This window comes from Vitis vinifera, chromosome 15 (assembly GCF_030704535.1).
Source record: "Vitis vinifera cultivar Pinot Noir 40024 chromosome 15, ASM3070453v1".
NCBI lineage: Eukaryota > Viridiplantae > Streptophyta > Magnoliopsida > Vitales > Vitaceae > Vitis > Vitis vinifera.
The window spans coordinates 20,033,611-20,094,301 of record NC_081819.1 but is presented as its reverse complement, the minus strand read 5'-3'; the positions used below and the strand labels follow the sequence as shown (position 1 = coordinate 20,094,301).

The window sequence follows — 60,691 nt, the reverse complement described above, 5'->3', positions numbered from 1 at the left end:
GACCCCTCCCCCTGATGACACGTGGCACGGATTCTCATCTGGATTACCCCCATCCGGATTTCCCCAAGAGTACATGTGGCGCGTTTCTCCTATCCGGACTCCCTCAAGGAGAGGCACATGACACTCACAAACATAACATCCGGACGACCGCCACATCGCATCCGGACGACCGACATATATTATCCGGATATGTTTGTCCGGATCATTGACTGAAATAAGCAAGTCTTGCATGTCATCACAACAGCCTGCCATGGCCTACGTTCCGCCACCTGTAGAGTGAAAGGACAGGAATGAAGTGACGGCAAGTCACTTCCCACGATCTCTGACAGCAGCGACGCCTCCCACGATCTCTGTCAGCCGCCCGTAAGGTGATGATGACCCTGCCACCACCTAGTGGCATCATGACAAGCCAAAATATCTCCCTACCATTAAAGAGGGAAACAGAGCTTCTGGTACTATATATATAAACCTTCACACAAAGAGGAAGGTAAGCTTGCGATACCCAGAAAAAGACCAACTGATTTATCTCTCTTACCATGGCTGACAAAACCATCGGAGGGTACGTCAGGACACCCTGTCCGGACGTTTTTTGCAGGAACAACTGAACCAGGAATCTATATTGGTTGAGATCGTGCGTCCATCCATTTGGCAACTACGTGGATCACCAGGGACGCGAGGCCTCAACATTGGCACCGTCTGTGGGAAAATCGCTGATTCAGTCACTGGCAAAGATGGCCACACCTTCCCGAAGCCGTTCATCTGGTAGGGGAGAGGAAGATAATTCTGAATGGCGCCAAGCTATCGAAAGAAGACAGTTGGCAAGCGAACGACAACTGCAAGCTCTCCTCCAGGAGACAGAAAAGTTAAGAGAAGAAAACGCGGTGCTACGCATCCAGGCTTCATCGACGGGGCCTCCCCGTTGTCAGCGTTCAAGAGGCCAGATAGTAAACTCAAGGCTAGAACCAGAGTCAATATACCCTGGGACAGCAGGAGCCGTCCTAGAAACAAGCAACGTTAGGCCACATAAGCCACACACTCCCATGCACCGAGCTCCCCATGAGGAAGGCTCAGACTCTACTCATTTTTCAGCAAAAAGACAACGCGATAAAATGCCCCAGTTGTCAAACTCAGTGTGCGCGAGACTAGGCCCACAAGAGCCTAAGAGGCCAAGGCCGCCAGTAGCCACAACCTAGGGAGCGTACCCTGGCCCTATGCTCACCCCTATGGTGCAGAACGTTCTCCTGCACCATGACCCTATGGTCACCCCTATGGTGCAAACCGTTCAATCGCACCTAGCGGTACGACAAGCTGGGAAAAACTTCCCAAATGAGCCACCCATTGGCTCCATCAGCAAAAGGCTGGACGACATGCTCTCCACGCCTTTCTGCTCTCATATCATTCATTGCGAGCCCCCAAGGGGATTTCTCGTACCCAAATTCTCCACATATGATGGGTCCAACGACCCTTTCGATCATATCATGCATTATCGACAACTTATGACTCTCGATATAGGCAACGAAGCGCTGCTATGCAAAGTATTTCCCGCCAGCCTACAAGGGCAGACCCTCTCATGGTTTCATCGCCTACCTCCCAACTCTCTTGGTAATTTCAGAGACCTATCAGAGGCCTTTGTGGGACAATACTTGTGCTCCGCTCGACATAAGCAAAACATTAGCACTCTGCAAAACATAAAAATGCAGGATAACGAATCCTTAAGGGAGTTCGTGAAGCGATTTGGTCAGGTCATACTACAGGTAGAGGCTTACAGCATGGATGTTGTCCTGCAGATCTTCAAGCGAAGCATTTGTCCAGGCACCCCATTTTTTGAATCGCTTGCTAAAAAGCCTCTTGCGACGATGGATGACTTGTTCCGGCGTGCGAACAAATACTCAATGCTCGAAGATGACGTGCGAGCAGCCACCCAGCAGGTCTTGGTTGCGGGGTAGACATCCAGAAGTGGCGCGGGAAGTAGTGCCAAACTTCCGGACCGGCCAAGGCCGTTCGATCGAAGGCAGGAAGGGCCAAGTCGCCCTGAAAGGCCGCCCCTCACACCACTTTCCATATCCTATGAGAAGCTTCTCCCTATGGTCCAAGACATGGCCGACTTCAGGTGGCCTAGACCCTTCGGAACAGACCCATCCAGAAGAGATCATAGTAAAAAAATGTGCCTTCCATAAGGAGCATGGTCACACAACGGAGACATGCAGATGCCTCCATTATTTGGTCGAAAGACTCATAAAGGCGGGACATTTAAAGCAATACCTCCGTTCAGATGCTGGAGGTAGAGACGCTTCCCAAAATCACAACTCTAGAGCCCCCAGGGCCCCAGCCGCCTCCAAAGTCGTTATAAACTATATTAACGGAGGCCCATCTGACGAGGAGTATGACTCCAAACGAAAGAGACAAAAGTTGTTGCGGGAAGCATCGGTACGCGAGCGTATCAACTCCATCCGGCCTGGGATAACTGGGGGGAGGGGCGCCCTCGCCCCATAGATGGGACAATCATTTTCCCACCAGTAGACCTCACCCGGATATTGCAGCCGCACCGCGATGCCCTCATCATGTCCCTAGAAATAGGAGACTTCGACGTGAGACGCATCTTGGTTGACCTGGGCAGCTCGGCTGATCTTGTGCAAGCATCGGTCATTAGCCACATGGGGCATAGTCTCACAGGCCTCGAAAACCTCGGGCGAATCCTATCCGGATTCAACGGGTCGTCAACTACTTCCTTGGGAGACATTGTACTGCCGGTCCAAGCTGGCTCAGTCACTCTCAACGTACAATTTTCGGTGGTACAAGATTTATCACCCTTCAATATCATCTTGGGGCGCACATGACTACACTACATGAAAACCATCCCCTCTACATATCATCAAATGGTAAGTTTCCTTACCAAGGATGGGCAAATTGACCTATATGGCAGCCAGTTAGCTGCTCGCCAATGCTACCAGATAGCACAAGAAGCAGGGACCAGCCAGGAGGATGCATCCCTCCCTGAGTCCAGCCATGCGCGTGACCAATAACAATTATTGGGTCCGATGGACAAAGATCCCCCGGCAACAGATCCCTTACAACCAATCCAAATTTCGGAAGAAGGTACTCACCTTACGAATATCAATTCCCTTCTGACACTAGAAGAGACCCGGAACATGCAGAACGCCCTCAAACAAAACCATGACATCTTTGCATGGACACATTCTGATATGAAGGGAATTCATCCCTCCATTACCTCTCATAGGCTTAACGTCTTGCCAACAGCCAGATCCATCTGACAGAGGGTAAGACGTTTTCACCCGGACAGGCAGAAAATTATCCGGGATGAGATAGACAAGTTGTTGGAAGCTGGATTCATCAGAGAAGTGGATTACCCGGACTGGTTGGCAAATGTAGTGGTGGTACCCAAAAAAGAAGGCAAATGGCGAGTGTGCGTCGACTATACCAACCTTAATAATGCATGCCCAAAAGACAGTTTCCCTTTGCCACAGATAGATCAAATTGTGGACTCCACTGCTGGGCAAGGGATGCTCTCTTTCTTGGACGCCTTCTCCGGATACCACCAAATCCCCATGTCCCCGGCTGACGAAGAAAAAACAGCCTTCATAACACCACATGGTCTCTATTGCTATAAAGTCATGTCATTCGGACTCAAAAACGCTGGCGCCACTTATCAGAGACCGATGACAAAGATCTTCAAACCTTTGGTTGGCCGCACAGTAGAGGTGTATATTGACGATATCGTGGTCAAAAGCAAAACCCGAGAGGAACATGTCCTCCACTTGCAAGAAGTCTTCCACCTCTTAAGGAAATATGACATGAAGTTGAATCCTTCTAAATGCGCCTTTGGCGTAAGTGCTAGCAAATTCCTGGGATTTATGGTCAGCCAAAGGGGGATAGAGGTTAGCCCGGATCAAGTCAAGGCAGTCATGGAAACACCACCCCCCAGGAGCAAGAAGGAATTACAACGTCTCACAGGCAAGCTTGTCGCGCTAGGGTGTTTTATAACCCGCTTCACTGATGAACTACGACATTTCTTCTTGGCAATACGAAAAGCCGGAGCAAACGGATGGAAGGATAGCTGTCAAAACGCTTTTGAAAAAATTAAACACTGCCTTATGCAACCGCCCATCCTGAGCAGCCCCATCCTTGAAGAAAAATTGTACATATATCTGGCTGTATCAGAGTGGGCGATCAGCGCTGTTCTATTTCGCTGCCCTCACCCAAGGAGCAGAAACCTATCTACTACGTCAGTAGAGCGTTGGCGGACGTAGAAACCAGGTATTCAAAGATGGAGCTAACGGCCTTAACCCTTCGAAGTGCTGCCTAGAAGCTCTGCCCTTACTTCCAAGCCGACCCGGTGGTCGTGCTAACTGACCAGCCCCTTCGCAACATTCTGCACAAGCCGGACCTAACCGGAAGAATGCTTCAATGGGCCATAGAGTTGAGCGAATATGGAATCGAGTTCCAACCCAGGTTGTCCATGAAAGACCAAGTGATGGCTGACTTCGTGTTAGAATACTCCCGAAAGCCTATCCAGCACAAGGAACCAAGTGAAAAAGAATGGTGGACTTTGCAAGTCGATGGAGCCTCCCGATCATCAGGATCCGGGGTAGGGCTCCTGCTGCAATCCCCAACAGGAGAACATCTGGAGCAAGCCATCCGGCTGGGGTTCCTGACCGATATTTCTCTATTGTACCAAAATACTTAGCCTTTTTACGTAGTAACTCTGGTCAAGAAAAACTAGAGAAAGAGTCACTACGGCTTTTGTAGTATTCCGGGTATCGTTCTCAAGGACTGACTTATGAAAATTGTCAATACTAGAATAAATGAATTGTTTTTTTGTTTAAATCCTTAAGTGAAAAACAATATGTGAATAATGTGAAACTAAGTAAAAGAAATTGGATTAATAAGAGAAAATGAATATTGATTTTAAATTCAATTGATTCAAGTTTGGGGTTTTCCACAATCCAACCTAGGGTATAGAAATTATAGAAAACAAGGGTATTTTAAGTAATATGATCTTAGGGTTTTGGGATCCTTGGCCACTCGCGATCAAGTTGGGTTCTATAACTCAAAATTGCATCCGAAACCTAATTTTTCCTTTTTCAAACAGATTCCTAAAACCATCAAATGAATGAGATTGATTATCAATTTAAGATTTGGCTTTTTAACCCTTCCTACTCCTTATAGCTTTGTTTAGGGGCAAATAACGGTAGGAAAAACGAGGATAACTAATGATCAAGAATTACCAAGAATCACTAGTATCAAGTAATAACCTATCGTATCATTCCCTAAACGAACTCACAAGGATAGGATAAAAAAATATAATAAATTGTCACCCAACCAATAATTAATCTCATTGTTATAGTAATTTACCCATTGTCCCTATAGGTTTCCTAGCCCTTAGGTTTTCATGCTTCAAGCCCCAAGTTGGCTCTTAGCCTCTCATGGGGGTGATGTCACATTCACAATCCATAGTAGGGTAAAAATCCATAATTTGAATCAAAAGAAACTAAAAACAATATATTCAATAAAGAAGAAGAAGAAAACAAACCAAAGTTCTCGTCTTCTTCCTCCTTCAATGTCAAAAACTCCAGAAAAAAATCCAAGATTCAAGATTCCTAAAACCTAGAATTGAGAGAGTTTATATAATATCCTCACTTACCTAACATGTGGCACACTCTCATTGGCCACTTATTACAAAAAATAATTTCCTAAAAATGATTAAAAAAATAATAAAATGGTGATTTCTAATCGTGTGGGGTCCACCTAGGGCGGATGGAGTGCTTTAGATGCAATTCCCGAGGTAGAGGAGGCGGAACATCAAAGTGGCAGTGGGTGAATTCGGAATTGGTGTCATTTCGAAGTGGATTTCGAATTCATAAGTTGAATTTCGAAATCATAAGTTGAATTTCGAAATCATTTCGAAATGACCTTCCAGCTTGGTGCAGTTGTCTTCAAATGGCCATAACTTCTTCATTTCAGCTCCGATTTGCAAACCGTTTGAAGTGTTGGACTCCTGACTTCCCGAGCTTCGAAACGATATATAGTATGTATATAATGGACTCCAGAAAGTGCTCCAAATTTGTCCTCAAAGTCAAAGTATATAATGCCATCAGATTTTTGAGTTCTAAATTTTCATGCAACTAAATCTTGCTTCATGCCTCATTTCCCATTCTTTCTTGCCTTCTTTCTTACTCCATAATGGTCATTTATCATCCTCCAACCTCATGATATCCTTGTTTTGCCTTTCCTTGCATTTGATGAATCTTGACTCACTTATTTCCTCATTTAGCCCTTTCTTGATCTTTCAAAATCTAAAGTCATTCAATTTGCACAATTTTCTTCCCTTGAACCTGAGATAAATCTCCAAAGTATAGATTAAACTCATGGCTAGGGCCTTAGCATTGATTTAGGTCAAGTTGGGTGATTTGGATGTCTTTTGGTGTACAAATCATATCGAATATGTACCATTAGAGCACATATTTTGGCTCCAATCATTCCCCCTCAACCTAAACTTTGCTAGTCCCTAGCAAATGAAAAGAATAAAGAAGAATGAAAAATATGTAATGAGATTCATGAAAGCATATTAACTCATAACATGTTTCACACACAAGATACCCAAGTAGACAAATTTCCTAGAATTGAGCAAGATGACACAAGATATGCAATTTCTTAGTTTTCTCACCTTATCTTCATATACATAAATGTGCATCCATGTTTAGCATTCCCCTTAGTGTCTCTTGATTTTCCCTTGATTGGTTCTTTCCACCTAAACCTCATGTGCTTAATTTTGGTGTCCCCTCATAGTATTTTTCTTAAGACTTTTTCTTAAACTCAAATTTCATCATTCTTTAAGTTAAAGAGGAGGAAATTTTATTTTGATTTTTCTTTCTTAGTTTAGGAAATCTCCTTCTATATGGCTTAATAGGGATCCACCGGCAACTCCCGAGTTTTCACCCAAGGTACCAGGTATTGAGGACCTTTATAGGCCACTTACCCCTCAGGTGTCACCCTAGCTCAAGGTAGAACAAGGTCGAATTTCCCAAACAAATTTTTTTTTTTTTTTCCATTTTTCATTTATCTTTTTTTTTTTTTTTTTTTTTTTTTTTTTTTTTTTTTTTTAACTGAGTTTAGCTTATGTAACGAGCAAGATACCGATGACTCCTAACCAGTTGGTTTCGGGCACCAGGGCTTGAAGACACAAGGCCATTACCCTCTCAGATAATTGCTCAAGCTTAAATCAGTCATTTTCAATTTTTTTTTTTTCATTTCCTCATTTTATTGCTTAAGAACAACTCTTTTTAAGCTAAAGAAATTATCTTAATCAAGATACCATAAGGGTACACGTGTTTTGTGTGTGCTTTGAGTCTTAAATAGAAAATAACCATCAAAGAAAAATTGAAGGTATTCCAAGGATTCAACCTAACTATTTTTGCACTTAAAGGTATATAAAGATAAGGTAAGTGAACTAATACTCTTGCTCTAACTGCATTTTTTTTTTCTCAAACTCTAAAGAAATAATACTACTTAAAGCATTCTCATGCCAAATAAACCATGAGTTACCAAGGCAAATCGAGAATCTCATTAGCTAACCAAAGATGACATGCAAACTTTTGAAAAAAATTAGGGCTAATAGGCTAATAAGCCTTCTCCCCTCAACCTAAATTACACATTGTCCCCAATGTGTAGAATAATAGGTCAAAAGAAAGGAAAAAGGAAGATATTACCTTAAGATCATCGAATGAGAAGTTTGTTATGAGGACTTCATATAAACTAGTCTTGCACAAAAGCAACAAGATGAGTAGCAAAAGTATGCATAGAGAAAAACATAAGTGGTGAGAATCTAAAAGAGAGTATAAGGGTATCAGTATGTTCCAAAAATACCATAGTGTATACAACCATATCGAATAAGGTGTATATAACAATGATCATCAGGCGCCAATGATAGGAGTGACAACTCCATCTATCTCCTCTAACATAGGTGTAGTAGCCTGATCAGTAATCTCCACGATAGGTGTAATGGCCTCGCCAAGATCCCGTACCATAGGGGGGTCATCTCGAATAATGATGTCCATACCAGTGTCAGTCGCACGAATGAAGATCTCACCATCAACCTGTCCTGCAGCACCTGATGTCTGTAAAACAGGCATGGTCTCATGGACTACTGTCGGTGCTCTAGTGTTAGAGCCAGAACCAATCACCTCTGTGCCGCCATCAACCTCTAGGCTAGTATCAGCTGGTGTAACAAAATCTCCTCTCTGTCTAGATGGAATAACCAAGGAAGTGAGCTGCTGTACAGAAAAAGTGAGGTCATCCATCCGAGTCTCCAGCTTACTTAGGCGAGCATCAATGCGGGAGTCCATAGACACAAATAACTCCTGAAGTGTGTCTAGACGAGCCATGATCGATAAGGTACTCGAGGTAGCATCAACAACCTGAGGCTGTGAAGGTCTAGGAAGATCAGAGACTGGTACTGCTGGTGTAGAAATAGGAACAGTAGGCTCGGGGGCACCCGAAAGAGGTGGTGGAAGAGAAATAGGAAGCACTGGTAAGCTCGTATCAAAAGTAGGCACAGACGGGAGTGGGCTCTCTGTAGTAGATGGGAGTGGAACAACGTGCAAATCTCTCTTTCGTCTAGTGCCATGGGTAGTCAGCTGTGACCCGGAATGAATCACCCGAACCCACTGATCAATAACATAAGTGTGAGAAGCCATACGACGATCAGACTCGGGTAACTGGTGTCCACGACGGAGCAAGTAGTATGAGAGCAACCGAGGCAAAGGAATGAGATAGCTTTGAGCTGAAGCTAACTGTTTCTCCTTCACCTTCTGAAAAAAATAAATGATGGTATCCATGATGAGTTGAGCAGGACTCCACCACTCGCCTGTGTACATGTGATATAACCCCCATAAGACTGAACCAGAGCGCTCTGTAGAGTGTCCAAATGGAAAAATATTGGTCTTAATGACCTGATCTACAAACCATAAGATCTGTGGCATCTCAAGGCGAGTGATGGCTGAACGACAACGAGTACCCTGAGGTGCTAGTATACGTGCAATCCTCGGAAAGGCTGGTCGTGACTGAGGTGCAAAGCGTGCTTCAGGAGGAGCAGATGATGGTAAACCAAAAGCTGTAGCAATGGTGTCACTGGAGATAATATCAGCTCGTCCCCTGATAGAAAAATGCAGCTCTCGATACCCCCCTCTCCAATCCTCAAGGGTAGAGAAGAACTCTCGTACACTAGCGGCATAAAAATATGGGGGAGGATCCATCAATGCGAGAAAATAGTATCGATCAAGGAGACGCATGGATTGGGCAGTGGGCTCATAAGTACTAAAAGCCTGTATGTCATAAGAGAACTCTTGACCAAACTCACGACGAGATAGGTCCACCCTAGGGGCATCAACACAAACTCCTAAAGATGGAGGACATGTTGGGCTCGTAGGAGGAGGAGATGTCTGTGGATGTGGAGGAGTGGTAGTAGGCTTAGTGGTTGAGCGATCAAAACGGGCCTTCGTCCTAGCCTCTACATGCTTGACTTTAGTCCTCTTAGTGGCTGGACGATCAAAACGAGCCTTTGTCCTGGCCTCTACATGCTTAGCTTGACTAGTGACATGCCTCTTGGTAGGCTCACTAATCACTACACCACTTCGACTTTGCATAAGAGGCCGGGCACGCTTTTGCCTTGGGGAATGCCTAGCCTCATTGTCACTTTGAATAATAACTTTCCTTTTATCTTTAGCCATCTGAAATAAATGTTGAAAAAAAAACAAACCAAACTTAATGAAGGGAAATAAAAAAAAAAAAAAAAAAAAAAAACTCATAAGGGTTAAGAAAACAATCTAAAAAAAAATTAGATGCTCATGAAATCTATGGATTCATGTGAATCGGTGGTAGACCATTCCTAAAATGCGGGAAAACATTCAAGATGTCCAACAATGATGAAAACATGAATCTTTGAAGCCGTAGATATAATCCAAACAATACATAAGTTCAAATATCTCCAGAGCATATAAAACATAGATTAGGCAACAATTATGCAAAACTCATGGAAAAATAAGAACTTGGCTCTCAAAGTATTATAGGATGTTCAACAAGCACTAAGAGTCATATAAAAAGAATCAAACATTTTCTCCAAGTATAAACCAAAAATCCTAACACCCTGAATTTCCAAGCAAACCAAACGGACTGTATGAAACCAAAATCAATCTTGTTGCGCTCCGCTTGGGGTTTCGGGGGTCGAGCTGCCCGGTCAGCTCGCGGGGGTTGGGGGGCAGCGCCCCCTGGAAATTTTTTTTTTTTTTTTCATTATATTTAATCTCTTCGATTTATCTATCCACCCGAAACAATAGAAACCCTAAACAATGTTGATGAAAGTTGGGTAACACCGCATTTTATATGGAGAACCACCGCACAATGAAACCGTAAAAATCAAGAACAATCCATGAAAAATAAACAAGAAACGAGTATGAGTGTGATGCGTACCTGGAGTGCGATAAACCCACGACGAAAACCCTAAAATTGCCGTCAATGGAAGCTAGGGCGACGAACAAGGGAAAAGGAGACAAGGGGGAGAGGAGATGAAGTGGTTTGGAAGTGGAACCGACCGTTTGGATGATTTCGAAATGAGCTCGAAATAGAAATTAGGTATTTTGAATTGGATTTCGGTTAAGAAGAGTCATTTCGAAATTTAACTTTTGAAATCGAAAATAGCCTGATTTCGAATTCATTAACTGATGGTAAAAAAATGCCTAATTTAAAATCTGACCATTGAATTCGAAAACTATCTTATTTCGAAATGACTCACTGTTGATTCTCACTTCTATTCTGAAATAGCAACTTTGTTGGATTTCGAATTTGTCTTCATTTCGAAATAACACACTGTGAGTGCTGAAATCCATAGTAAAGCATCAAAATTGCTCATTTCGAAATTCAAAATCCATCTCAAAATTCATTGTATTTCGAACTCATTGTTTGTGAGTTCAAAAACACCTATTTTGCCATTTACTAGTGATTTCGAAATCAATCTCAATTCGAATTCACTTTCTGTAGATTTAAAATTGCAATTCCAAAACAAAAAATTTGAATTCGAAAAGATCATAATATTGAAATCACCCATTACTAGTCTCCAAAAGTGTCATCTCCATTTAAGATTTCTTCTCTCCCAAGGGCTACTCAGTTTTGTATTTCATTCTTTGTATTCAAAGTTCACCAATGGTCTTAAATATAGATCAACATACCTGTAGGAGCTTTGCAACCTTGAACACATGTGAGGCTTACCTTTTCACTCCCTTGAAGTTTGCATTTACCTATATCACTCGGATGTTTGCAAGCTAAGTTGCTACAACTCATAAACTCATTAGTAAGTTAAAACAACTAAAAATAAAAAAAAAATAAAAATAAAAAAAAATAAAAAAATGCTAACCATATTGCTAATGACTAATTGAAAATGCAAAACTAAATAAAGAGAAATAAATAAATAAAATAAAATAAAACAAAATTAAAGTTTACCTACTGGATTTTCAGAAAATGCTTCAACCCTTTTGAACATCCCCATCAAGAAAATGGAGATTCTCCTCTTGTGTCTCAAATATTTCAATGAAATGCTTTAGGCGCTGACCATTAACTTTGAATTCATTACCTGTCCTCGGATTTTGAATGGTCACGGTGCCATAAGGGAAGACTTCCTTTACCACATAAGGGCCATTCCACCTTGACCTAAGCTTTCCTGGAAAAATGTGAAGCTTGGAGTCGTACAACAACACCTTTTCACCTTGCTTGAACTCCCTTCGTAAAATAAGCTTGTCATGGTAGAATTTGTGTTTTTCCCTTGCATTACGTAGGCATTCATAACTCTCATTGCGATATGCCTCAAGTTCATTCAAATCATATTTCCTTTTAGCTCCAGCTTGATCCGAATCAAAGTTCATCTTCTTTACAGCCCAATATGCACGATGTTCGAGTTCTACAAGCAAATGACATGCTTTACCATAAACAATTCGGTACGGTGACATGCCAAGGACAGTCTTATAGGCTGTCCTATATGCCCAAAGTGCATCACTCAACTTGGTAGACCAATCTTTTCTTGTAGTATTGACTACTTTGGTGAGGATTCTCTTAATTTCCCGATTTGCTAGCTCAGCTTGCCCATTCGTTTGAGGGTGATATGGGGTGGACACTTTATGCCTCACTCCATATTTCTGCAAAAGAGTGGAAAAAGGCTTATTACAAAAGTGTGAACCTCCATCACTAATGATTGCTCTCGGAATGCCAAACCTAGAGAAAATATTCTCCTTTAAAAATTTGAGCACCACTTTGTGATCATTGCTCTTGCATGCCACTGCTTCTACCCATTTAGAGACATAATCCACTCCCACCAAAATATAGAGATTACCAAAAGAAGGAGGAAATGGTCCCATAAAGTCCAGGCCCCAACAATCAAAGACCTCAACAACACAAATATGATTTTGAGGCATTTGATACCTTGTGTTGATTTTCCCCAGTTGTTGACATTGTGGACAACTTTTGCAATGAGTGTTACAATCCTTGAACATAGTTGGCCAATAGAATCCACTCTGTAGAATTTTTGCTGAAGTCTTCCTTGAAGCAAAATGACCTCCACAAGCTCCTTCATGGCACATTCGCAATATGTCTTGTTGTTCATCCTCTGGAACACATCTCCGCATAATTTGATCTGGGCAAAACTTATACAAATATGGATCATCCCAAGCATAGTGTTTTGCCCGTGAAAGAAAATACTTCTTTGTTTCCATGTTCCATTCTGATGGAAGCTCTCCGGTTGCCAAGTAATTGACTATATTTGCGAACCAAGGCAACTTCTCCACTGCACAAAGTGCATCATCAGGAAACTCATCATTAATTTGTGCTTCCTCGAAATGTGACTCTACTTTAACTCGGGAAAGATGATCAGCAACCACATTTTCTACCCCTTGCTTATCCTTGATTTGAATGTTAAATTCTTGAAGGAGAAGGATCCATCTGATAAGTCTTGCTTTGGCATCCTTTTTGTTGAGTAGATATTTCAAGGCCGAATGATCAGTAAAAATTACTATTGAAGTTCCCAAAAGGTAGTTCCTGAATTTATCAAGTGCGAACACCACTGCAAGGAGCTCCTTTTCAGTAGTTGTGTAGTTCTTCTGAGCATCATTGAGGGTTTTACTAGCATAGTACACCACATATGGTTTTCCATCCTCCCTTTGACCTAGTACAGCTCCCACTGCATAGTCACTAGCATCGCACATCAACTCAAATGGGAGAGACCAATTTGGAGATCTCACAATTGGTGCAGTAGTGAGGAGTGACTTTAGCCTCTTGAAAGCTTCTTGGCATGCTTTAGTCCATATGAATTCTGCATCCTTAAGTAGTAAAGCACAAAGAGGTTGAGCGATTTTTGAGAAGTCTTGTATGAACCTTCTATAAAAACCTGCATGTCCCAAAAATTGTCTCACCTCTTTAACAGTAGTAGGCGAAGGCAGCTTTGAGATGAGCTCAATTTTTGCTGGATCTACCTGAATGCCCTCTTTAGAGATGATATGACCAAGTACTACCCCTGAGGTTGCCATGAAGTGACACTTCTCCCAATTTAGAACCAAATCATTCTCAATGCACCTTTTCAAAACTTTTTTCAAATTTAAGAGACAATCATCAAAGGTCTTCCCATAAACAGTTAGATCATCTATGAAAACTTCCATGATTCTCTCTACCATGTCACTGAAAATACTAAGCATACACCTTTGAAATGTGGCCGGTGCATTACAAAGACCAAAAGGCATGCGCCTATAAGCATAGGTGCCAAATGGGCATGTGAATGTGGTTTTCTCCTGATCCTCCAATGCAATGGCAATTTGAAAATAGCCTGAATAGCCATCCAAGAAGCAATAATAGTCATGACCAGCTACCCTCTCCAAAACCTGATCTAAGAAAGGTAATGGAAAGTGATCTTTCTTGGTGACTGCATTCAACTTCCTAAAATCAATGCATACTCGCCAACCTGTAGTCAACCTTGTAGGAATGAGCTCTCCTTCATCATTTTTCATCACAGTTATCCCGCTTTTCTTAGGTACTACTTGAGTGGGGCTCACCCAACTACTGTCAGAGATAGGATAAATAATACCTGCATCTAAAAGCTTCAATACCTCATTTCTGACTACATCTTGCATAAGGGGATTTAGCCTTCTTTGTGGCTGCCTTACTGGTTTTGCATTCTCTTCCAAATAAATATGATGCGTGCAAATCAAGGGATTTATCCCTTTCAAATCTGAAATGGACCAACCAATCGCTCTTTTATTCTCTTTAAGCACCTTCAAAAGTTTCATTTCTTGCTCTTCAGTTAATGTAGCTGAAATTACCACAGGTTTTTCTTCATTTGCCTCTAAATAAACATACTTTAAACCATGTGGCAGGGGCTTTAACTCTGGTTTGCTGATCTCAACCTCTTCCTTTTTGCTTTCTTCATCATTCTCAACACTGTTCAAAGATTGAATCGTATATTTTTCTTTCCATTCTGTAGCAACTTGAACACATTCTTCCTTAACGATTGTAGAGAAAAATTCATCTATATTTTCTTCCATTAACTTTTCTGTGTGTTCTTGCACCAAAGCCTCTATAAGGCATGCTTCCTCATTTTCCACATCATCATGGTCCATTGGTTGCTTGCATAAATTGAAAACATTCATTTCCACTGTCATGTTCCCAAAAGATAATTGCATCAATCCATTTCGACAGTTAATGAGAGCATTGGCTGTAGCAAGGAAGGGTCTCCCAAGAATAATTGGAACAGAATTCATACCCTTTTTCAATGGTTCTGTATCTAACACCACAAAGTCCACTGGGTAGTAGAACTTTTCAACTTGCACCAAAACATCTTCGACTACTCCTCTAGGTACTTTAATCGAACGATCTGCTAAAGAGAGTGTAATGGTAGTGGCTTTAAGCTCTCCCAATCCTAATTGCTTATAGATTGAATATGGAAGCAAATTCACACTAGCTCCCAAATCTAACAAAGCCCTTTCCACGAATGAATCTCCAATCTGGACTGAGATGGTAGGACAACCTGGATCTTTGTACTTCACCATTGCTTTATTCTCAATGATGGCACTGACTTGCTCGGTGAGGAATGCTTTCTTGCTTAATTTAATCCTTCTCTTTACAGTGCATAAGTCTTTGAGGAACTTTGCATAAGCAGGAACTTGCTTGATCATATCAAGGAGTGGAATGTTGATCTTCACTTGCTTCAAAACTTCCAAAATCTCTAAAGTCTTATCCCCCACTTTGTGTCTCTGCATAGCTGAAGGGAAAGGTAAATGATTGGAAACACTCATTTTATTTTTGCTCACAATGACTTCCTCATATTTTTCAGACGCTTTCTCATTTCTAACATTTTTCTCCACAGTTGGTTCAAAGTGGTTCGAATATCTACTAGTTCTTGAGATGTTTGAGCATTTATCCTATTTTGATCTTCATTACGCTTGTCTTGCTTCTGTATAAACTCTCTCATCATGTCTTCCAGGCTTGAGTTAGATGATGAGGCTTGATGTTGCTGTTGAAAATTCTGAGATGGCATACCTTGTGGTTGAAAACCTTGCTGCCCATTAGTCTGATTATCCTGAAATCGGTTTCCTTGTTGTTGAAACTGGCCATTGTTACCTCCCCTCCATGATAGATTTGGATGATTCCTCCAACCCGGATTATAAGTGTTGGAATATGGAGAATTGCTAGAATATTGCTTGTATGTCCCTAAGGTATTGGCTTGCTCCGTAAACATATCTTGCACTGCAGGTAGAGTGGGACAAGATTGCACACCATGTTCTGTAGACTTACATATCAAGCACAATTGAGTTACCCCATCATTGACTATTTGTACCTCTTGAACTCCCTTGGTTTCCAAATCATCCAACCTTCTCATAACGGTTGCTAGCTTTGCTTGGACATCTAAACCCTCTGGTAAGGTATACACTCCACTAGCTCTTGCCCTGTTCATTGTTCTATCTCTAGATGGTTCCTTGACGATTGGTTCATCCCAACTTCTAGATACCTCAGCAACATAATCAAGGAATTGAAATGCTTCATCGGGGTTTTTATTCATGAAATCTCCTCCACACATAGTCTCGAGAAGTTGTTTCATTGGTAGTGCCATGCCTTCATAAAAATACGAAACTAGCATCCAGTTGTCAAATTCGTGATGGGGGCAAGCCGCAACAATCTCCCTGAATCTTTCCCAACATGCAAAAAATTTCTCATCCTCCATAGCCTTGAAATTCGAGATCTTCTTTTTCAATGCACTGGTTCTATGTGTTGGAAAGAATTTCTGCAAAAACACTGATTGTAGATCACCCCAATTTCTGATACTATAAGGTCTAAGACTATTTAACCAAGTCTTAGCTTTATCCTTCAATGACAAGGGGAATAGCTTCATGCGAAAGATCTCCAAAGGAGTGTTGGCTTCTCGAAAAATTGAAACGATGTCCTCAAATTCCTTGATGTGAGAGTATGGATTTTCATTTTCTGTCCCCCTAAAAATGGGTAGTTGAGACACCACTTGAGGCCGAATGGTAACATGATCATGATTTTGAGGTAGCATAAAACACGATGGTGTGCTCAACCTGGGAGGATTTAGAAGCTCTCTCATAGTTCTTTGGCCCTGCACAGGTGGTCGTGGCCTGTTGTTATTACTGTTGAATTCTTCAGTGTCCTCCATATTTGGTTGAGATTCCTCAGTTGTTCTTTGAAGTCTACCTGAAATATCTCTTTCCCAACCAAGCATAAAATAGAAGAAAAATATGTATAAAGATAAAAAAAAAAAAAAAGAACTAAAACAAAGCAATGCACTATATCCTAGTTATGACGATTGCCAATCCCCGGCAGCGGCGCCATTTTCTTGACCGATATTTCTCTATTGCACCAAAATACTTAGCCTTTTTACGTAGTAACTCTGGTCAAGAAAAACTAGAGAAAGAGTCACTACGGCTTTTGTAGTATTCCGGGTATCGTTCTCAAGGACTGGCTTATGAAAATTGTCAATACTAGAATAAATGAATTGTTTTTTTGTTTAAATCCTTAAGTGAAAAACAATATGTGAATAATGTGAAACTAAGTAAAAGAAATTGGATTAATAAGAGAAAATGAATATTGATTTTAAATTCAATTGATTCAAGTTTGGGGTTTTCCACAATCCAACCTAGGGTATAGAAATTATAGAAAACAAGGGTATTTTAAGTAATATGATCTTAGGGTTTTGGGATCCTTGGCCACTCGCGATCAAGTTGGGTTCTATAACTCAAAATTGCATCCGAAACCTAATTTTTCCTTTTTCAAACAGATTCCTAAAACCATCAAATGAATGAGATTGATTATCAATTTAAGATTTGGCTTTTTAACCCTTCCTACTCCTTATAGCTTTGTTTAGGGGCAAATAACGGTAGGGAAAACGAGGATAACTAATGATCAAGAATTACCAAGAATCACTAGTATCAAGTAATAACCTATCGTATCATTCCCTAAACGAACTTACAAGGATAGGATAAAAAAATATAATAAATTGTCACCCAACCAATAATTAATCTCATTGTTATAGTAATTTACCCATTGTCCCTATAGGTTTCCTAGCCCTTAGGTTTTCATGCTTCAAGCCCCAAGTTGGCTCTTAGCCTCTCATGGGGGTGATGTCACATTCACAATCCATAGTAGGGTAAAAATCCATAATTTGAATCAAAAGAAACTAAAAACAATATATTCAATAAAGAAGAAGAAGAAAACAAACCAAAGTTCTCGTCTTCTTCCTCCTTCAATGTCAAAAACTCCAGAAAAAAATCCAAGATTCAAGATTCCTAAAACCTAGAATTGAGAGAGTTTATATAATATCCTCACTTACCTAACATGTGGCACACTCTCATTGGCCACTTATTACAAAAAATAATTTCCTAAAAATGATTAAAAAAATAATAAAATGGTGATTTCTAGTCGTGTGGGGTCCACCTAGGGCGGATGGAGTGCTTTAGATGCAATTCCCGAGGTAGAGGAGGCGGAACATCAAAGTGGCAGTGGGTGAATTCGGAATTGGTGTCATTTCGAAGTGGATTTCGAATTCATAAGTTGAATTTCGAAATCATAAGTTGAATTTCGAAATCATTTCGAAATGACCTTCCAGCTTGGTGCAGTTGTCTTCAAATGGCCATAACTTCTTCATTTCAGCTCCGATTTGCAAACCGTTTGAAGTGTTGGACTCCTGACTTCCCGAGCTTCGAAACGATATATAGTATGTATATAATGGACTCCAGAAAGTGCTCCAAATTTGTCCTCAAAGTCAAAGTATATAATGCCATCAGATTTTTGAGTTCTAAATTTTCATGCAACTAAATCTTGCTTCATGCCTCATTTCCCATTCTTTCTTGCCTTCTTTCTTACTCCATAATGGTCATTTATCATCCTCCAACCTCATGATATCCTTGTTTTGCCTTTCCTTGCATTCGATGAATCTTGACTCACTTATTTCCTCATTTAGCCCTTTCTTGATCTTTCAAAATCTAAAGTCATTCAATTTGCACAATTTTCTTCCCTTGAACCTGAGATAAATCTCCAAAGTATAGATTAAACTCATGGCTAGGGCCTTAGCATTGATTTAGGTCAAGTTGGGTGATTTGGATGTCTTTTGGTGTACAAATCATATCGAATATGTACCATTAGAGCACATATTTTGGCTCCAATCAGTTCCCCGCTTCTAACAATGAAGCGGAATATGAGGTCATCCTATCCGGATTGGACCTCGCCCTGGCTCTATCCGTCTCTAAACTCCGGGTCTATAGTGATTCTCAACTCGTGGTAAGACACGTCCAGAAGGAATACGAAGCTAAGGATGCGCGCATGGCGCGATATCTAACTAAAGTAAGGGACACCTTACAACGATTCACCGAATGGACGATCGAAAAAATCAGAAGAACTAAAAATGGGCGCACCGACGCCTTGGCAGGCATAGCTACCTCCCTCCCCATCAAAGAAGCCATATTGTTGCCTATACATGTGCAAACCAACCCTTCCGTCGCGGAAGCTTCCACTTGCAACACCATTGAGGCAAAACAAGCAGACGGCCAAGAGTGGACGAACGACATTATAGGGTACCTCCGGACAGGCACTCTGCCCGAGGATACCAAGCAGACACACAAAATCCGGGTGCAAGCCGCCCGTTTCACCCTGATTGGAGGGCACTTGTACAAACGATCCTTCACAGGTCCCTACCTTCTGTGCCTAAACCATTCAGAGGCCCTGTATGTATTAGCTGAATTGCACGAGGGGGTATGTGGAAATCATTCTAGAGGACGATCTCTGGCGTATAGGGCCCATTCGCAAGGATATTACTGGCCCACGATGAAGAAGGATGCGGCAGCCTATGTCAAAAAATGCGACAAATGTCAAAGGCATGCTCCCGTACCACATGTGCCATCGGAGACATTAAAACCAATTTCAGGCCCTTGGCCCTTTGCGCAGTAGGGCATGGACATAGTGGGACCCCTCCCAGCCGCACCCGCCCAGAAGAAATTCCTGCTCGTCGCCACGGATTACTTCCGTAAATGGGTAGAAGCTGAAGCATAGGCTAGCATCAAAGACAAAGATGTCACCAAGTTCGTATGGAAAAACGTCATCTGCCGCTTCGGAATCCCCCAAATCATTATAGCCAATAACGGTCCGCAGTTTGATAGCATCGCATTTCAGAATTTCTGTTCGGAACTAAACATCCGGAATACATACTCCACACCACGTTACCCTCAAAGTAATGGGCAAGCAGAGGCCACAAACAAGACTCTAATCACTGCCTTAAAGAAGAGGCTTGAGCAAGCCAAAGGAAAATGGGTGGAGGAGTTACCCGACGTCCTGTGGGCTTATTGAACCACACCCGGACGTCCGACAGGAAACACTCCCTTCGCCCTCGCATACGGTATGGACGCAATCATTCCTACTGAGATAGGGCTTCCCACCATCCGGACCGAGGCAGGAAGACAGGGTGATGCAAATGCAGAATTAGGAAGAAACTTGGACTGGACAGACGAAGTAAGGGAAACTGCATCCATCCGGATGACAGACTATCAACAAAGGGCATCCGCTCATTACAATTGTAAAGTAAGGCCTAGAAGCTTCAAAAATGGTACGCTGGTCCTTAGAAAAGTTTTCGAAAATACTGCTGAGACAGGAGCGGGAAAATTTCAAGCCAACTGGGAAGGCCCCTATATAGTATCTAAGGCAAGTGAAAGTGGAGCTTATCATCTACAAAAGTTAGACGGAACCCCATTACTCAAACCATGGAATGTGTCCAATTTAAAGCAGTATTACCAATGAAAGAAAGAGACAAGTACAAGTTGAATAAATATGTTTTATTAATACTTGTGAAGTTGTATACAGAGAGTTCTCCGGACTACAAAATACAGAGAGAAGATAGCAGTAAAAATTTTTTTTTTTTAAAAAAAAGCTCTCATTGAGCAGGCTTGCTGCGCAGCTTCTCCTCCTCACCCGGGGGAATTGAAGGGACGTCCCGTTTGATACCGTGTTTCTTCATACAGCAACGGTAACCGAAGAAATACATTTCGTCTACTTGCTTCTGGTAATCCGCTTCAAGTTCCTCCCTTTCCACAGCAAACTCACCCTCCAACTCTTCTTTTTGCGCTGATAAACGCAACTGCAAATCCCCTCTCTGCTTTTTCTCAATGGACACCTCTGTCCGGAGTTGCCTCACCTCCCCCCATCAGTTAGGCCATCTCGTCCTCCGCCTCATGCAAGCGGGCGTCCACAGATTCCTCCCGGCTCTTTGCCTCAGCATGCTCTACCTGGAGAGCCTCGTTGTCCTCTCGAGTAGCGGATAAACTGGCTTCGGCCTGTTCCAGTCTCAAGCGCAGCTTCTCTTCATTGTTTTTGCGTTGAGAGACGAAGGCCTTCGTATAATCAGCGGTCTGCAGCAGGTCAAAAAAGAGATCGCGTTGTTGAGTCATGCCGCGAATACCGCTCACCAGCAGCAGAAAAACCCATAAAGTAAAAAATTTACAATCCATGTGATAAACACAACAGTATGACGAGAAAAATCAAGAAAGCAAACTATACCATTTCCACCGCTTCGAACATTTTTGCTGAAGGCATAGCAACATCTGAGCCGGATGGAATCCATTTCAGCTTCTTTTCCAACTCCGCGTAGTTGAAAGAGCTAGCGGAGATGCAAGCTGCATCATCAACGGGACTCCCCCCTGTTGAGGCATTAGAGAGTGACTCCTCCTCTAGGTCCGGGGCCCCATCATTCTCGGCCGGCTGGGTCTCTCCAAGTGAACCCTCATCTGGGACCAGCACCGGGGTGGCTGGGTTCTCTTCTGCCATCTCCGTCTCACTACCCTCCCGGTGATCCTCCTGGACGGACGAGCAGCTAACTTCGATGGTTTCCAGAAAACGATCCTGAAGCCGCCCGATGAGGCCAGACTTCAAGTCACGCGCCGGACGCGACCTCCTTGTAGCTGGCCCCTTCACTGGTACGAGGACAAGGGGGCTTGGCTTGCAAGGAGGCAAACCCTGACTTTCTGCCCCCATTTCTTCCGTTGGGGGTGCCGAAGGAGGCAATGTTGCAGCACAAGAGGCCCCGGCTGCATCCGCATCTGGATGGGGAGAGTCGGGCTGATTTATTGAAGTCGTTTCCTCAGCCAGAAGAGCTAGACGTCCAGCCATTAACATTGAAGGCCCCGAGTGGTTTAGATCCGCGAGATGTCCGGAACCGCTTGAGATAGAGGGCAAGACGGGGTGTTTTGGCTCTCTTATTGTTATTTCCTTTACAAAAGTCGAATGAGGTATTACAAACTCCTTCGGGGGAGTTGCGAGTTTTACTTCTTTCCCCTTACTTAAAACCTTCTTCTTCTTATTTTTTGTTGGAGCGCCAACAGGTGAAGAGGACACGGGCCGTTTGTCACCAGGAGCCTTCCGCAAAAGCCCTTCTTGCCTTTTCTTCTCCCGCTTGTTGAGATGGGCTTTGCGTGACCGGACGTCTGCCTTCCGCATCGCCATGTAGAATGGAAGGTCTTTAAGAACTAAATGCTCCCCAGCCACCACCTCTTTTGGCAGCCGCCTCGGGAGTATGTTCAGCACGTACGGTTGGGGCTCCTGGGTGACCGAGCGGAGGTTCTGCGCGGAGAGAAGCGTTTCACAACTCAGCTCGACCGCCGCAATCTCGAATAGCCTGTTCAAACGGTCGAACGATGCCTTCTCCACCCATTCCACCAGCTTTCCCCTTTTATCTTGGCCTGTACCCAAGAAAGCAAAGTATGTCAGCCATCTAACAATGCTGACCTAAACTCACAAACCACGGAAAGACAGGAAGTAATTTAGTTATACCTGGGACCTTCAGCGACTGGTTGGAGGCGAACGGCCTATCCGGATGCACCGCCAAACCCGCCCATAGGCCCTTGACCAACACATGTTCCTTGGCGGCCCCCTTGGTCGAATCCGGCAGGCTGGTCACCAACTGCAGGGACGGAAGGCAAGCGACAAAACTAAAAATGTCATTTTTCGCCTTCTTGATCGAATAAATAAAGAGAACCTCCAGCAGCGACAAGTCCAGATTGAACAGCATGCTCAGAATGCTGCACCCCATCAACACCCGGACCATGTTGGGATGAATATACGCCGGAGGAATCTGGGTGAAGTGAAGAAATTCCTTGACCAAAGACGGGAGGGGGAATCGGAGCCCAGCGTTGAATTGCTCCTTGGTGAAGAAGATGGCATTGTCCTCAGACTTCTCAGTCGTCACGACCTCTCCGTTCACAAGTTCCACGAACACGCCATTTGGGATGCAGAACCGTTCGCGAAACTCCTTCACACTCAACTTATCCACATATTTCTCAGCATGAGCATCTCCAGACGAGCTAGATGAAGTAGCTTCCTTGTTCGCAGACATTTTTTAGGCTGGGACTGGAGTGGAATCTGCATGGAAGAAGTACCAACAGTCAAAACACAGCAAACCGACCCCACAAGCTTAACTCTACCACAAAGAAAGATTGACAACCCACAAAAAGAACAGAGGGGCAACAAAAATCCTAAACACACCCAGAAAAACAGTCAAAAACCCCCCGAAAAAGCCCTAGAAACCAATATCAACACCCAGTCGCAACCAACTTGCCCAAGCAAGCCAGAAACAACCAATAAGACAAACACAACAAGAAAAAGACAAGAAAAGCGAACGTACCGAGTGTAAACTGGAAAAATAGGGTTGAAAACCGCAATGCAGTCACCGTCACGACGCGAATATTGCCTGCAGAAAACCCTAGAGCTTCACTCAAAAACGAAGATACGCAGAAGGTAGAAGAAAAAGCACTAACAGGAGAAAAACACAGAAGGAAAAATGCAAAGTGAGGGCTCAGTCTACTATTTATAGGGAGATAGCCCCTCGGTATCCCAAACGCTCAGCTACGCCATCATTGAAACGACACGCTGCCTGGGAATACCTAGAGACGGCGGCTCATCATAAATGTTCTTCTCTCTCTTCACCCCAGCTCGCCACGTGGCCCAATGAGCGCAAAAAAGTAACCTCAGTTTCAAAAAATAATTATTTTTTAACCCACCCATTTTGCTAAGGCAAAATCGGCAAGTTAAAAAGGGGGGCATTGTAGGGACCTCTCCCCCTGATGACACGTGGCACACATATCCTGATGACACGTGGCACGCATTCTCATCCGGATTTCCCCAAGAGTACACGTGGCGCGCTTCTCATATCCGGACTCCCTCAAGGAGAGGCACACGACACTCACAAACATAACATTCGGACGACCGCCACATCGCATCCGGACGACCGACATATACTATCCGGATATGTTTGTCCGGATCATTGACTGAAGTAAGCAAGTCTTACACGTCATCACAATAGCCTGCCATGGCCCACGTTCCGCCACCTGCAGAGTGAAAGAACAGGAATGAAGTGACGACAAGTCACTTCCCACGATCTCTGACAACCGCGACGCCTCCCACGATCTCTGTCAGCCGCCCGTAGGGTGATGATGGCCTTGCCACCACCTAGTGGCATCATGACAAACCAAAATATCTCCCTACCATTAAAGAGGGAAACAGAGCTTCTGGTACTATATATATAAACCTTCACACAAAGAGGAAGGTAAGCTTGCGATACCCAAAAAAAGACCAACTGATTTATCTCTCTTACCATGGCTGACAAAACCATCGGAGGGTGCGTCCGGACACCCTGTCCGGACGCCTTTTGCAGGAACAACTGAACCAGGAATCTATATTGATTGAGATCGTGCGTCCATCCATTTGGCAACTACATGGATCACCAGGGACGCGAGGCCTCAACAATGCTCATCGAAAAGCCCAATCCACCATTCAAGCCATCCAATGGACGACTGCAAAAGGATGTGGGCGACACTGCGAAGCCAAGCAGTGTCCTTAACTACGAGAAGCTTGAGAAGACCAAGGACATGGAGAGCAAAGACCACAAAGGTAATCACAAGAAAGCACACTCTTAAGGATAACAACATGGAGATCATAACAATTGCAGGGGACAACAAGGGAGCTATAATGAGGCTCAGCCCCGCCAGCAAGAAACACGACCCCCAAGGCAACTCCAACACAATGGCGACCCATCATCACCGGTGAAAAGGACAAATATAAACAATTAGAAAATAAGATTAAAATTGGGTAGAATTAAAACTTTATTATCTTTCACCACTTTTTTTATTTTTTCAAACATTACATGATCTCGTATTTATAGATGTTTAAAAGTATCAACCGTGCATCTTACACCGGAGAGAACGACGATCTACTAAAACAGTGTGTGGAGATATGCCATGTTTGTGTGAGTGGGCAATGGACAAAAAAAACGCATTTTATTCTTAATCCGCTTCCGATGTGGGATTGTACGAAGGGAGGGTTGAGAAAAATCCATAAGATATGGATGCAACCTGGGGGTTCGAACAAACGCACGCTATACATGTAAAATTCTTCTCAAAATTTTTATTATAGTAAAAATGTAAATATTATAAATAAAACAATGTAATATATATAGAGCAAAATTAAATAACTTTTAATAAATATATTTATATTTAAATATTATAGATACATATGTTATTTAATAAAATATTAAAATATTAATACATCTATAATTTAATTTGATAATATTAAAGATAAAAAAATAAATATTATTGATTTTTAATTTTTTTATATATCTAAAAAACTTTATATAATATTTTTAATTTTAATAATATATAAATTATATGTTTATGATATTATTTAACAGAGACCATGATCCAGGAACTGATAATATTTTCAATAACAGAAAGGATTTTGAAAACATTGCAAAAATTGAAGTATTCTCAGTTTCTAAATTACGTTTAACTTTCCAATACAGCGAAGAAAACACTTACACCAAGATCATGATCATGGTCGGTGCAAGAGGTGTGGAAGAGAATGGAGTTGATAACGGCTCGTATATTGCTGTTCATGAATGAGCGCGCATTCATGGGTGGTGAGGGGTTCCCCATTTTGTTTTGAATCGTGTCCATCTTTTTTGACTTCTCTTCGTCGCAGCTACTGGCGTGCTTCCTAATTTTCTGCACCACCAAGTTTTGGGGTTGGTCTTGATGAGTGTGTTCGAGTTGCCTTGGGGTTCGTGTTTCTTGCCGGCGGGGCTTAGCTCCATTATAGCTCCCCTGATGTCCCCTGCAATTGTTATGATCTTCATGCTGTCATCCTGATCACAGTCTGCTTTCTTGTGAATACCTTTGTGGTCCTTGGTCTGCTCACGCTTCTCGTAGTCAGGGACAACGATTGGCTTCGCAGTGTCGTCCACATCCTTTTGCAGCTCACCATTGGAGGGCTTGAATGGTGGCTTGGGCTTTTCCATGAGCAGAGTCTTGCTCAATGGGCTCAGGAGTGAATTTTACCTGGGCAGGAGGCAGAGATAGGGGAGATAAAGGAGGAGTAGGTGGTTTGATTATCCGACTCAGATGAGATGGAACTGATAAAACACTGCCAACCGGGAAAGATGGCGCTGCAGTAGCAGCAGGCGGTGACAGCTGAGGCCGGGCCGTAGGTCTAAATGCCTGACCAAATGTGGTCGAAAAATAGGCAGAGGGGCAGGAGCCTTGGACCTCTCCCTCACTTTTAAGGGCACCTGAACCTTAATGTCAAGCTTGTCATGGTGCTTAATTAATTAAAACCCTAATTTTTCATATGTTAGAAATAACTTATTGAAAATCAATCACAATTTAAAAAAAAATATTTAAATAGAATTCTAAAAGAAGCGCTCCATATGTACTTCCCGCATTTATCTATGTTTTAATGAACCTGATGTAATTAGCATATTTCTAATTAATTAAAATTTTGATGGATATTAAAATTAATTATGACAAAGCTTTCTAGACCTCCAATGTTTGAATCTCGAAAGTAACATTTTTGTATTTTTGGAATGAAGTGCTCCTTTAGCCTATATTGAAAGAATGCAAAACTCTATTTTTTTTAATTAACAATAATAATAATAATAATACTTTTTTAGTTTTTATATTAATTTCTATTTTAGAATCATTAGTTTTGTTGACAATTTTAGGTGTATTTGATAATTTTGGTTCATTTCTTATTTTGATCAAATATAACTTATTTCCTTAGGCCATATTCTTGTACATTCGGCTTTCATCTCATCATGTCTCGCTCTGACTTGATTCAAAGTCGTCAATTTTGAGATAAGTATGTATTTATGGTTGGTAAAACTTATAAAATAGCTAACACAAAGCTATGGGAAAAAGATCAAAACTTGGGAATGAGGGAGAGCGTTCAAACACCCGGATGGAGTTCAAATGCTCTGAAGGAATTCAAACGCTGTTAAGGAGAGTATTAATGAAATTGAAAAAATAAAAGGGAAGAAAGAAAAACAATTTCGAATTTAGTATTAATGAGTGAAAAATCACAGCATACATAATCTAAGGCTAGCCCTCATCCCTCAGAATGGGATCAAATTGCAACTCATACATTCAACACTAATACAAATAAAGTACCTTTTATTCCTTCCCCATTCACTATCAAATCACTCTTACAAACACATAAATATTCAAATGAGGGCAAGAGTTGCCATCTTGGGTTGCATTCCATCTGAAGATCTGGAGCACAAACATGGAGAATCAGAACCCTGGCCTTTTTCTCGTCACCAGTCACTTTTATTTATTCTCTTACATATACATCCCTCGTATAATCTAAGAATTTTGAAAACGAAAAAGCTTAATTAATTTTATGCATGCTAGCTGTTTGATGTCTAGTTATTTTGCCCATCTCCACAGTCCTTGAGATGCAGTCCACGGCCACCACCACGAGAGAAGAAAACACGGACACCAGGATCGAGGTGTTGACGAGAATGGAGTTGTTAACGGCTTGAACATCTTCCAAATTGTTTTTATTATTTGGGACTTAAATTCTCAGTTTAAAATTCTTTTCAAATTAATTTTATTCCAGGAGCTCACATTCTAGAATTCTATTTAAATATTTTTTAAAAACTATATTTGATCTCAAACATTATTTTTTAACATATAAAAACTAGGGCCTTAGGTATCATCACAAGCTGGATCCCACTAAATTCCTAGACTACAAAGGAGCCAATAGGATATCTCCTTCTTCCACTGGCCTTGAAAATTAAGCTAACAATATCAAGCTTTAAAGTGTGGTCCAAACTGCTGTATTAAGTCTTCGATTTCCCTTGGATGGATATTGATGATATGCATTGTATTTGCATGGTTTAGTGAGAATAACCAGGGCAGTGAATGAATAAAGGACATGATGGGCTAACTCAACTCCTGCTAAGGAATTCACTCCATCTAGACCATATAGGAAGAAGAGGTGAGATGTTTGATCACATTCACATGCATGTGATCCATATTCTCAAGAGGACATTCCGTATGAAACCCAAAAAAGAGGCCAACTCTCCTTAAACAATCCAGAAGATCGAAACCCATACGAGGGTGCAATCTCTTGAATCGGATGCTTTTTTTTTTGTTCTTATTTCCTCTCTCCGGCTACATATAGTTTCCCATGTGTTTTGAGCACTAGTACTATTGGAGTTCTAGATATGTTTTGCATTTTTTTTGAGGGGTGCAGAACTTATAAATACCGAGTTCCTGAAACTTATTTTCTGTGCCAATTCCTTGATCTCTTGTTCAGGTTAAGTATTTGGGCTACTTGCTTCAGATTGATTCTATTGGATTATGGCAAACCAGCCTCCCCCTTCTCGCCCATGGCTCATCCTGGGTTCCATGAGGCCAGTCGCCACACCTCCAGCACCTGCGGCAGCATCACCAGCTCAGGCTCAGGCTCAACCTCAACCTCCTGCCCCTCGTCCTATTTTTCGACCCACATTTGGTCAGGCATTTAGGCCTACAACCCAGCCTCAGCAGCCTCCGCCACAACCACCCACTGCTGCTACTGCAGCTCCACCTTTCCGGGTTGGGAATGTTTCATCGGTTCCATCTAATCCGAGTCAGAAAACCACACCTCCTTCTGAGAAAATCAAACCAACTTCTCCTCCCCCATCAACTCTAACTCTGCTTCCTGCCTACGTAAAATCCACTCCTGAGCCAATTGAGCAGAAGACCATGACCATCGAAAAGCCCAATCCACCATTCAAGCCATCCAGTGGTGGACTGCAAAAGGATGTGGGCGACACTGTGAAGCCAAGCAGCGTCCTTGACTACGAGAAGATTGAGAAGACCAAGGACATGGAGAGCAAAGACCACGAAGGTAATCACAAGAAAGCGCACTCTAAGGATAACAGCATGAAGATCACAACAATTGCAGGAGACAACAAGGGAGCTATAATGGAGCTCAACCCCGCCAGCAAGAAACACGATCCCCAAGGCAACTCCAACACAATGGCGACCCCATCACCACTCTTGAATATATTTATGAATAGCAATGTTCAAGCCGTTAACAACTCCATTCTCGTGAACGCCTCTTGCACCAACCACGAGCCTGGTGTCCATGTTTTCTTCTCTCGTGGTGGTGGCCGTGGACTGCATCTCATGGACTGTGGAGATGGGAAAAATAACTAGAGATCAAACAGACTGCATGCATAAAATTAATTAAGCTTTTTCATTTTCAAAATGATTAGATTATACGAGGGATGTATATGTAAGAGAATAAATAAAAGTGACTGGTGATGAGAAAAAGGCCCGGGTTCTGATTCTCCATGTTTGTGTTCCAGATATTCAGATGGCATGTAACCTATGATGGTGACCCATGTCCTGATTCGAATATTTATGTGTTTGTAAGAGTGAGTTGATGGTGAATGGGGGAAGAAATAAAAGGTGTAGTTTGCATTTGATTTGTATTAGTATTGAGTGTATGGTTTGAATTTGATCCTTTTGTAAGGGATGAGAGGTAGCCTAAGAGTGCATGCAGTCATTTTTCACACAGTAATACCAAATTTGAAACTGTTTTCCCCCCCTTATTTTTTGAATTTCTTTGTTTCTTTACTGCAAAAGATATGCGCTATATATAATTATTGGGAGCTTGCCTTTGTTTTGAGGCAGATTTAAACTCTACATGAACCTTCGATTAGCCATGTAAACGGCTTGAGCCTTCTTGTAATATTGAATTCGGGCCAGGCTTGGGCTTCCCATACTTTCGTTCAAGCTTTGAACTAGAAATTAATTTCTTGTCCATATTTGGCTCAATCCCAACAAAGGGTTACAATTAACAAGAAGACATCCATTATATGAACAAGAAATTAAATAATTGATTTCATTATAAAAAAAATCCAAATTTCCACCATCAAAGTGTGAATATCTATAAATTAAATATTATGTAATATTTCAAAAGAAGAGAGTGATGGACGATAATAAAGCTTTAATTCTTTCTAAATTTTATTTCTAAATTCTTTTCTTTGTTTTTAAAATTCTAGAAATAGAATATTATAATCTATGTTCATTATCAAGAAAATGAATATTTTCAAGATGATTTTCTTCCTCTTCTTTTAACACACAATTCTCATTTTTTAGAGATTCATTAGTAGTAGTTATCTTAATGCATTCATTCAATAACAATTGATATTCTTCACACCATTCCTCGATGATAGAGACATTTTCATCAAGATCACTATCACTTCTATCATAATTATTAGAAACAAGAGATGCAATGAAAACTAGATAATCATTTTGATTATTTTTAATCTCACCCAAATTCGATGATTTACTTATACTTAACTTAAAATCACTCTAAGTAGCTTTCTTGATTTTCTTATTTTTCTGGGGATTAACTTTTTTCTATGAGATAATTCTTTCTTGAAATTTTTTACTTTAATTTTTCATTTTTATGAAACTCATAATTTTCTTTTTCCATAAAGACAACTTTATTCGAAAGTGATAATTTTTGTTTATTTAATTTAACAATTACTTCATGTTGTTCTTTTTTTTTTATTCAAGGGACAAAGATTCATACGGAAATTCTTGTTTCTTAAATTTTTTTATTCAATTTTTTTTAGGCAATATTTCTCAATCATGAAATCTTTTTCACAAGGGAAAAGTAAACTTTTTTTTTTCTTTTCTTTAAATTCTATGAAAACAAGATCAAAGATAAGAATAGAAGAAAATTTTAATTTATAAATTTTTCCTTGTTCTAACACCAAACGGAATGTTTGTAGATCTTCTTAATAGAATACCTAGAGAGAGAAAAAGGGGGGTTGAATAGGAACTTCTTTCTTTTTAGCTCAAATTTTTATTTTTAAAATTCCTCTTTAATAATTAGAGATGAAGTGGAAAAATTCAATTGCACTAACAAACCACGATTTATATGGAAAACCATCTACAAAGCCTCCCAAAGATTTTATAAGTGTAGAAATTAAATCACAAAGTCAAATAATGTTGAGTTATGATCCATTAAATATGAAGAAGAGGTATATAATTAAATTTACTTAACATTTGTTAGTCCCTAGGAGTTACACCTAATCTCATATTCAACAGTACTATCATATTCCTTAGTGGACTTCTTAACGTCTTGAGCGGATTCAAATCTCTCTTGTAAACCAAGAAAATGAATTACAAACTTTTTGAAAGTTTTAGGTTAAGCAGAAAGAATAATGACTTAACAAGTTTAGGTTCATGAACTCTTGAGAGAACTCTCCTAATATGTATATATTACAGAAAACCTAGTGAATTTGAAATTCATTTTTTATGAAAAACTAATTTAGAAAATTTAAGAATTTTAGTAAGATTTGAAGAGATTTCATATTTTACTAAAAAATCATTTAGAAAACTTAAAACTCTAAGAATTTTTTTTTTCTTTTTAAGTTAAAAAAGATTTAGAAACACTTCCTTCCAAATTGTTTTTATTATTTGGATTTTTTTTTTTAAATTCTCAATTTAAAATTCTTTTCAAATTAATTTTATTCCAAATTTTCATAAGTCCACTTTATATTTTTTATGTCATTACTCTCAATTAACTCAATCATACTTGTTTAATCCTAAGTTGATTATACAGTAGCATTGAATCTTAAAAAGAATGTAAATTATAGGAAAACACGTATAATCCTAAACAAGATGAATGAAATAAAATTACTAACTTAATTAAAATTGCTTAATACACTAACACACATCCCTAATGCAAACATTATCCTCTGCTCATTAGCAAATCCTTCAAACCTTTATCAAAAGTTTAAGAGATAAAGAGTCTATGATCTTTGTTGTGGATGAAAGGCTTTGTAAAGAAAGATCCTAAAAGATTTGGAAACCATGTTTTAAAAGTGTTTTACAAAAAATTAAGAGCATTTTTTTTTTTAAACTTAAATAAGTTTTCAAAATTGCTTCCTAAGAACATAGGTTTTGTGTAAGAAAAATAAAGATAATTTTGATCTTTTTTAAAATTTTATTATACTAAAATCTATCTAACTTTCTGTTTTTAATAAAAATAAGAGCTTTGCTCTTTTTTCAATATAGGCTTAAGGAGCACTTTATTCCAAAAAAAAAAAACAAAAAGTTACTTTTGAGATTCAAACATTGTACATTTAATTAGAAAGCTTTCTCATAATTTTATATCCATCAAAATTTGACTTAGTTAAGCATATGCTTATAACATCACGTTCATTGAAACTTAGATCAATGTGGGAATTACGTAAGGAGCTCACATTCTAGAATTCTATTTAAATATTTTTTTTAAAATTATATTTGATCTCAATGATTATTTTTTAACATATAAAAACTAGGGCCTTAGGTATCATCACAAGCTGGATCCCACTAAATTCCTAGACTACAAAGGAGCCAATAGAATATCTCCTTCTTCTACCGGCCTTGAAAATTAAGCTAACAGTATCAAGCTTTAAAGTGGATCCAAACTGCTGTATGAAGTCTTGCATTTCCCTTGGATGGATATTGATGATATGCATTGTACTTGCATGGTTCAAAGAGAGTAACCAGGGCAATGAATGAATGTAGGACATGATGGGCTAAGTCAACTCCTGCTAAGGAATTCACTCCATCTAGACCATATAGGAAGAAGAGGTGAGATGTTTGATCACATTCACATGCATGTGATCCATATTCTCAAGAGGACATTCCGTATGAAACCCAAAAAGGAGGCCAACTCTCCTTAAACAATCCAGAAGATCGAAACCCATACGAGGGTGCAATCTCCTGAATCGGATGCTTTTTTTTTTTGTTCTTATTTCCTCTCTCCGGCTGCATATAGTTTCCCATGTGTTTTGAGCACTAGTACTATTGGAGTTCTAGATATGTTTTGCATTTTTTTTGAGGGGTGCAGAACTTATAAATACCGAGTTCCTGAAACTTATTTTCTGTGCCAATTCCTTGATCTCTTGTTCAGGTTAAGTATTTGGGCTACTTGCTTCAGATTGATTCTATTGGATTATGGCAAACCAGCCTCCCCCTTCTCGCCCATGGCTCATCCTGGGTTCCATGAGGCCAGTCGCCACACCTCCAGCACCTGCGGCAGCATCACAAGCTCAGCCTCAGGCTCAACCTCAACCTCCTGTCCCTCGTCCTATTTTTCGACCCACATTTGGTCAGGCATTTAGGCCTACAACCCAGCCTCAGCAGCCTCCGCCACAACCACCCACTGCTGCTACTGCAGCTCCACCTTTCCGGGTTGGGAATGTTTCATCGGTTCCATCTAATCCGAGTCAGAAAACCACACCTCCTTCTGAGAAAATCAAACCAACTTCTCCTCCCCCATGAGCTCTAACTCTGCCTCCTGCTTACGTAAAATCCACTCCTGAGCCAATTGAGCAGAAGACCATGACCATCGAAAAGCCCAATCCACCATTCAAGCCATCCAATGGTGGACTGCAAAAGGATGTGGGCGACACTGTGAATCCAAGCAGAGTCCTTGACTACGAGAAGATTGAGAAGACCAAGGACATGGAGAGCAAAGACCACGAAGGTAATCACAAGAAAGCGCACTCTAAGGATAACAGCATGAAGATCACAACAATTGCAGGAGACAACAAGGGAGCTATAATGGAGCTCAACCCCGCCAGCAAGAAACACGATCCCCAAGGCAACTCCAACACAATGGCGACCCCATCACCACTCTTGAATATATTTATGAATAGCAATGTTCAAGCCGTTAACAACTCCATTCTCGTGAACGCCTCTTGCACCAACCACGAGCCTGGTGTCCATGTTTTTTTCTCTCGTGGTGGTGGCCGTGGACTGCATCTCAAAGACTATGGAGATGGGCAAAAATAAAACAGCTTGCATGCATAAAATTAATTAAGGATGTATATGTAAGAGAATAAATAAAAGTGACTGGTGATGAGAAAAAGGCCCGGGTTCTGATTCTCCACGTTTGTGTTCCAGATATTCAGATGGCATGTAACCTATGTTGGTGATCCATGTCCTGATTTGAATATTTATGTGTTTGTATGAGTGAGTTGATGGTGAATGGGGGAAGAAATAAAAGTTGTAGTTTGCACTTGTTTTGTATTAGTATTGAGTGTACGGTTTGAATTTGATCCCCTTGTACCGTATGCTGTCAGTTTTCACACATTAATACTAAATTTGAAGTTGTTTTTTACCCCTCATTTTTTTAATTTCTTTGTATCTTTACAGCAAGTGATATGCGCTATATATAATTATTGGGTGCTTGCATGCCTTTGTTTTGGGCCGTTTTGAACTCTACATGAACCTTCAATTAGACATGTAAATGGGAAGACCAAACGTTTGAACACCCATAAGGGACGTCTGAATATGGGCATTTGAACTCCTTGAAGACGTTTGAACTTCCTCATATCATTTGATTGTTGTCCCGACCATTATTAACTTTTTTATTTTGCAGTTGAAATTTCTATCTCATTTTCATGTGTTAGCCATTCTATAATCTTTATTAAACATAAATGCCTACTTATGTCAACATTGGTGATTTTGAATATGTACAAGTCAAGTTTGATAAAATCTTAAGTTAAATTGATAACGATAAGACCCACAAAAGTATATAGTATATAATTAGTAAGAAATGAAATAAAATTATCACCTAACCCTGATATATCAACAATATCCCCTTTAGCAATATTATGACAAAATAAATAGTTACAACAAGGCCTTTCATAACTCTAAAAAAAAAAAACTTGACTCAAACCAAAATAAAGCTTTCCTTATGTAATGAATTTCAACTTTTGTAATATCTGCACACTCAAAGAACAAACTCATGAGAAAGTAATATGATATCTCATATTGAATATAAGAGAAAATTTTTTGTGGTATATAAATATGAGTTCCTTTTAACTTATATGAAGACATATTTTAAAACTATGAAAACTCTTTTGGATTCAAAGTAGACAATATTTATACAATTAAGTGTAGATTATTATAAATGCTATCAAAACCAATCCTTGATTCTGAGTAGGGATTTGTTTAGCCCCATAAAGGGTGTCTATTTTCTCCTCTTAACGATATGAATGCATTTTAAAGTTGTAAAGGTTTTTTTGGATTAAAAGTAGATAATATCTACGTAGGATGTAAATAGTTACAAGTAAAATATGACAAATAATAAAATAATTCAAGAACATGATGTAATTAAAGAATTATTTTTACTTAATAATTCCTCCCGATCTTAAAATCAAAAAATTATAATTTTAATAGTAAATATATTTTAAAATTATCCATATTATCATAATATTATTATAAAATAATATATAATGTAACTTAATAATAAATATAAATTTATAAAATTTATATTTTTTATCAACATAAACGCTATTATCATTAAATATGACAAATTACATATATCAATTTTTGCCAAAAAAATGTTTATTTTTACTTCTTATATAATCTTTTAGAGTTGTTTTTAATATTTTTATAATTTTCATTAATTTTTATATTATCGATATTTTAAGTTAAAATATCTACTAATATTTTTTAATATATCCTGATATATTAATAAAGTTGAATTACTGATGTATCTATTAATATCTCATCCAACATTCTACTATGACTCTGATCACGAATTTGGACAACCCGATCAGATCCTATAACATCCATTCTATTATTCTGCATCCCGACATGTTTTCTGCAAAACACAAGGAGGAAAGAACAAAATGACTTCTAGAAAAGAAAAAAAAAAAAAAAAAACTCCCAATCTAATATTTTCCCTTACTCTACAGAGGATAGAAATGAAATACCCTGAATGCCTCTTCGCGACATTTGAAACATCATCACTTTTGGGCACGCAAATTCCAAAGAAGCTTCTCATTCCCGCGTCATGTGTTGATGGCTCAAAAAGAGTAACGAGGGCAATGTGTCATGATCGCTGAGTCAACTCCTACAGGGAATTCCCTGCTTCTAGACTGGCTTAGGAAGCAGATGTACTTTCATGGTATGGTCAATCTCAAGAGAACATTCCGTACGATACCCTTCTATCTGCATATAGTTGTTTATGCGTTTTGAGCACTAGTATTAGAATTTTATGTGTTCTGCTTTTTCTCTTTTTCTGGGTGTTGGACTTATAAATACCGAGTTCTTGAAACTTATTTTCTGTGCCCATTCCTTGGTCTCTTGTTCAGGTTGAGCATTTGGGTTCCTTAGGCGACTTGCTTCAGATTAATTCTGTTGGATCATGGCAAACCAGCCCCTCCCATCTCGCCAATGGCTCATTCTGGGTTCCCTGAGGCCAGTAGCCCCACCCCCAGCGCCCGAGGCTCAGCCTCAGGCTCAACCTCAACCTCAACCTCCTGTCCCTCGTCCTATTTTTCGACCTACATTTGGTCAAGCACTTAAGTCTTCAACCCAGCCTCAACAGCTGCCACCACAACCACAGACTGCTGCTACTGCAGCGCCACCTTTCCAGGTTGGAAATGTTTCATCGGTTCCATCTTATGCGAGTCAGAAAACCACACCTCCCTCTGAGAAAATCAAACCACCTTCTCCTCCCCCATCTGCCCTAACTCTGCCTTCTGCCCACGTAAAATCCACTCCTGAGCCGATTGAGCAGAAGACCATGCTCATCGAAAAGCCCAACCCACCATTCAAGCCATCCAATGGTGGACTGCAAAAGGATGTGGGTGACACTGCGAAGCCAAGCAGTGTCCCTGACTACGAGAAGCTTGAGAAGACCAAGGACATGGAGAGCAAAGACCACAAAGGTAATCACAAGAAAGCACACTCTAGGGATAACGGCATGAAGATCATAACAATTTCAGGGAACAACAAGGGAGCTATAATGAAGCTCAACCCCGCCAGCAAGAAACACGACCCCCAAGGCAACTCCAACACAATGGCGACCCCATCACCACTCGTGCATGTATTTATGAACAGCAATGTTCAAGCCGTTAACAACTCCATGCTTGTCAACACCTCTTGCACCAGCCACGATCCTGTTGTCCATGTTTTCTTCTCTCGTGGTGGTGGCCGTGGACTACATCCCAAGGACATTGGAGAGGAGCAGAATAACTAGAGATCAAACAGCTTGCATGCATGCATAAAATTAATTAAGCTTTTTCATTTTCAAAATTCTTACATTATACGAAGAATGTATATGTAAGGGAATAAATAAAAGCTGTGACTGGTAATGAGAATACGGCATGGGTTCTGATTCTCCATGGTTGTGTTCCAGATCTTCAGATGGAATGCAACCCAAGACGGTAACTCATGCCCTCATTTTATGTGTTTGTAAGAGTGATTTGATAGCGAATGGGGAAGGAATAAAAGGTACTTTATTTGTATTAATGTTGAATGTATGTGTTGCAATTTGATCCCCATCTGAGGGATGAGAGCTAGCCTTGGAATATGTATGCTGTTATTTTTCACTCATTAATACTATTGGTTTTTCATGCAGCAGGGCTGATATTTTTTTTTGTACTTATAAGCGTAACACTAACATACTTAATACTCTTTGTTTATTTAGATGATGTTATTCTCATCGGAAATAATCCACAGCTGATCAATAAGTTGGTCTCTCATCTAAGAAAGGACTTTGCTTTCAAAGATTTGGTTGATGTTTTTAAAAACTGTTTTCTATTCTCGGGAACAAAAAAACACTGAAAACTAGTTTGGCCAAGGAGTATTAAGTTGTTTTCTGTGTTTTCAAATACCCTGATTTTAGAGAACATTTTAAAGATGTTTTTGTTGTTTTTTACACTATTCAAATAACAAGAAAAAATGGGATGTTCTCCGTGTTTTCGCCCTAATCTCTTCTTTTTCATGGCTGGTTTTGGCCTTCACGGATTCTTTCACTCTTCAGTTCAAACGGATGTGCTGCTCTGGTGTGGAGAAACTGTTATCCATTGGAGATTGCATGAACTTTTCCCTTTTTTTTTTGCATTTTGCTCTCTCTTCTCTCCAGACATGCACCTCTTTTATTTTTCCTTTTATGGGTATGAAACAAGGAAGATTATCCCTGTTAGGATCCGAGAGAACACAACAACTCCTCATCATTTATTTTTCCACACAACCAATAACAGAAACCTCAAAATTCTCCCTCCCTCAAGTTTTTTCAACAACCAAACAAGACCATACCTAAAACAATATTAAAGAAACAAACAACTGGAACAAAAAAGAAAAAGAAAAAAGAATAACAAAAAAAAAAACACAAAGTAAATCAAACAACCAATTTTTTTTTGTGTGAATGTAAAAATTATTTATATATTTACAATATCAATTAGTTAAAGAAAATACTCAATTCTAAAAACAAAACCAATTATTATTATCTTTTGTTGAATTTATTTTATTTATATATTTTTTTATTAATCGAGAGGAGTTACGAAAAAACATTCAATTTAAAAAAAAAAACAACTTTCAAACATGTTTTTTATTTTACTTATTCTAAAAAACTTTTTTATTAACCCAACCAAACATGATTTTTTTGTTTTTGAGAACAAAAATTGTTTTCCAAAATTCAATTTTCAAACACAGATTTTTTTTCTGAAAACAAAAAAAATTATTCTCAAAAACTGTTTTTCAAAATAATTTTCAAAAATAGCAACCAAACAGACCCTTAGGAATCAGAGCTCACATTCTAGAATTCCATTTAAACATTTTTAAAACGTTGTATTTGATTCTCCATTGCTATTTTAAACATATAAAAACTAGGGTTTTAAGTATCATCACAAGATCTGGCATGTTTCTAATTTATGAAAAATGGGATATTTTAGTGTAAAATTTTCCAAAATCTATTCTAATTATCCAGTCCCAATGGATGGTTTTAAGGTTCAGGGCCTTAAAAGTGAGGGAGAGGTCCAAGGCTCCATATTCCACAGTAAACAGTCGTAGACAGTACAGTTGATCTACTTCGATCCCTGCGCTTTTAACGGGGGCATGGATCCCACTAAAATCCAAAACTACAAAGGAGCCAATAGGATATCTCCTTCATCCACTGGACTTGAAACATAAGCTAATAGTATCAAGCTTTAAAGTGGACCCAAACTGCTCTTTAAAGTCTTGCTTTTCCCTTAGATGGTTCTTGATGATATGCATTGCATTTGCATAGTTCAATAAGAGTAACCAGAGCAATGAATGAATAAGGATTCTCGCATTGGCCGACGCTCAAAATTAAGGATCATGAACATGGCTAAGTCAACTCCTAAATTGAATTCACTTCTAGAACATGGCTTAGGAAGCAGATGTTTCATCATATTTGAGGACATTCCGTGCGATACTATTTCTGTCTGCACATAGTTGCCCATGTGTTTTCAGCACTGGTATTAGGATTTTGTGTTCTGCAATTTTTTTTTTTTTTTTTGGGTGTTGAACTTATAAATACCAAGTTCCTCAAACTTATTTTCTGTGCCTGTGCTTCGGTCTCTTGTTCAAGTTAAGTATTTGGGCGACTTGCTTCAGATTGATCCAGTTCGATTATGGCAAACCAGCCTCTCCCATCTCGGCCATGGTTCATCCTGGGTTCCATGAGGCCGGTAGCCCCACCCCCAGCGCCTGATGCTCAGCCTCAGCCTCAGGCTCAACCTCCTGCCCCTCGTCCTATTTTTCGACCCACATTTGGTCAGGCATTTAAGCCTTCAACCCAGCCTCAGCAGCCGCCACCACCACCACCGCCTGCTGCTACTGCAGCTCCAGTTTTCCGGGTTGGGAATATTTCATCAGTTCCATCTTATCCGAGTGAGAAAACCACACTTCCTTCTGAGAAAATCAAAACGCCTGCTCCTCCCCCATCTCCTCTAACTATGCCTCCTGCCCACGTAAAATTCACTCCTGAGCCGATTGAGCAGAAGACCATGCTCATCGGAAAGCCCATCCCGCCACTCAAGCCCTCCAATGGTGGACTGCAAAAGGACGTGGGCGACACTGCGAAGCCAAGCTTTGTCCCTGACTACGAGAAGCGTGAGAAGACCAAGGACATGGAGACCGGAGACCACAAAGGTAATCATAAGAAAGCACACTCTAAGGACGACAGCATGAAGATTATAACAATTGTAGGAGACAACAAGGGAGCTATAATGGAGCTAAGCCTCGCCAGCAAGAAACACGACCCCGAAGGAGACTCCAACACACTCATCAAGACCAACCCCAAAACTTCGTGGGGCAGCAAATTAGGAAGCGACGACAGTAGCAGCGTCAAAGAGGAGTCAGAAAGGATGGAGAAAATTCAAAACAAAATGGGGACCCCCTCATCACCCATGAATGCATTTATGAACAGCAATGTTCAAGCCGTTAACAACTCCATTCTCTTCAACACCTCTTGCACCAGCCATGATCCTGGCGTCCGTGTTTTCTTCTCTCATGGTGATGGGCAAAATAACTAGAGATATAACAAACAGCTTGCATGCACAAAATTAATTAAGCTTTTTCATTTTCAAAATCCTTACATTATATAAGTGAGAGAATAATTAAAAGCAACTGATAAGGAGAAAACGACATGGGTTCTGATTCTCCATGGTTGTGTTCCAGATCTTCGGATGGAATGTAACCTAAGATGGTGACCCATATATGCCCTCATTTGAATATTTATGTGTTTGTAAGAGTGAGGTGATGGAGACTGGGGAAGAAATTAATAAAAGATGCAATTTGCATTTGATTTGTATTAGTATCGAGTGTATGAGTTGCAATTTGATCACCTTGTGAGGGATGAGAACTAGCCTTACAGTGTATGCTGTCATTTTTCACCTATTAATACGAAATTCGAAATTATTTTTCTTTGACCTTCTGAATCTCTTTGTTTGTTTACAGCAGTTGATATGTGCTATAATTCTTATTTACTCTAAAAGCACCTCTAATTAGGCATGTAAACAGTCGGCCTTCATGTATTGCATTGAATTCGGGCCAGGCTTGGGCTTCCCTTGGCTTCATTCAAACTAAGCAAGCATTCAAACTTGACTTAAACCAACTGGAAATTAATTTAATTTCTAGCCCAATTGGGTTCTACGTATGAGAATTTAACAAGATTTAATTATTTCTATATGCTGGTGTTTGGTTTAGTAGCCTTTAATAATTTTGAAGGGCACATAAAGGAGATCTGATAATTAAGCTATGCATCCATATGTTAATTTAGCAGTCTTGAAATTCTTAGGTGATTTTGCTTTGGATATCAGGTCCATTAGCTAAGAGTGTGTTTAACAACACAATTTTAGAAAATGTTTTTAAATTTTTTTAACATTTAAATGATAAAAATTTTCAAGTATTAAAAAAGGTAAAAGTACTTTTTAGAACAATTCTCAAACAAGTTCTAAATATACTTCCATACGCTCAACTCTATTACTCCCGTCCATTTATCACATGGCTTACAATAGTTAAATGCTAGTCAATTTACATAACATTATAAGACCAATGCTAGTCAATTTACATAACATTATAAGACCGTTTAATTTATAGTTGAATATAATGTTAAAGCTTTATTTCATAGAAATATTCATCTATTAAAACAACTTGATAAAACTATTTTTATAAATAAAATTTTTACGACAACAATATTGTCCTTTGAGAATTATAAGTTTGACTTTGGCTTCACTTCCTTCCTGGTCAAAGTTAAAAACAAGAAATTATCACTAAGAGAATATCTAATAAAAAAAAATGTTATTCCAAATGTCGTTTATCCTATTATCACCTAACAACTTCAATTTTATTTTAAAAAAAAGTTATTAGAAATTGAACTATATTCTAAGTGAATTAGCATGCAATTCACAATCTCAGTCTCTTTGGTCACCATGGCCCATTAGGGGCCAATAGGGTAGACCTCCTACATTGATTGGACTTGAAATATTATAAGCTAATAGCATCAAGCTTTAAAGTTTGGAAAGGGTCATTTATGCTGTAAGGAATGGTTATTTTATTTTGTTTTTGCAGTACAAAACCATATTCTCCTATCCACCATTGTACTATGATTCTGATAACGAATTTGGACAACCCAATTAGATCGTACAACATCTTTTCTATTATTCTGTGCGCGCCGATATTCTCGTTCCCGCATCATGTATAGGTTGATTTGGTGCCCTTTTGTGGAGTGGTGAACTGCTGTGCATTGTATTTGCATGCAAGATTCAATCAGAGAAACAAGGGCAATGCATGAATAATGATTGTGGTGGCATTAATTGATTCTCAAAAGGATCATTAATATCTCTAAAGCCAACAACTCCTATGAGGAACTCACTTCTTCTAGACCATTGCTGAGGAAGCAGATGTTTCATCGATCATATTTGACTAACATGTGGTCAATCTCAAGAGGACACTCCGTACGATACTCTTTCTGTCTCCATATGGTTGCCCATGTATTTTGACTCTTTTGAGCACTTGTATTAGGATTTTAGATGTGATCTGCATTTTTCTTTTTCTAGGGTGTTGAACTTATAAATAGTAAATACCAAGTTCATCGAACTTATTTTCTGTGCCCATTCCTTGGCCTCTTGTTCAGGTTAAGTCTTTGGGCGACCTGCTTAGGATTAATTCTGTTGGATTATGGCAAACCAGCCTCTCCCATCTCGCCCATGGCCCATCCTAGGTTCTGTGAGGCCAGTAGCTCCACCCCCAGCGCCTGAGGCTCAACCTCAACTTCCTGCCCCTCGTCGACCTATTTTTCGACCAACATTTGGTCAGGCATTTAGGCCTACAACCCGGCCTCCACCACAACCACTGACTGCTGCTACTGCAGCTCCACCTTTCTGGGTTGGGAATGTTTCATCTGTTCCATCTAATCCGAGTCGGAAAACCACACCTCCTGAGAAAATCAAACTACCTTCTCCTCCCCCATCTGCTCTGACTCTGCCTCCTGCCCGCGCAAAATCCACTCATGAGCCGATTGAACAGAAGATTCTGCAAAAGCCCAACCCACCATTCAAGCTCTCCAATGGTGTACTGGGCGACACTGCAAAGCCAAGCATTTCCCCCAACTACGAAAAGCGTGAGCTGACCAAGGACATGGAGTCCAAAGACCACAAAGGTAATCACAAGAAAGCAGACTCTGAGGATGCTAGCATGGAGGTCATAACGGTTGCAGGTGACAATAAAGGAGCCATAATGGAGCTAAGCCTCGCCAGCTCAAACAAATTAGGAAGCGATACCAGTAGCAACTACGAAGAGAAATCGAAAAAGATGGACAAAACTGAAAACAAAATGGGGACCCCCTCACCACCCATGAGTGCATTCGTGAACAGCAATGTACAAGCCATTAACAACTCCATTCTCTTCAACACCTCTCTCACCCACCACGATCCTGGTGTCCATGTTTTCTTCTCTGGTGGTGGTGGCCGTGGACTGCATCTCAAGGACTCTGGAGATGGGCAAAATAACTAGAGATCAAACAGCCTGCATGCATAAAATGAATTAAGCTTTTTCATTTTCAAAATTCTTACATTATATAAAGGATATGTATGTAAGAGAATAAATAAAAGGGAGTACTTGTAATGATAAAAGGGCGTGGGTTCTGATCTTCCATGGTTGTGTTCCAGATCTTCGGATGGAATGGTGACCCTTGCCCTCATTTGAATATTTATGTGTCTGTAAGAGTGAGTTAATGTTGAATAGGGAAGAAATAAAAGGTGCAATTAGCACTTGCAAGCCGAGAAAAATGTCTTTAAACATGCTTTCATCCTCCACCCCACAAACATAACCCGAATTAAACATTCAATCCTTTCACCAATGTTCTAGCTTGATTTCTATCAAATTGAGGACTACCAACTCTCTATTGTGGTACAACCGAATCACTCCTTTAGTTCGTAGTCGTGATGTTCTCCATCATTCATTAAATGGAGAAAAAACCCATTGAAAAAATTAAAAGATGACAAGGAGAAGGAAGATGTCCTAAACTTGATGGGTGTTGAGACAGCTTATGAAGTGTGGGCTTCCCTTGAGGAGCAGTTGCTGCCGGAGAAAAAAAAAAAAGTTTAATTCATAAAAATAGTTAATATTGACAACTTCATACTATTTTATCTATCAAATTAAAAATCAAGAACTTTCTTTAAATAGACTCTATTTGACTAATTTTTATAAAAGAAATCATAAATTGAAAAAGATCTTAATATAAAAGCTAAAAAAATATTATTTATCGTAAAAACTTTATTCGGATTTATAAAAAAACCTATTTCATATTTAATAAAACTTTTATAATAATAATATTATCTTTTGGAAATTATATTTTTGACTTTGGTTTCACTTTCCCACTCAAAATTAGAAATTGTCCCTGACAGATCCTAAATGTATTAAGTAGGAAATTGACTTCAGCTTCAATTAGTCAAAAAAAAAAAAAAATGAAAAGTTATTTCAGCCAATGTGTTATCCTATAAGCTAACAACATTATTATTATTATTATTATTATTATTATTATTATTATTTAATTTATTAGAAGTTTAACCATATCATGCAATTCACAATCTGATTGTCTTTGGTCACCTTGGCCCATTGGTTGTTCTGTTTGGGTAACTAAGATCAAGTTTCTGGTCCAAGTTTTGATCATTGTGCCAGGGTTTGGCCCAAGTTAAAGAAAGGTTCCTTCAAGCTGGGCCTCACTCGCTAGAAGACAGACTGACTCACCACAAAACTTCCACTTTCAAGTTGGGGACCTGGGGTTGGGTGTTTTATTATTATTATTATTATTTGTGATTTTGACTTCACTAAATAACATAAGAAAATTAACAATTTGCATTGCATTAGAAAAAATCTGAGCAACTACTTGGATAGATTTCCTATTTTTTGTTTTTTTAAAATAGAAAATCTTATACAAATGAAGGAATTATTATAAAAAAAAATATAGGCATATTTGAAAACACTTTTCAAAATTTTTTTAATGAAGTAAAAATTTTCACTTTTCCCATTTTTAAAAATTTTGAAAAAAAAATAATGAATACAAGGTAAATTATTATTATTATTGTGAAACCTAGAAATCCATCACTGATTCATTTTAAAAACCTTTACAAAATAATAGACTTCGATAAAAAACTTAAAAGTGACGAAAATAAGTAATTGAGTTTAGTAGTTCTTTATATAAAATTATATTAAAGTTCATAGATTTTATATATAAATTTTTATTTTTAAAAATTAAAAATATAAGGTGTCTCCAAATATCACCTAAATGCTTTGTTTTTTCATTGAAATAACAAGGAGAATCGGAGCCCAATCATTACTCATGCAACCATGAATGAAGAGAAGAATTGAGTTAGACAAAAAGAGAATCAATTTGGATTATATAGATGGGGGTTTGTAATGGAAGAGCTGGCATCTCTTAGGGATACGAAGCTGTTCTCTAGCAAGAAACTGAGATGAGTGACACTTGGTTCAATGTATTTTTAAAATAAAAAGCACTTCAAAGCTTATTAAGCGAGTTCACTTTTCTTTCTCAATTGTCATGTCCACCTTTTTCCCCCCAATAATTCACTAGGTTTTCACAAAGTAAATGAAGTACAAGTAGTACTAAATATTAATATAAAAGAATTTGAAATTTCAAATATATTGTGCCTTTTATCATTTAAAATTAAAATAACTTTGGATTCGATTGGATCACAAGAATACTTTAATGATATTGAAAAAGTGTAGCTTATTTTAATTTGCATTGAACAAAAATTTCAAATTCATTGTTATTAAGATGTAGTAATATTAATTTTAAGTTCGAAAATAGATCACTCAAATGATAACTCTTAAAATAGACTTACAAGGTATGATATCGAATATTATAAAAAGTTTTATCTATGTTTCCTAAATATCAATTAATTTTTAAATGAGACGATTAAGTATTCCATTTTTTTTAATCAATTATTTTTCTCTAATATATAAAAATTAGGGTTTCAAGTGTATCACTCGCCTGACATGTTTCTGAATTATGAAAAACAGAATATAACTAGAGTGCAAAATTTTCCAAAAGATACTCCAATTATCGAATGCCAGTGGATGGTTTCAAGGCTCACGTGCCCTTAAAAGTGAGGGCCGGAGGCCCGGAAGAGGTCCAAGGCTCCACATTCCATACTAAACAGCAGTAAACACAGTTGATCTTCCCTGTGTTTTTTATGGACATGGATCCCACAGTTGATCTTCCCTGTGTTTTTTATGGACATGGATCCCACTACATCCTCAAACTTTAAATGAGCTAATGGGATATCTCCTTCATCCACCGGACTTGGCACATAAGCTTGATAATATTGATAATATCAAGCTTTAAAGTGGGTCCAAACTGCTGTATAAAGTCTTCCCTTTTTTTCCCTTAGATAATTTAAGAGGATAGACCAATCTATCCATCTATCTCTTCCCATTCACATTCCTTTATAATATTAATTCCTCTGATTGCTACGTGGGGTGCCTGTGGCCTTCGTAACACAAGTGATCTTCTGGACAACGTCTACAATGTAATATACATCTAAGCAGTTGTCTTCTTGATCATAGAGGGCATGTGCATTGTATATGTATAGTTCAATGAGAGTAACAAGGGCAATGATGAAGGTATAAATTAAGATTGTGGCGGCATTGGTTCTTAAAGGATTAGGATGGCTAGGTCAACTCCTATGAGGAATTCACTTCATCTAGACCATGGCTTAGGAAGCAGATGTTGCATCGTATTTGACTCTTTCCAAAGATCTAAACTTTATTCACAGTACTTGAGAAAGTTACATGCAAAATTGGAAGATTTTTGGGTATATGGGTCTTCTTTGATTATAGGTCAAATCAAAGTTAGGGGATTAATTGATACTTTGCAACTTTTGCATCTTAATCTACAAAGTTTTTCAACGATGTTGAAAGATATCATACCCAAATTTCCTACCATGATCACATCATTTCTTTCATTGATCACTTTCTTTAGCACATATTTCAAGTCATATATCATATTGATATATTTGTTTAAGAGCCACGGGATGAGTTTTTTTTTTCAAGGATTCCCACCTTATCATGTTTGGTACCGGACAAGTTAAAAATGAATATTAAATGGGTTAGACATAAGTCTCAGATTTTTCTTCCCTTTCTAAAACAAAACATGAGTCGAATTCAAGTATTACCTTTTTCCATTCTATCTCACCCGATTACATATATAATTAGATGAAAAATCAATTTAATTTTTTTTTTTTTCCCTTTCTAAACATATATATATATATATATAACTTCTCATAAAAATAAATTATAAAAGCCTATAATATTATTTATTTATTTATTTATAAATTATACTTACTTTTAATACAACTTAAAATTAAAAATAACAATAAAAAGGATGTGATGGTAGAAAACTCTCATATCCATTTCATTTTATCCCCTTTATTTTATTTATTTGGAATGAAGATGCGAATAAGTCTAAATAATCAGACATGGTGGCTCGTTTAGAAGGGAACACCCCGTATGGTTCCAAAAGTACTATTTTGTACTAAAATCGACTCCATAACTTTAATTAGAAAAGTAATAATTAACCTGGTTACAATATCCTTCACTCATTTTGTTAAGTCGCTTGGTAGAGGCCATCTCTATCATTGAATGTGGTACCGTTATGGTAAATGTATGAAAAGCCACTACATTGAAAAACCCTACATTTTATACATGGAGATATGAGGATATTTAATTTTTTTTTCTTCCAAGTATGTGGCAACCAGCTAAAGAGTAGGAGTGAAAGCTGTGGTGCATGGAACCAAGAGGAAGGGTGGACCACAAGTGACCCCTCCATGAGATTAGATCGAGCTCCGAAAGAGAAAAATCAGTTAGCTCTAAGAAGAATCCGAAGCGGCTGTTCGGCCTGTTCAGGGAGATGGACCTGATGGCAGTAGCTTTAAGGTAGCAGCAAGACCCGGACAATGCCCTTCATCTTAATTGTTTGTAGCGCTTCCTCTACATCCAGACACACCACTAAGTGTCAAATTTACAGCAACCCCTCTCATCAATTCCCATCCATTCATTTCCATGGCTACCTTCGCTCTTCCGACCCCCTCAACTCCACCTAACCTTTCTTCTCCACACGACATTCTATTTTTGGACCTCTAATTTGCTCTTCAATGTTTTAAGATAAGCGTGATTGCCATCTCCCTCACATGGGTCTAGTCCTCTTTTGCCCTTTTGTAGCTCATTCCAATTTAATTCCTATTTGATATGATATCCCCTTCATGCTTGTCGTGTTTGTCAAATATCAAGGTATAATATCCCATGAGATGAGAAAGAGACTCCCCGCATGCATGTAAATGTGTTTTAAAATCATCATATCAATGGATCTAAAGTAAAAAAGCATTTATAGGAATCTCAATAAATGATACCAAAATTCATCCCTAACCATAAATAAGTAAAATTGGGGCAATCATTGATTCTAAGGATCATCCCTAGCTATAAATAAAGTAAAATTGAGACAATAATTGATTTCAAGTATTTGGATGAAAATGTAACTCATTAAGTCCAAAACCACTAATCTTTAAGTAAATCTTGATTGATAATATTAAAATCAGTATTTCTCGTACTCTATAAGTACATGTTTTAAAGTATTAAGATAAAATGATCCAAAATTGACTATATACGATAATATCTACACATGAGTCGAAGCCAGGATGGTACATATGACTTATGAGACACTCAAAGGGCTTCATAGCATTGGGTTAAAGCTTAGGCATGAGGCGGTGCAATAAAGCCAATATGAGGAAAATTTGGGGGTCAAGAAATGCTTTTGGTTCCTATAAAGGCCAGACATGGAACACTCAAAGGCATGAGCGCGTGAAGATACAAATATACAAACAAGACATGACCGAATTCATGAGTCTAGTTGGAAATTAGTGAGTTCGTGACAAAGTACTTGTCCTTTCATTTTTTTTTCTCATTGGGTTGGAAGACTTTCCTTTGGACCTTCCCTCAATTTGCGTTACAGAGATTTATGACTATGCTCTACCAAACTATGTCTTTTTAAAGGATTTTGCAATATAAAATAAAAATAAATAAATATGTAAATCATACAGAAACTGAAAGAAAATGAAATATTTAACAGAAGTAGAAAAAAAATATCGAGCTTTTTATAATGCGTTGCATAAATGTTGCAGCTAGCACTAATCACATACTTCCATGCCCTCTTTAGAGAATATTAATGAAGATACAGTAAAATAAAAGAAATATATGGGAAGAAGAAAACGTAATGACAGGCATGACGAAATACACTAGTCGAATTGATGGTCTACTAAAGCACTTATAAGTTATAAGATATAAGCTAGTAATTTAAAATTCTTAAAAATGAAATAAACTTCATTGTGAATTAAATGAATGAATTTAATTAAGTGGGATTTTTTTAAAGATAGGGACGTAATTTCTTTGTCTTTCATCACCTCATGAAGATAGTGAAATTTGAAATCAATGTATTTACTTTTTCTATAAAATATTAGATCCTTCTCATGAATATAGTGAAATTTAAAATCAATGTATTTACTTTTTCTATAAAATATCGGATCCTTGATCAATGTGATTGATAATTTGTTATCTCAAAAAATGTTTATAGGAACTTTTTGAGTATATTTCAAATAAAAAAGCAGTCTATTTGATTAGCACAACTAGTAATTACAATATACTCAACTTTTATTGTTAACAAAATAATTGTTTGTTCCTTCTTTGACAACCAAAAAAAATCTCTTGAACAATATTAAATGCATAGTTCGAATTATTTTTTTGCCTCTATGTATCATCTATCCAATTCATTACCCACTCAATCACTTTTTGTGTATCTATCAAGCTTCATTTTATTTGCACATGGATATATCAAAAATCACTTCAACTTTATGACCTTTAATGTATCATATGATAAAACATACTGTTTGCAAGCAAGACTAACATAGAGAATCCTTAAATCTCCTTACAAGTTCTACTTCATACATAATATTTGGTCTTATAGAAGTTAAAATAACCGTAAACTCCCAACCCTTAATTCTTCACAAATTTGTAGGATAAATAAACTCATGTGAGCTTTTCTTTAATTAATTTCAAAATTTCTTCAATTGGTGTTAAAATAGGTTTACAAACTTTCATTTTTAATTTTTTGAAGAACATCACTTGCATACTTCTTCTAAAAAATAATAATGATACTATTATCTAATTGAATTACTTTAATTACAAAAAAAAAATAAGACATTAATCCTACATTTAGCATCTCAAAATGACTAATCATAACTCTTTTAAATTTTTTAATTATCTCAAATTATTAGCAGGAATAATTAAATCATCCACATATAAATACAACACACTATAAGGAGGTCACCTTACAAAATAGTTTTGAGATATAAAGTAGGCTCATAAGCACATCTTTGAAATCTATTATTAACAAAATAAATATCAATGCATCATATTTTTGACACTTGTTTCAATCCACACAAAATCTTTTCTAGTTTATAGAAGCGAATTTTGTTTCTTTTTTTTTCACGTACTTTGCAAGTTACTCAATATAAACCTCCTCTTCTAGTTCACCATTTAAGAAAGTTGATTTGACATGCATAAAAAAAAATGCTTGTATAGTAAGAGAAATCATGCAAATAATGTCAAGTTTTATAACATGTACAAATACTTCAAAATAATCAATATAAAGGTTTTGCTTATAACCCTTGGCTTCCAATCTTGCCTTGAAAGGATCAACTTCTCTATTTAGCTTATACTTGGTTTGTAAACCTATTTAACATCAATCAACTTCTTAGAATTAAGAAGATTGATATGATTTTATATATTTCTTTTCAATTGTATGGATTTTTTCATTCATAACTTTAAGCCAACAATCATCACAAACAACTTTCTCACAACTCAATGGATTACATCGTCAAATGAAACAAAATTCATCAATTCTTCATATATTGAATCATTGTTATCACCAACAACATAATCTTGTAAACCTACAAGTAAAACACATGGACGCGCTGATGATTTTTCAAAACACAGTTATAATTGGAGTACTAGTGGATTGTACATTTTGGTCTTAATTTTGCTCTTCAAGATTAATACTAACACCTGATATCATATTATTGTCTCATAAAAAATCACATTATGATTGACAATAACACTCTTAGTTTGTAGGTTATATAATTTATAGTCTTTTGTCACTCAACAATAACCAATAAAATATGCTCTCACCTTTATCATTAAGTTTCTTTCGAAATGCAAAGGGCATATGAGCATATGTTATACAACCAAACACCCTTAGATGATCAATGCTAGACTTCCTATAACTCAAAATGACTTATGGAATCCTTTCATAAACATTTTTAGATAGGGCAACTATTCAATAAATAAACTACACAAAAGACTAATTTTGTCAAAAAAAAAAAAAAAAAGCAATTATCTTAAGTACTACATATAATTTATTACATCCATAATGTTCTATTTTTTTCTCTCTGTGATTCCCTTTTATTACGAAGTGTGCTTTAGAATCAATTGGCCCTCAATACCACATTTTTTTCAAAAAAAAAAAATCCAAGATAGTTTCAAAATTTTAATGGAATGTGTATCTTATTTTGTCACATAAGTTTTAAATTTTGAAATTTTCACATGCATTCACTTTTTTCTTTAAAAAAATAAACCTAATCCTTCTAACTAGCCTCATGAATAAACCTAATAAAATATCGGTAATCTCCATTTGAGAGAACCTCCAATATTAAATATAAATATGAATAAATAAGCTTAAGAGGCTTTCTTACTCTCCATAATTTTATTTTATTTTATTTTTAGGAAAAGGTTTCTATGCTTCTTTCCTAAAATACATGTTTTACAAATTTCATTTGGATAATTACAAACTAAAAACTATCTTCTTAGCACTAATAAAATTTTTAATTTCAAATTTTAAATATCCAAAATATAAGTGTCATATTTAATTCACCACTTTTTATTATATTATATATAAATCTAATCTAATTCTAATAAAAACCAAATTCTTAATAAAACTAGGATTCTAATTTCTGAAAAGCTAATGACAAATATTAATAAAACAATTCTAGCAAACTAAGGAAACATAGTTTTGATTCACATATTCAATTGTGTCACAAGAACTTAATTCACTTCCTCATTCTCATTCTCATTGATCCAATGAAAATAGATAGATAAATAAGTAGTGATAAAGATCACAAAATAAACATCAATTCTTAATAATTCATGAGTTTCAAATGTTTGTATCGCCAAGCAAATCACATTTATCTTGAAGTGATAGAGTAGGTTCTAGGTGATTTGTGCTTTCTACACCACTTAAATATGGAGAAAAGACTTAAAATTTGACATTATCATTGAGCTACATCTCAAAGGACAAATATTTATTTCAATAACTTAAAATAAATTATATACATAGATTGTTTTACTAAATAGAATTTCACAAACATAAGACTAAATATTAATATTCGTAAAAAAATGATGAAATTACATTAATTATTTGTGAATAAAGTTAAATATGGATGATGCTTGATCAGTGATAGAATAGTTAGATTATCACAAAGGAAAAGTGGAATGGACCTAGCAGTGATTATGAGTGATGAAAATGGATGCTGATTTTTCTCCTGCTGACGTGGAAAAATAGAACAACACAGAAAACAAGTGAGAGGGAGAGATTAAGCAAAGAGGGTTATGAGAATAATTGGATAAAAATTAAAAATAAATAAAAATTTAAAATTAAATAAATTAGGCCACATCAAAGATAGGTCCATGGATACGATGGTCGTCAAAACCACCCAAAACATGCCATGCGGTCGCAAACATACCCTAATTTTTGTGGGCCCACTATACGCAAAGGACACGTGTCGCTTTCCCAAGTGTCCACCCGGTCGGCCCCTCGCTGCCTCCCCTCCCTCCCGTTATCAATTTTTTCTTCTCCCACTCCTTCTCACGTTTCCAAACTGCTGCTTAACTCTCAGAGAGAAAACATGAAGGTTGGTCTTCTGGGTTTTCGGCTTTAATTCTCCGGCTCTGCTAGTAATCCTCACGAGTCTCTATGTAAATTTAATGTTATTTTTGTGTTTGTTTCACAGATCTTCAATTGGGTTCACCGGAGGTTCAATCACAATGTCCATTCCACGCCAATTTCTCTCCAAAAAGGTCTGTTTCCTGATCCACCCACATTTTTTTACGTGAAGTTACACATTTTCCTTACAGAAATTGAATTTTTTGGGGGGTTTGTTTTGTGGGTTTTGGAAGATGGCCTTGCTGCAAATCTGAAGAAGGTGGAGTCGATCACCAATGATACTGATACACAAGCTTTGCTGAAGCATGTTGCACTTGTGGACATGCTTGATGGTTGGAAAGATGGCATTTTGGCTATTGGGACTTTGGGGTTTGATGATCCGCTCTACTCTTTCAGTTCTGAGAAGGAATGTGCTATGACAGATGAAGAAGAAGGAGAAGATGAGGAAGAAGAGGAGGTTTATTCTCTGAACAATGAGAATGGAGAGGTTGAAGATGAAGATGAGGAAGATGAAACTGAGGTGAACCCATTGGTTTTCTCAGCATTTGGAGACAATGTTCCAAAGCCTATTCCCATAATGACAGTTGATGGAGTTCCACTCTCTCGTTTTGTGGGGTCTTCTCATGAAGTGGGCATAGAGTCTTTCACCACCGAGAATGATCAGAGGAAGAGCAAAGGAGAGAGGACCACACTGGCTGACTTGTTCTCAGCTGATTCTGAGGTTAGAGCTAAGGTTGATCCTGAGGGACTCAAGGTTGATTCCGGCAAAAAACCAGCACCTCGCTCCAAGAACGGCCTCTCCTTTGCCAAGAAGCTCATCCCTCGAGTCGGAGAGGACTCACGCCCCATAAAGAAACTGCACCAAGTGAGTAGAATTGCTAACTCCCTCTCTGAAAATCCATTTTGGTTTTGGACCATCTCTTTTTGCCCAAGCGTTTAAGATTTTGGCTACACTTTAGGAGGCATAATCTCATGTTATGCGATTCAATGAGATATGATGATCATTATGGGGATTGGGTTTCTTTGTTTCTGGTGATTTTAATCAACTACAATACTAATGTCTCTTCTTCTTTTTCTTTTTCCTTTTTCTTCTTCATTTTTTTTTTTTTTTTTTTTTTTTTTTTGGGTTTTTGAATTTTTGAATTTCTGTAATACGTGTTTGTTTATGTGCAGTTGATGACAAGGATGTTAAAGAGGAAGATCCATCCAGAGCTTGAAGGAAAGATTCAAAAACCGGAGGATCAGATCAAGGCCAGTACTGCAGTTGGAGGTCTCGCCACTGTTGGAAATGGAGCTATTGAATCAGTCTCTCTGCTTCAAACCCAAGGTTCTATAATTTTATACCTCTAGCATCTTGCATTTCACATATTCTATTTTATGGGTTCACATATATAATACATATCTAGGTGCCATTCCAATAGAGAGATGACACGTGCATGGTTTCTTTGGAGAGGTTACCATTGAGATGATTTCTTTTAGCATAGCTGTCCGGATGAGATGGAAATTGGAATTGGCTTCTTGCCCTAGCTTGGGTTGAGATTCCTTACCTGACACCAATCTTGATGTGATTTAATTGATTCACTGTGGGGAGTGCTGTTTTCTTTGGATTAGGTTCTTTGAATGTCTTTTATGCATGAAAACAAAAATTCTATTTCTAAATTATTCTTTATTAGTGTGTCAAAAAATCTTAATCTTATGTTGTTACTAGTTCAATTTATATCAATTTTTTTTTCATTAATTCTTCCGTATTAATGCGGATCATATTAAAGTATATAATGGGTTGTGACATGCGTCATATGTCTTGGTATAGATTGTAACACTATGATAAGGATCGTCATATAATAAAATATATATGCCGACTTTTTTATATCATAAAAGTTGAAATGAAAGGTCACTTTTTGATGCATAAAATTGTTGATGTGTTGACTAATTTGATACCTTTGTCTAATATTGATTATATGTGTGTGTGACAGTTGATAAATAACATATATTAAAATAATATATGATATCAAAAAGTGACTTATGTGACAGTTTATTATTAACATATATTTAAAAAAAAAATATGATATCAAAAAATTAATTTAATTGTGTTATACCAATATTTGTTATGATAGAAGTAGAAATACACCTATTAGATAGAGTGGCACCAAATTAAGAAATGCAAGCTGGTTTTCACTTAGTTGCTTCACATGTGAAACAATGTCTTGTCTCTCAAACCATCAAGTCTTGCTTTAATATCAATCTACAATATCCCTACATTTCACCCTATCAACACCTTTTCCTCTTTTTCTTTTTCTTTTTCCTTTTTTTTTTAAATTTTGCTATTTTTATTTTTTTTTCTTTCTTTTTTTTTTTCAACACTCCACCGAACCCAAGCTTGTTTCTTCTTCTTATACCACATGATGAGTATCTTCTTCTACTTGTACATGCTCTATCAGTATTATTAGAAGACGAATGCTGAGGCCAAGGCAGCTGGATTGAAAAGAATCTATCTCCTCTGTCATTTCTCATGCAATATGATAGTGATCATATAGTTGTAATGGGTCCCCTCCAAGGAAAAATCACTCAACATAACTCCAACTAGAAAGGTTTCATATTTAATCACACACATATCCAACGGTTCTCATCCTCTAATCGTCCTCGTTTCCGGCCTCTAATGGGCCAACCATGTCTGCCACCCTTGAGGAATAGATGAAGGAGAGGAGTACTTCTTCCTCTAGCGATATCATCATGTCATCAAGCATTAGGGTTTCAATGGTGAAGTGCTAATATCGGTTCCTTGTCTATGTTGCAGATGCTACCATGGTTTGATGAGGTGATTGTGAGCGGATGGATCCCCCTTATGTTTGTTGAAATTAATGTATCCCTATGTGTCATAAAAGAACTTTGCTAAAGGACTATGCTGATTAGGGTTTCATGTATATGAACAAATTGTTGGACCATGCTATTTTTAGTTTGTGATCTTTCCCTTATTATTTTGGCTTTATCATCGTTTGATGGAAGTTTGGTTGTCATAAAAGATCAATGTTTTGATTATGTTTTGGAATTCTACTACATGTTTTTGTGTGCAAATTGGTGATCCTTAATGCTTTGATGATTTAACCTTAATTTTCTTTCAAATTAATACCATGTTTGGTCCTTTGATTAACCAAAAAATTAATTACCAACCATATCATTTTTTCTTTTCTTTTCTTTTTTTCTTTTTTTTTTCTTTCTTTGTTTGGAAGTATTTGATGGGACTATTTTCCCATTTGCATGAGTGTGTTTTAAGAATTCCTTCAATAATAAGGAGGTCAATTGGTGGTCCATCTCTTATCAATTATGAAATACCTTAATCCAATTTATATTATTATTACTCCCAAAGTTAAATATAAAAAAAAAGGAAAATAATAATAATTTAATATCAATGGACTTGATAAATTATCCATTTTTAACTTATGTATATACCTCTACATGGTTATAACACTTAAGAGTGATAATATTTGAAAGACATATAAAAGGTTTCAATGAATTATTTTTTAAAATATTATTTTATGAAATGTGTGTTTCTTTATTTTTATTTTTTTATTTTCAAAAATAGAAAATAGTATTTGTTGTGGTTTTCAAAACATGGGAAATTGGGAAACAATACATTAAAAATGATAAATTTTGAGAATTTTTTTTTAAAAAAAAAACATTATTAAACTTGTGTTATTATGTCATTTTTGTTTTAAAAATAAATTAGTCCTCATTTTCTCCAATAAAAATGTCCTATGTGTAAACAAAATTATAAAATCTCTTATTTCCCTTGCCTTGATGAGCTACATCCTCCAACTAACTTTAAATATTGTAAAATAGCCCCAAGGAGAATGTATTATTTTTCTCCATACATAAAATTAATTCGATTAGGTAAGATAATAGTACTAATTTGGTGTATATTGAAAAGCATGATTAATTATATTTTTTTATCTATTTATTTAGGCATTATTATTTTATACTAAGTATTGTCTCATGGCTTTATACAAAGTCCATTTCATGGCTTTGTATACTCACCTCATTCTTTTATATCTTAATTTTATTATTTATATCATCATCTAATAGTTTAAGTTTTATTATACACTTTGAATGGCCGAAATGAAAAGTTTGATAAATACATCTTTCATATCTTAAAGTTTTCTAATTTTATAATATTGAAAAGGTATCATATGGAAGTGTAATAGTTTTTCACATTATTTATACCTTTAGTCCTATTTTTTATATTTAGGTACATTCTTCGTGTCCTGTTACTCTTTTCACATTCTTTGTATCTTGACTACATTTGTTTATAATCTTTATTACTTTTTTTTATACTTTATGCACATTTGATAATACTTTTTATGTTTTTTTATTACATTTTCATATTTGGTGGTATTCTTCCTATCCATAGTCATATTCTTTATGCTTATCTATATTCTTATAACTTTCCATTTGTGCAAATGGATGAAACATTTTGTATATCATATAAAAAAGTGTTACTGACCACTCGACTCCCTTAATAGTAATTCAATACATGAGGAATATATGATCATCTTAAGGTATCACTCATAAATCAAAGTTATTGACTACTTTAGCACAAGTTTATTTCCTCTCAAGGTTGAGAGCTCATACACCAAAGCCATGTACAATATAAGAGATGTCAAGCCTGAATGTTGTGATAATACAATACAAGAATATGATAGATAAATTTAGAAATTGGAATCGCGTTAACCGTAAAGGTAAAAAATGAAAGAAGAAAGTATGGTTCGACATATTTCACATGTTGTGATTCTCATCTCCTCTATTCTACTCTATTTTTTTCACTCTCGATTTCTTATTTTGTTCTCAACATCAAATACAAGTTTGCAGACATTCTAACATGGTATTAGAGTCATAACAACATTGAGTATGCCAAGTTCAAGTTCGTCAACCCCTACACAAAAGTTGATGAATTCTACATCCCCATTCTCTAACTTATTCAACTACACTATCGACTAAATTAGATCAAGATAACTATTTGATCTCAATATCATTGATGGCATAAGCAAATGCCCTCTTAAGTTCATTAACGAAGATCTAAGATCTTGATTCTTGCAAAATCATAAATAAAAAATATATGTTATGGCACCAACAAGACCAACTCTTGTTGAGTTGGTTATTATCCTCAACTTTTGAAGGAGTACTCACCCAAGTGATTAGTTATTCCAAAGTATGGTTTACACTAGAGAAACTCTTTACTTCTCAATCAAAGGCAAGAGTGTTACAATTATGTATCCAACTCCAATCAATCAATCAAGAAAAACTCATTAATGATGGTAGAATATTTTGTAAAGGTAAAAAGAGTTGTTGGCAATCTTACAAATGAACGTACACTTTGTGTCACCTCCAAACTATACTAATCAATCATGAAGCACATCACAAGCAATGTCATAGAAGTTACGGATGAATAAACAACATTTCGAGTCTTGCTAGAGACTCGTCCTATTTAGACACATGTGGGACTCTTATGGTTCCTATACTTCTAAAATGCTTTGTATAGGAGATATATAGAATTCTTTAAAATCCTTCACACAACTTTAAGGATTTCTATCAATTTTTGAAGATATGTAGATGTCTTTAGGGTCTGCCCAAGCTAAAGTGAAAGGTAATTTGAGTAGGGTTCATACATGGTTGTTATATATGAGGATGTATAATGAGTAAAGGCAGCTATTCAAACATAGAATAAAATAAAATATATTAATAGATTTACCCTTTATTCCTATAATAATTTATTTTTTAATAATAAGGACAAAAGATAAAATATTTTAAAATGTTTAATTATTTATATATTTTTTTAAATATTTTATGATTAATTTTAATAATATATAAAATTTATGCTTAGGATGTTATGTTCACATTACTACAAACCTTCGTACTTATTGACATTGATGGGACCCATGGAAGGCTTGGGGGTTTGCCACTATCTTAGCTCTTATCTCTAGTGGGTTATTGGGCTGCAATGATTTTGGGCCCGTGTTCCTCCTCTTTGGGCCACTATCCATTGCCCTATATCCTTGTATGAATTGAGGCTATTGGGCCGCACAAATTTTCGACCCAAGCCCCTTCTCTCTGGTCAATCTTCAATGCCTTTATTTGCTTTGCAAACCTTAAAAGATCCCATAATTTATTTATAAGTGGGATAGTCTTAAAGCCTTCTATGGTCTGTAAGGAGCTCACAACTTTTACTCATTGGGATGTGGGATAGCATAAATTAAAATTTTGAATTTATCTAACTTAATTTGATGATATTAAAAATAAAAAAAAATGAAATATTATTAAATTTTAAAATTATTTATATATTTTTTATTTTAATAATATAAATGATATGTTTAAAAAGTCATGTTGAACCAGACTTGGATTCTAAAGGCATTGGTTATGATAACAACATAAGTTGATAAAAAGAAAAAATTCAAAAGTGAGTTGATTTGGTTGAAGATATTGAGTTGTCTTTATTAACAATGATTAAATAGGGCATTCTTTTCAATTGTTTTTTGTGGGGTTGCAGGAAACATAATGCAAAAATTTAGGCAAATTTTGGAAGTATTTAATATGTAATCATAAAAATTATCTGTTTATTGCTTCTCATTATTCTACTTTTGAATTTTTTTTTTTTCTACTTTTAAAGCAACAATAATTTGTCGCCAAATATATAATCAAAGTTCAAGTAAACTGTCTCTCAATGCATAATCAAAAAGCATATTGATTAGAAGACTGTTCTGCCATGTGATTGCAATCATAATATCTTGTATCCACCAGTTCAGGGGTCCATGCAGTAACTTCATCAAATTACTTCAATCAAAAAGAAATTTTGACTAAAATTTTAATTTTAATTAATTAATTAAATGAATAACACCCACCAAAATTAGTCCAAATTAAATTCCTTGATCGAAGATCTTACGTAAACACATGCAAAATAAAAATATGAAGAGCAAAATAATTATCAAGAATAGAAATAGACTTGAATTGTTACCGATATATAAATAATGTGATTAAAGTATAAAATAATTATTAAGATGAATAGAAATAAACTTGAATTTGAAGTTGGAAGATTAGTTGATTTTTTGGCTTCTTATTGGATTTTTTTTTTTTTTTTTTTGAATAATATTCTTTCATGCATGTAACCACCCATTACATCACTTAATTTTTTATAATTAAAGAAAATCAATATCAACAAATATATGAAATCCCTGAACACTCATACATGCATACGTAGAATTTAATTCATCTAATATTAACTAGCTTGACATCTACCATTAATTTGAATATCTAAATTTAGGAGTAGTTTAACATGGTATTAGAACTTTGATGCTTACATGTTTCCGGGTTTGAACTAATTTCTAGGTTTACCCTAAAAATAATTCGACGTTAATCTTCCGGAAACACGACGAAGAAGACTGTGTAGTAGGGTCAGCTTAGGCATTGGATCTATCTTTCTTAGGCTTGGTAAAACTAAATTGCATGGCCAAGATGATAAGGTTCTTTTGGACTGCATGGCATGTAAGTCCGAAGGTGCGGGATTTCTGGGATATGCCATGGCTATGAATTGGAGGCAGATTAGATATGATGAATAAGCAACTTCACCAACTAGACAGATTGGAAAGTATGTAACATGCCCTTCATAATAGATTCATTTGGGAGCTAGCCTCTATTCATTCAACATCCTTATCTTCTAAATTATGACTAGGGCTATGAAAATGAGTCTCATTGGTTGCTCTATGGACATGATAATATCGGTAAGTAACATGTTTTTTCTTGCTTAATTATTTCTTTGAACTCCATTATCATGGATCATATGCATCCCCATGTTTTTAGGGTTTTTCTAGGGTTTTTGGAAGAATCATATATGAGGTGAAATTTTCTTTGTTGGGAAGTTATGAACCCCATCAAATGTACTTCT

General features: G+C 37.5%; 8 protein-coding genes across 8 annotated transcripts; all 8 read left to right on the top strand.

Annotated features, from left to right (window-relative positions):
* The first annotated feature begins 18,879 nt into the window (after window positions 1–18,879).
* LOC132255189 (uncharacterized) lies at window positions 18,880–19,503 on the top strand. The gene has a single exon (XM_059743053.1). It carries the CDS (start codon window positions 18,880–18,882, stop codon window positions 19,501–19,503), a length of 624 nt encoding a protein of 207 aa, XP_059599036.1.
* Window positions 19,504–28,232: 8,729 nt separating this feature from the next.
* On the top strand, window positions 28,233–29,075 carry LOC104881880 (vegetative cell wall protein gp1-like). Its single transcript, XM_010663386.1, has one exon. The coding sequence runs from the start codon at window positions 28,233–28,235 to the stop codon at window positions 29,073–29,075; it is 843 nt and encodes a 280-aa protein (XP_010661688.1).
* Window positions 29,076–32,882: 3,807 nt separating this feature from the next.
* Window positions 32,883–33,209, top strand: LOC104881881 (vegetative cell wall protein gp1-like). Its single transcript, XM_010663387.1, has one exon. The coding sequence runs from the start codon at window positions 32,883–32,885 to the stop codon at window positions 33,207–33,209; it is 327 nt and encodes a 108-aa protein (XP_010661689.1).
* A 60-nt stretch (window positions 33,210–33,269) lies between these two features.
* LOC104881882 (uncharacterized) lies at window positions 33,270–33,722 on the top strand. Its single transcript, XM_010663388.1, has one exon. The coding sequence runs from the start codon at window positions 33,270–33,272 to the stop codon at window positions 33,720–33,722; it is 453 nt and encodes a 150-aa protein (XP_010661690.1).
* Window positions 33,723–36,087: 2,365 nt separating this feature from the next.
* LOC104881883 (uncharacterized) lies at window positions 36,088–36,924 on the top strand. The gene has a single exon (XM_010663389.1). It carries the CDS (start codon window positions 36,088–36,090, stop codon window positions 36,922–36,924), a length of 837 nt encoding a protein of 278 aa, XP_010661691.1.
* Window positions 36,925–39,322: 2,398 nt separating this feature from the next.
* LOC104881884 (uncharacterized) lies at window positions 39,323–40,225 on the top strand. The gene has a single exon (XM_010663390.1). The coding sequence runs from the start codon at window positions 39,323–39,325 to the stop codon at window positions 40,223–40,225; it is 903 nt and encodes a 300-aa protein (XP_010661692.1).
* Window positions 40,226–42,371: 2,146 nt separating this feature from the next.
* Window positions 42,372–43,205, top strand: LOC104881885 (extensin-like). The gene has a single exon (XM_010663391.1). The coding sequence runs from the start codon at window positions 42,372–42,374 to the stop codon at window positions 43,203–43,205; it is 834 nt and encodes a 277-aa protein (XP_010661693.1).
* A 9,464-nt stretch (window positions 43,206–52,669) lies between these two features.
* Window positions 52,670–55,733, top strand: LOC104881847 (protein TILLER ANGLE CONTROL 1). The gene is made up of 5 exons (XM_010663179.3): window positions 52,670–52,729; window positions 52,829–52,895; window positions 52,995–53,626; window positions 53,935–54,088; window positions 55,556–55,733. The coding sequence occupies exons 1-5, from the start codon at window positions 52,724–52,726 to the stop codon at window positions 55,570–55,572; spliced, it is 876 nt and encodes a 291-aa protein (XP_010661481.1). The 5' UTR covers window positions 52,670–52,723; the 3' UTR covers window positions 55,573–55,733.
* The last annotated feature ends 4,958 nt before the right edge of the window (window positions 55,734–60,691 follow it).

Bases quoted from the DNA above. Each gene is read 5' to 3' on its own strand.
- LOC132255189 (XM_059743053.1), top strand. From the start codon at position 18,880: ATGGCGCGATATCTAACTAAAGTAAGGGACACCTTACAACGATTCACC.
- LOC104881880 (XM_010663386.1), top strand. From the start codon at position 28,233: ATGGCAAACCAGCCTCCCCCTTCTCGCCCATGGCTCATCCTGGGTTCC.
- LOC104881881 (XM_010663387.1), top strand. From the start codon at position 32,883: ATGGCAAACCAGCCTCCCCCTTCTCGCCCATGGCTCATCCTGGGTTCC.
- LOC104881882 (XM_010663388.1), top strand. From the start codon at position 33,270: ATGACCATCGAAAAGCCCAATCCACCATTCAAGCCATCCAATGGTGGA.
- LOC104881883 (XM_010663389.1), top strand. From the start codon at position 36,088: ATGGCAAACCAGCCCCTCCCATCTCGCCAATGGCTCATTCTGGGTTCC.
- LOC104881884 (XM_010663390.1), top strand. From the start codon at position 39,323: ATGGCAAACCAGCCTCTCCCATCTCGGCCATGGTTCATCCTGGGTTCC.
- LOC104881885 (XM_010663391.1), top strand. From the start codon at position 42,372: ATGGCAAACCAGCCTCTCCCATCTCGCCCATGGCCCATCCTAGGTTCT.
- LOC104881847 (XM_010663179.3), top strand. The intron at 52,896-52,994 runs GTCTGTTTCCTG...GGGTTTTGGAAG, and splicing joins GCCAATTTCTCTCCAAAAAG to ATGGCCTTGCTGCAAATCTG. The intron at 53,627-53,934 runs GTGAGTAGAATT...GTTTATGTGCAG, and splicing joins CCATAAAGAAACTGCACCAA to TTGATGACAAGGATGTTAAA.